The 72,089-nt window shown below is 41.9% G+C and overlaps 1 protein-coding gene across 1 annotated transcript; it reads right to left on the bottom strand.

Moving 5' to 3' along the window:
• Positions 1 to 40,723: 40,723 nt before the first annotated feature.
• Positions 40,724 to 58,963, bottom strand: BCAS2 (BCAS2 pre-mRNA processing factor). The gene is made up of 7 exons (XM_073615701.1): positions 58,809 to 58,963; positions 55,501 to 55,593; positions 51,085 to 51,155; positions 50,364 to 50,525; positions 45,835 to 45,885; positions 44,424 to 44,504; positions 40,724 to 41,110 (listed from the first exon to the last, which is right to left on the bottom strand). The coding sequence occupies exons 1-7, from the start codon at positions 58,932 to 58,934 to the stop codon at positions 40,990 to 40,992; spliced, it is 705 nt and encodes a 234-aa protein (XP_073471802.1). The 5' UTR covers positions 58,935 to 58,963; the 3' UTR covers positions 40,724 to 40,989.
• Positions 58,964 to 72,089: the final 13,126 nt, after the last annotated feature.

Genomic DNA, 72,089 nt, shown 5'->3' with positions numbered 1-72,089 from the left:
GGAACACAGATCGCTCTCCTCAGAGCTGACAGGCTGTGGATCTGTGTGTTTACACACACAGATCCACATGCCGGCCCGGTTAACGGGCAATCGCGGGTGCCCGGCGGACATCGCGGCCGCCAGGCACACGCACCGGGTCCCGAGGAACGCGGCGGCCGCGCGCGCCCCCTAGGTGGCCGGGAATCCCAGGACGTCATATGACGTCCACCCAGGATGGGAGATCCCATCTGTGGACGTCATATGACTATGGGCGGGTAGGGAAGTGGTTAATGAATATAATATACATACTGATTTATGTAGTATTTGGTTTAGATGTTAAAGAAGTTATATCCTATACTTAAAAACTTTACACATAGCTCTTCTTGCCCATCCCCATGGAATGAATGCAATAAAAGTTTTTTAAGAAGCTAAACTCATATTTCATTTGAATTACTGTTTGTGTTTCTTATCTGTCTCCTAGGTTCTCAAATGGCCTTTTAATTTTAACCATTTTCTTCAATAGTGCAAACGTAACTTATTTAAAACATGGGGTGACAATCTCTTCTTCAGTTAACTATTATGCTGTGCTTTGGGTCTGCTACACACACACACACAATGTTATTGTTGTTAATGTATGTAATGCATTAATGATAAAAATATTCATCCTTCTCAACTCCTTGAATTAATTGCTTGGAGTCCCTAAAATGGCAAGATTTGGCACATTTTACAGCACATTGTCACTGTAACTACACCAAATTAACAAATACACTGGTACTGAGCATTGAAATAAGAAGTCACACATTGTGGAGTATAAAACATTTCACTCCAAGCACATTCACATGTGCGTTATAAACGTTTTTTGAACAAACCAACATCTTGGTGTATAACATGTATGTTTGACATTAATTTGCCATTTTGGGGGCTAAACAGGCATGTTTAAAAACATAACATACACATCCCCAACTCAGGAACTTACAAAGTTCGGCTAAATTTTGATGATGCACACAACTTGGGACTCCAAATTTGGATTTCCCTCATGATCTCATGCCTAAAATGTGTGTCTTTACCCTACATCTATTTTAAAGCCCCAAAACACACAGTGTGTCAACATGTGCTATCTCCCATCATGAGATATCAATGTATACGTTTTGTGGGTGCAACCCCTTCCTCCAAACTAAAGTAGGTGAGAGGAAGGGGTTGCACCCCTGAAACACGTTCATTGATCCCCCATGATGGCAGCTAGCACATGTTGACACACTGGGGCTTATTTCAGAAAGGCCAATCCACTTTGTCCTACAAGTTCACTTTCAAGTGCACTTGCATTGCACTTGTAGTGCAAAGTGGTTTTGCCTTTTTGAAATAAGCCCCAGTGTGTCAACATGTGCTAGCTCCCATCATGTAGGATCAATGGATGTGTTTCAGGGGTGCAACCCCTTCCTCTCACCTACTTTAGTTCGGAGGAGGAGGTTGCACCCACAAAACGCATACATTGATATCCCATGATGGGAGATAGCACATGTTGACACACTGTGTGCATCTTGAAAATTTGGCTTTGCGATTCATTTAAAACTGTAAAAACACGTACAACATACCGACAACTATAAAATGTTATTTTTGTTTAGATTTTGCCTAAAATATCTATGATATTGCTCAGTCTTTTTTGAACATCATTGATGTTTTGTTTCATTTGTTCCAAATCATGATTACAAACCATGATCTCACTGATCAAGTTTTGTGCACTTGCACTGCTGAAGTGAGTTTCTTCTTCCACAACATCCACATCACCTAAAAATAAAAACAAAACACCATGTATTAAAAATATGCAGGCATCCATCTATTACCTGAAGCTGTGATCTCAGACACTGACCTGTGGTCGACACCATTTCTACAACTTCACCCAGTACTTCCTGCACATAAGCATCCACATCTTCAGGGTGTGTGGTGAGTTGCCTTTCTTCAGGATGTTCAGTAGGTGTTGGGTTACTGGTGTCCTCAGATGTCCCTCTTCTTTTCTCCCCTATGTGAATACAAAAAAGTATACTTAGCAGACAGATATGTTAGGCTAGAAATAGTAATATGAAATATTGCTTGGAAGTGTCTTCCAATTTTCAGTTTTGGCAGAGTTCCAAGGTGAATACATGATTTTTTCCCTTTCAAAAGCTGGAATACTTACCTGTTTTGTGCAAGTTTCATACATGGAGAGACCCCTAGTATCCACTGGAGCACCTGTGTGGGACACCATAACAAGGGTGTTATGGTGTCCCACACTAGGGCTCCTGCTTCCAGATGTGTAAACAGCTGCTGAGCGTCCTCTCCTGACACTGACTAAATTTGACATTTCATTATAGTTTCAAACACATCTAGATAACAATCTAATGAACAAATACTTTTTTGCAGCACTTTCCTGATCTTTCTATACTGATCTTACTCTCTCAATTTAAGGTCTGACCAGCGTTTTCTCAACTGATCCTTGGATCGTCATTCCCCAAAATTCATGTGCAGACTTCTCACAACTTTAGCCATGCTCTTGGCCTTTCTGGCATTTGGGTTTCTGTAAGGTCCATGCTTCCCATCATAGTCTGTCCTTTTTAAGATGTCCACCATCTCCACCATTTCTTCAAAAGACATATTTGAGGCCTTATATCTCCTCCTGCATCTGGAACTGCCTTGCTCCAGGCTTTCCTCGTTGCTGCTAACAGCACACACCTGTTGTATCTCCGCCATGTGCTCTCCCACTGCCCCGAAAGAGAATAGGCACGGAATACACTAGAAAGAAGGACAGGGGTGGAGTTTCACGCATGCACAGTGTTTATAAAGCCATAACACGCAGGCGATGTAATGGCCGGCCAGACATACGTACGATCTGTGAGTAGAGGACGGAGGATCGTTATCGCAGAAAGGATCGAAGGTACAATTGTAAATTGGGGCATCAGTGGTTAGTGGCCTATACTGCTTATAGATTGAGGCCTATATTGGGACAAGATTATGAGAGTTTAGCCTGACATTAGGGTTTGTCTTGTGTTGTGTCTTGCAGATAAAATGGTGGATAAATTTACGGCCCCAGATTTCCTCCCTGAGTTTATTGAAAAATACCGGGAGCTGCCATGTCTTTGGCAAGTAAAAAGCAGGGACTATTGAAAAAAGGTAAAGAGGAAGGCAGCGATGGAGAAACTGTTGGAATTAGTGAAGCCTGTGTATCCCACAGCAGACATCAACTATTTGAAAGCCAAAATTGTCAGCCTGAGGAGCACATATACTAGGAAGTGCAAGAAAGTCCAGGATTCCCAGAGATCTGGAGCAACAGCAGATGACGTATATGTCCCCAGGATGTGGTACTACAACAGCCTGCGTTTTTTGTCCGTCCAGACGGAACCCAGGCCATCGCTCTCAACACTTCCTTCAACATCAGCTGAGGCTCCTGAGGTCCACCCTGGGTCTTCCACCCAGGAAGAAGATGTGGAGGAGCCCAGCTTGACCCAGGTATAGCATTGTTGAACATATTTCTTCTCAAAAATTGAATGATGTTAACTAGATGTTATTGATCCCAAATTTCTGTTTTAGCAATGTGGTTTACATATCAATAAACAGTAGTGGCCAAAAATGACTGGAACAAGAATGAAAAATGCTGGGGTCAGAATGATAGTCTTTTCTATTTGTTAACATTCAATTTGCAGCAGTCATGACCTCAACATAGTGTGTGATTGATGACCAAAAACCTAAAACTATGTACCATTTTCATACACAGGAAAGTCTCAGCCTCAGCCAAAGCCAAAAGGAGACCGTGGCAAGCAGCCTGACTGAATGCCAGGTTCCTCCCCTCCGCCCTCCAACAAAAAGGACCAGGAAGTCCGGGAACCTGGACGATGCCACGGCTGCATTTCTCCTGTAATTAGCACGGCCCCTGATGCCCAGGAGGCTTTTGGATGCCTGACAGGCAATAAATTAAAACATATGGAGGAGGACCAGCGCACTATGTGCGAAGAAATCATTCTTCAGGTCCTGAACAAGGGGAAGAGGGGCAAAATCACCTGTAAAATACACCTCTGTGAGTTGGACCATTCTCCTCCACCAACAATACAGCCACCCCACCCACCACAGCAGCATGGCAGACTGTGGTCAATGCAGCAACAAGGCCACTGGGCTGGGGATTATCCCCAATATCATTTATAATTTTATTTTTGTTTAATTTGAGTTTATTTTTTTATGGGTGCAGAGAATGCATTATTGATTTAATTTCCTTCATTTGTGTGGAAGGAAGTGTTGAAAGTGATGGCCTGGGTTCTGTGTGGTCTGGCAAAAAAACGCAGGCTGTTGGAAGACCACAGCCTCGGAACATATATGTCATCTGCTGCTGCTCCCAATCTCTTATAGTCCTGGACCGTATTGTGCTCCCTATTAGGGATGAGCTTCGTGAACATCGTGAACATCACGAACGTCTGTTCGCCCGTTCGCCGAATTACGAACGATATGAGCCGTTCGCGCCAAATTCGAGTGGCGCGTCACGGCCCATAATTCACTGCGGCATCGCAGTGCATTGCTGGCTGATGATTGACCAAGCATGCACTATAACCCGCATGCTTGGCCAATCACAGCGCCGTCTGTAGAGTGAGCTGTAATTGGCCAAGGCCAGGGTGGCTTTGGGCAATTATGGTTCAGGGGGTTTAGTACATGCCCCACACTATATAAGGCCGCCTGCACGGCGGCCCTGTGTAGTGTGTGTTCTGGCGTTGAGAGACAGAGACAGAGAGGCAGTGTCATTTGATTTAAGTTAGATAGATTAGGCAGGACAGTCAGTTAGCTGCACTTACAGTGTATTGTGTGTATATATATATATATATATATATATATATATATATATGCATCCCAGGTATATACACTGTATTCAGTTTAGCTAGATCCGTTGCTGTTATTATCTTCCTACTGACAGGCAGGCAGGTGTAGTTACAGTACAGCTACCTGAAGAAAATTGCTGGTGTTCTTCTGATCCTATTAGTACCACAGTCAGGCAACTACACTATTTACAGTTAGAGTAGTGCGCCCTCCTCACAGTGTTCAGCTAAAGCTACAAGTTAGTGTAGTGCACAGTGTTCAGCTAAGGCTACAAGTTAGTGTAGTGCGACCTCTGCACAGTGTTCAGCTAAAGCTACAAGTTAGTGTAGTGTGCCTCTGAACACTGTTCAGCTAAAGCTACAAGTTAGTGTAGTGCACAGTGTTCAGCTAAAGCTACAAGTTAGTATAGTGCGATTTCCTCACAGTGTTCAGCTAAAGCTACAAGTTAGTGTAGTGCGACCTCTGCACAGTGTTCAGCTAAAGCTACAAGTTAGTGAGGTGCGTCCTCTGAACAGTGTTCAGCTAAAGCTACAAGTTAGTGTAGTGCGTCCTCCTCACAGTGTTCAGCTAAAGCTACAAGTTAGTGTAGTGCGACCTCTGCACAGTGTTCAGCTAAAGCTACAAGTTAGTGTAGTGCGTCCTCTGAACAGTGTTCAGCTAAAGCTACAAGTTAGTGTAGTGCGATCTCTGCACAGTGTTCAGCTAAAGCTACCAGTTAGTGTAGTGCATCCTCTGAACAGTGTTCAGCTAAAGCTACAAGTTAGTGTAGTGCACAGTGTTCAGCTAAAGCTACAAGTTAGTGTAGTGCGACCTCTGCACAGTGTTCAGCTAAAGCTACCTGTAGAAGGTTGGTGGTGTTTTCCTGATCCTATCACTACTACAGGCAGCTACATTATTTACACGTTAGCGTAGTGCGTCCTCAAAACAGTGTTCAGCTAAAGCTACCTGTAGAAGGTTGGTAGTGTTTTCCTGATCCTATCACTACCGCAGGCAGCTACATTATTTTAATGTTGGTGTAGTGCGTCCTCTGCACAGTGTTCAGCTAAAGCTACCTGTAGAAGGTTGGTGGTGTTTTCCTGATCCTATCACTACCACAGGCAGCTAAATTATTTACATGTTAGTGTAGTGCGACCTCTGCACAGTGTTCAGCTAAAGCTACCTGTAGAAGGTTGGTGGTGTTTTCCTGATCCTATCACTACCGCAGGCAGCTAAATTATTTACACGTTAGTGTAGTGCGACCTCTGCACAGTGTTCAGCTAAAGCTACCTGTAGAAGGTTGGTGGTGTTTTCCTGATCCTATCACTACCGCAGGCAGCTACATTATTTACACGTTAGTGTAGTGCGTCCTCAAAACAGTGTTTAGCTAAAGCTACCTGTAGAAGGTTGGTGGTGTTTTCCTGATCCTATCACTACCATCTTTACAGTTAGCTTGGATTTAAAAAAGGGCTACAATTCACTATTTTTATGGGAATCCTTTTGTTCAAATTGCATACAAGTTTGCAAAACTAAAAAGAGGAGATTACATTGTTAGACAGATATGATTTATTCTACAACGAATAATAGCAATTACACGGAAGGAGAGATTAGTAAGTACCAAGCAGCAACTGCTGGTTCTACACTTTGCAGATACGTTTGGAAAGCGTTATTTACACGTTAGTGTAGTGCGTCCTCAAAACAGTGTTCAGCTAAAGCTACCTGTAGAAGGTTGGTGGTGTTTTCCTGATCCTATCACTACCGCAGGCAGCTACATTATTTTAATGTTGGTGTAGTGCGTCCTCTGCACAGTGTTCAGCTAAAGCTACAAGTTAGTGTAGTGCGACCTCTGCACAGTGTTCAGCTAAAGCTACCTGTAGAAGATTGGTAGTGTTCTCATACTACAGGCAGGCAGTTGATTTTGGTAGCTGCAGTATCAGTATATATATATATATATATATATATATATATATCCCAGCTTAGTGCAGCTACATCTCACTGCAGGCCATTAGTATGTCTGGAAGGCCAACAAGGTAAGGCAGACAGTCACAAGCCAATAAAAGAGGGCAAGCAGGCTCTGTGTCTAGAGGCAACAGTGCTGATCGTGGACACGGTGCATCCTCATCAGCACGTGGCCGTGGGACACGCTTGGCCTTTTTTTCGACAGCTGGTCGTGTTGAGCTGCAACATGCGGAAGACTTGGTCGAGTGGATGACCAAGCCGTCCTCATCCTCCTCATCCTCTCTAACCCATGCTCAGGGTACTTTGTCTGGCAAAGCAGCTGCCAACGCGGCCTTTTCCCTCAGCTCAATGGAATCAGTGACTCCTTCCCTAGCCCCACCATGTCCTCCCGAGGTGTCCCTCGAACTGTTTGACCACAGTGTTGGGTACATGCTCCAGGAGGATGCCCAGCGTTTAGAAGGCTCTGATGATGATACTATGATACTGAGCTAGATGAAGGCAGTAACGTGATCACGGACAGAGGGAGTGCCCAAGAAGGACAGCAATCTGGCAGTCATGCTCCCCCTGCTGCAGCATACTGCCAGGTTTGCTCCAGTGATGAGGAGGGAGGGGATGATGAGGTCACTGACTCAATGTGGGTGCCTGATAGGAGAGAGGAGGAGGAGGAGGCACATCACAAATGTGGCAGGATGCCCTCCAGGGGCCAGCCTAAGGGCAGCACACTGACTGCATCACACCGCAAAGCTCCGCATGTGCAGAGCGCTGCTGTCTCTGCGCGTTATTCCAAAAGTTCTTTGGTGTGGGCTTTTTTGAGACGAGTGCATCAGATTGCACAGCTGCTATTTGCAACATATGTCTCAAGCGTATCTCGCATGGCCAAAACATCTCCCGCTTGGGCACCACATGCTTGACCAGACATATGTTGACCTGCCATGCAGTTCGTTGGCAAGCGTACCTAAAAGACCCACACCAAAGAACAAAGAGGACCTCTCCTTGCTCCTCATCAGCTGAGATCTCCAACCCCACTATACCTTCAGTCCTCTCTGAGATCTTCACTGAGAGGAATGAAGGTGTAGAATTAGATGTGTCACAGCCAAGTACCTGTGGGCAATCTGCTTTCGGTACACTGACGTCAGGATGTACCAGGCAAATTTCCCTGCTCCAGCTGCTGCACCACCGAAAGAAGTTCGCTCCCAGCCATCCACATGCCCAGCGGTTGAATGCTAGCTTGGCAAAATTGCTAGCACTTCAACTGCTACCTTTTCAGTTGGTAGACTCTGCCCCCTTCCGTGAGTTTGTGGAATGTGCGGTTCCTCAGTGGCAGGTACCCAAACACCACTTTTTCTCACGTAAGGCGATTACGGCTCTCTACTGGCATGTGGAAGGCAATGTCTTGGCCTCGCTGGACAGGGCAGTCAGCGGTAAGGTGCAAATTACCGCTGACTCATGGTCCAGCAGGCATGGACAGGGACGTTACCTAAGTTTCACGGCGCATTGGGTGACTCTGCTGGCAGCTGGGAAGGATGCAGGACAAGGTGCAGTAGTGTTGGAGGTTGTTACGCCACCACGCCTCCAACTACTAATGATTCTGACACACCTCTCTCCTCCACCCCCTCCTCTTCTTCTTCCTCCATGGCCTCTTCCTGTGCTTTGTCCTCGGAACCAGTGGTGCTCCGTAGGCGTTCAAAGGGCTACGCAAGTATGCAAAAAGATGCCATGCGGTGCTTGAGCTGGTGTGCTTGGGGGACAGGAGCCACACTGGGGCAGAGGTTCTGTCAGCTCTGCAGGGGCAGGTTCAGAGGTGGTTGATGCCACGCCAACTTAAGGCAGGAATGGTAGTTTGCGACAATGGCACCAACCTCCTCTCTGCCCTCCGACAGGGACAAATGACCCATGTGCCCTGTTTGCTCACGTCCTTAACTTGGTGGTGCAGCGGTTCTTGGGCAGGTACCCGGGCTTACAGGATGTCGCAGGCCAGGAAAGTCTGTGTGCATTTCCGCCGGTCATATAATGCCAGTGCTCGGCTGACAGACCCCCAAAAGGAATTTCACCTGCCCAAGAACCACCTAATCTGTGACATGCCCACCAGGTGGAACTCAGCGTAACGTTGGCCATGCTGCAGTGGCTGCACACGCAGCAGAGGGCCATCAATGAGTTCCTGTGTGACTATGGCACCAGGACAGGGTCAGGGGAGCTTGTTTTTTTTTCCCCACGCCAGTGAGCCATGATCAGGGATGCATGCACTGTCCTGTCACCATTTGAGGAGGCCACGAGAATGGTGAGCAGTGACAGTGCATGCATCAGTGACACTGTCCCCCTTGTCCACCTGTTGGAGCACACGCTGCGTGGAATAATGGACAGGGCACTTGAGGCAGAACAAAGGCAGGACAGTGTTCCTGCGTGCCCGCCGATCACACAGGAAGAGGACGAGGAGGAGGATTGTGTCAGTATGGAGGCGGAGCCTGGCACTCAGCATCAGCAGCAGTCTTTAAGGGATCATTTACAGTCCCAAGAAACCCATGGAACTTGTACGTGGTTGGGAGGAGGTGGCTGCGGATCATGTCATCCTTAGTGACCCAGAGGACTCAGGACCGAATAACTCAGCAAACCTACGCTGCATGGCCTCCCTGATCCTGCAAAGCCTGCGGAAGGATCCTCGTATTCGTGGTATCAAGGAGAAGGAACAATACTGGCTGGCAACCCTCCTTGATCCACGTTACAAGGGTAAGGTTGCGGACCTTATCTTGCCGTCGCAGAGGGAGCAGAGGATGAAACATCTTTGGGAGGCCTTGCAGAAAGGTCTGGCAACACGTTCCCAGAGACTGGGAGATTACAAACTCCTGTTTCTGGACGTGTTGCTGAGGCTTCGGTCAAAGAAGGAGCGGTGGAGAAGGTGGCCGTCTGACCGATGCGTTCAGACAATTTTTTTAGTCCGCAGCCCCAAGATATGATCGGTTCCAGCAACCATTGCCAGCGTCTGTTTTACATGGTGCAGGAATACCTAGGGGCAAGATCTGACTTGGACACCTTTCCCACCGAAAATACTCTGGGTTACTGGGTCTTGAGGATGGATCACTGGCCAGAGCTTGCACAGTATGCAATTGAGCTACTGGCCTGTCCTGCATCCAGCGTTCTTTCGGAACGCACATTCAGTGCTGCTGGAGGCTTTGTAACGATCACAGGGTGCGTCTGTCCACCGACTCGGTTGATCGACTGACCTTCATAAAAATGAATCAGTCTTGGATCACCACCAGCTACCAAGCACCTGATGCTGATGTAACCGAATACATTTTTTTGAAATGTCAGATCCCTTCAAAGACTGCCTATGCTGATGCTGAGTAATTATCCTCTTCCTCCTCAATGATCATGCTGATAGCTTGTAAGAACATTTTTGGTTCTGGGCACCGCCAGTCCCGCCACCAGTGCCTAAGGCCCAATTTTTCAGCACCTGTTTAACAGGGGCGTGCAATTACAATTTTTGATGCAATTCTTTTCAGCAGGGCTAGTTCCTGCACTCCAACTAGAGTATTTGTGAGGGGCTGCAGTGTTGTGGCACCATCACCAGTGCCTAAGGCCCAATTTTTCAGCCCCTGTTTAACAGGGGCATGTAATTACAATTTTTGATGCAATTCTTTGCAGCAGGGCTAGTTCCTGCGCTCCAAATAGAGTATCTGTGAGGGGTTCCAGTGTTGTGGCACCAGCACCAGTGCCTAAGGCCCTATTTTTCAGCTCCTGTTTAACAGGGGCGTGTAATTACAATTTTTGATGCAATTCTTTGCAGCAGGACTAGTTGTGAGGGGTTCCAGTGTTGTGGCACCAGCACCAGTGCCTAAGGCCCAATTTTTCAGCACCTGTTTAACAGGGGCGTGTAATTACAATTTTTGATGCAATTCTTTTCAGCAGGGCTAGTTCCTGCACTCCAACTAGAGTATTTGTGAGGGGCTGCAGTGTTGTGGCACCATCACCAGTGCCTAAGGCCCAATTTTTCAGCCCCTGTTTAACAGGGGCGTGTAATTACAATTTTTGATGCAATTCTTTGCAGCAGGGCTAGTTCCTGCGCTCCAAATAGAGTATCTGTGAGGGGTTCCAGTGTTGTGGCACCAGCATCAGTGCCTAAGGCCCTATTTTTCAGCTCCTGTTTAACAGGGGCGTGTAATTACAATTTTTGATGCAATTCTTTGCAGCAGGGCTAGTTGTAAGGGGTTCCAGTGTTGTGGCACCAGCACCAGTGCCTAAGGCCCAATTTTTCAGCCCCTGTTTAACAGGGGCATGCAATTACAATTTTTGATGCAATTCTTTGCAGCAGGGCTAGTTCCTGCGCTCCAACTAATGTATCTGTGAGGGGTTGCAGTGTTGTGGCACCATCACCAGTGCCTAAGGCCCAATTTTTCTGCCCCTGTTCAAAAGGGACATGTAGTTACAATTCTTGATCTAATATTTCACAGCACGGCCAGTTTCTGCACCCAACAAGAGTAACTGTGAAGACTTACAGTGTTGTGGCACCAGCACCACCACCAAAGGCCCAATTTTTCTGCCCCTGTTCAGCAGGTGCATGTAATTACAATTCTTGATCTAATATTTCACAGCAGGGCCCGTTCCAGCGCCCACCAAGAGTAACTGTGAGGACTTACAGTGTTGTGGCACCAGCACCACCACCAAAGGCCCAATTTTTCTGCCCCTGTTCAACAGGGGCATGTAATTACAATTCTTGATCTAATATTTCACAGCAGGGCCCTGTGAGGGCTTACAGTGTTGTGGCCACAACAACACCTAAGGCCCAAATTTCTGCTGAGTATATAGGGCAGGCCCCTTCTTTCAAACATCCAACTTACAAACGACTCCTACTTGCAAACGGAAGGAGACAACAGGAAGTGAGATGAAATCTACCCCTAGGAAGTGAAATTCTCTCCTATAAGTGTTAATATCGGAAAAACTTTTCTCCTTTACACTGATGCTTTATCACCAGTCCTTGTTTCACTAAAACCCCAAAATTTTCAAAAAACATTTGTCATTGGGACAAAAAGTGAGGTGAAATCTTCTGAAGAGGAACACAGACAGCAAAACAAATGTCACAGGGGTGATAACCCTTCCCTAGGTTTTCCAAAAAGCTTAAAATAGATTTTTTGGCTGGTGCTAAACACGTTAAAAATATACCAGTTCAAAATTACAAACAGATTCTACTTAACAACAATCCTACAGTCCCTGTCTTGTTTTCACAGCCTGTATACTGCTGTTCTGAGTATATAGGGCCTGGGGGCCCCACACCTTTCCTTTTTTAATTTGGGTGCGGGGTTCCCCTTAATATCCATACAAGACCCAAAGGGCCTGGAAATGGACTGGGGGGGGGGGTACCCATGCCATTTGTCTCACTGATTTTCATCCATATTGCCAGGACCCGACATTACATTAAAGCCGCAAGCAGTTTTAAATGACTTTTTTTCCTTTAAAAATGACATTTTGTGCAGGGACTGTTCTAAGCATGGGAAACACGCGCCACTTTACAGGCATACTATAGACACCCCCCAGGTATGATATTTAAAGGAATATTTCACTTTTTTTTTACTTTAAGCATCATTAAAATCACTGCTCCCGAAAAAACGTCCGTTTTTAAAAGTTTTTTTGCATTGATACATGTCCCCTGGGGCAGGACCCGGGTCCCCAAACCCTTTTTAGGATAATACCATGCAAATTAGCCTTTAAAATGAGCACTTTTGATTTTGAACGTTCAAGTCCCATAGACGTCAATGGGGTTCTAACGTTCGTGCGAATTTTCATTCGCAGGATCTGGTGCGAACCGAACCGGGGTTCAGCTCATCCCTACTCCCTATTAAATGGACTCTTCAGGTTACCAATTTTGACAGTCAAATAATTGATGTCTGCCCTGGGGTACAAACGCTTCACCAATTCCAACTGTTTCACCATTGTTGCCTTCCTCTTGATTTTGATATGACCTTGTGCTCCCTACTGAATTAAAAATTTTGTTTTTGACAAATACTTGGCTATGTGTTTTACTTCAAAAAGGACAGTTTGTTTGTGAGTAGGCAGGTACATTTCAAAAATACGTCAAATTAACAAGGGACACCAACATAGTTATATTTTTGAGGTAAAAAAAAATATGAGATAATAATGGTGTTGTGGTAACTTGACACAAAAAAATATTACATCACTAGAAAAAAAAAAAAAGTTTGTCAGAACTCTGTGAATATCACCAGCAAAGCAGCTTCATAATTATATCATTATAAAGAAGAAGAGAATGCGCTGCATTGAGACATTTCATAATTTGTCACGTCACAAATGTGATAGCTCCATTATGAACGCTACTTTTACAAGACAGAGCACTTCCGGGTCGTCCTTGCTTCTGAGCATGCGTGTTTGTACTTTGTACTTTTGTCCAACGGATATGTGTACACATGATCGGAAAGTCCGATAACACACATTTCTTGGCCAACATTCATTGGCGAAAAGTCCGACAACAATTGTCCGATAGAGAATACACACGGTCGGGGGGCAGGAGGCGGAGCCTAGCGGAGCAGACATGCATTGTTAGAGCTCCACACCGCTGAGGAGAGAAGAGAAGGACAAAGAGGAGCCTACAGGCTCAAAAGGTATCCATTTGAACCTTTTTGCCCCAGGGAACAAACTGTGAAAGTTTGGGCAGGAAATATGGTACTGGGAGGAAACCGTGGCATAAATAAAAATCACCTCACAAAGAGCTCACAGGCACTCACTGCAACTAAAGCAGCTCCAGTCACCTCACAAGATACAGCATCAGGGCGCTCTCACAGACAGAAAATGTCACAGCAAGACTCTCCATTTGAGTCAGATACAGAACAAATCCTCTCACAAACTTCTCCACAAGCCTCCTCAGCATCCCCAGTAATATTATTACAATTTGAAAAGATGCTTCATAAGGCTTTAAAACAAACCTCAGACCAAATAACAAAAAGCCTAACCAAAGAAATAAGAGAGCTGGGAAACCGCACCGCAGCCTTAGAAATAAAAATGGATGAAATTGAAATTACAACCCAAGAAAATATAACAGAATTGGAACAATTAAAAAAAGAGAATTTAATACTTCAAACTAAACAAAATAATATAAAGTGCAGCGCAAAATTTAAAAGAACTGAAAAAGTCCCATAGAAGACATGTATTTATCTCTGTCTTATTTCTTCTTGCTATAAGGCACCCAAATTCTTCAACGAAACTGAGCAAATAAACTGCTTACCAGATAAAAGAACAAAGTAGGCATAATTACCACCGGTGCTGGAGAAACCCGGAACAGCTGATCTGATGATTTGAAAAGGTATCCGGCAGTTAATCCTCCAATGCAACAGGTGATAAAGTCAATCCACAGTGCGGTGAACAAGAAAGAAAATAAGGGACATCTAAGAGCGTTCCATTTAACTCGATGTGAATTTATTAATAAACTGTATCAAGGTTCAATCCATAATAAAGCGCTTATATGTAGCGCTGTTAAAAACAAAGGAACGGCAACAAGCGGAGATGCAACAGACTGTTCGCGTCCGAACAGCTGTGAGATGACAGCGGGTGACGTGAGACTCCGCCCCCGTACGCGGCGTTACGTCCAATGGACTTCGTCAGCAGGGGTGGAGTCAGACTGTCACCCGGGATCTTAAATACCTGCCGACTGTCAGCAAAGAGTGTGTCTTCAGAACGGAAGCGGAAGCGCAATTCCAGATTGTCCAGAATGGAGACACTTGCTGAGAGAATGGCTAAAATTATATGTTGGTTAAAACAGAGTTGATATTCTACACTCAGGGCATAGATATCCTATTTAACCAAATAGATAATAGAACTTAATGGTCGGAATAGTCACCCGCTGTCATCTCTAATAAATTACAACAACACTCAAAATGCTATAAAAACGATTACATTAAAAACAGCACGAGGTGTAATAGTGAAGTAATTTAAAAACATACATATAAAAAGGACGTATATTAACACTTATAAATAAAATATAAAAAATGAAAATAAAAAATGTACAAAATGAAAAAGTAGAAAAATACAAAAAAGGGGAAAAATACAAAAAAGGGGGGGGAGGGGGGGAAGGGGTTATTTAAAAACAGAAACTCATTTATCAGAAATAAAGCAATTAAGGTCGAACTCAATGTTTAACCCTCTAGGGACTCCAACTTTTGTTTCATGAATCCATAGAGATTCACGGCGACTCAATTGCCTGATAAAATTACCACCCCTCCAATGTCTCGAAACTTTTTCTATACCCCAGAACTGCAATTTTCTCGGGTCCCTATTGTGGCATAATCTGAAGTGTTTCGATACATAATGTGACTTTAATCCTTTTTTAATATTGTTAACGTGCTCCGCTATACGGACACCCATTGGTCGGGAAGTTCTTCCTACATATTGCAGTCCGCATTCGCACTGCAACATGTACACTACTCCTACCGTATCACATGTAATTAAATTCCTGATATGATAGGTTCTATTGGTGGCGGTAGCAATAAATTCCTTTCTTCTCTTAACATTGAGTTTACATTGTCTACAGGCTGGGCATTTGCCGCAGGCATAAAATCCTGACAAAAAGCTGAATATTCTACTTTCTTTGATAACCGGAGGATCAACCACACTTGGAGAAATAATATCTCTCAAGGTTGGTGGTCTCCGATACACAAATCTAGGACGATCGGGAAGGGTCGGGCCTAAAACATTATCCTTTTTAAGAATATTCCAATATTTAAGAATGATCTTTTCAACCTTTTTGTGTTGAATGTTATAGTCCAAGATGATTCTATATTGGGGATTCTGTTGTTCAGTGTTCCTAGGTGGTCTCCTATCCAGGTTTTTAACTAAGGAAGATCTATCCATACTGCCCACTTTTTGAACTTCCTCTGCTATAAGAGAACTGGGGTAACCCTTCTGTAGGAATTTTTCTGCCATGTGATCAGCTTGTGAAAAATAATCATCGTCCAGAAAACAATTTCGCCGAAGGCGAATAAACTGCCCCCTGGGGATGTTAAGCAGCCATGAGCTGTGGTGGCAGCTATCAAGGGGTATATACCCGTTCCTATCCGTGGGTTTACAGTAATTTTTGGTCCTAAAACTCCCCTCATGTTTAAAAATCTCCAGATCAAGGAAGGCTACACTAAAAGTATCAGCCTTCCATGTGAGACAAATATTCTTAGTATTCCCGTTGAGCCGGGACATAAAAAGCTGGAGACTAACCATGTCCCCCTCCCAAATCAGGAAAATATGGTCTATATATCTTTGGTAGCAGACCAGCTGCGCCGGTCTGCTACCAAAGACAAAATCATCTTCCCAGAGAGCCATAAAAATATTTGCGACGCTCGGGGCGAAACGAGCGCCCATGGCAACCCCGAGTATTTGTAAAAAGAATTTTCCGCCGTACCAGAAATAATTCCTGGCAAGGCAAAACTCCAAAGCTTTCAGCAAAAAATCCTTTAATTTATCTGGCAAGTCCGATTTATCAAGAGCCCATTGTACTGATCTAATAGCATCAGCATGACCTATTATCGTGTAAAGTGAACTGACATCAGCCCTGACTAATATACTGTTATCTTTACACGGTAACTTCTCAACTACTTGTATGACGTGTTTGGTATCTTTAAGAAACGCTGTGGTGTTAGACACCAGAGGTTTCAAGAAGTAATCGATGTACTGACCCAAGCGTGCTGAAACAGAGTCGATACCGTTTACTATAGGTCTGCCTGGAGGAACTGAGGGATTTTTATGAATTTTAGGAAGGAAGTATATGATCGGTCGTCTGCAGGCACTAGGGTTAAGATAGGATGCCTCCTTTTTGCTCAACACTCCTCTAGTTTTACCTAACGAGATGAGGGCCTCCAACTCTTCTTTATATTGAATGATAGGGTCCTTGGTTAGAATTTTATATGTCTTCCTATCTGATAATAAACGATCCATTTCTTCCTGATAATATGCTTTACTCATAATTACTAACCCCCCTCCCTTGTCTGCGGGCCGGGTTACTACGTTCTTGTTTTTCTCCAAAGAACTAATACCTTTTTTCAAGAACGCAGGGTCTCCTATTTTTCTGATCTTCATTACCTCCAAATCGCTAATGACCATATTTTTAAAAACTTCCACATGTTTATGGTCATTTTTCGGAGGGTTGAAGACCGACTTGTTAGCGAGGTTAGAATGCACACCAGGGGGAATCATAGGGCCTGTTAAGGCAGACCTCTCTCCGGGCTTAGATAAGAAGTATCTCTTTATGTTCAAGGTCCTCACAAACTTCTGCAAACTAATGTATGTTTTAAATTTATTAAGATTACAGGCTGGAGCGAATTTTAAGCCCTTATCTAGGACTCTTAATTCTTCATCCGACAAATCTATGCCACTGATGTTAAAAATACCAGTCCCTAATGGGATTTTTGTTTTTTGTGTTTTACGTCCTGCTCTTCTCCCTCTCTTTGTCTTCTCTTTCCCCCTTGTCTGTTTCCTGTTGGGGTGTAATCCCCTCGGTCTGGCCGTGTAAAGATAACAGTATATTAGTCACGGCTGATGTCAGTTCACTTTACACGATAATAGGTCATGCTGATGCTATTAGATCAGTACAATGGGCTCTTGATAAATCGGACTTGCCAGATAAATTAAAGGATTTTTTGCTGAAAGCTTTGGAGTTTTGCCTTGCCAGGAATTATTTCTGGTACGGCGGAAAATACTTTGTACAAATACTCGGGGTTGCCATGGGCGCTCGTTTCGCCCCGAGCGTCACGAATATTTTTATGGCTCTCTGGGAAGATGATTTTGTCTTTGGTAGCAGACCGGCGCAGCTGGTCTGCTACCAAAGATATATAGACGATATTTTCCTGATTTGGGAGGGGGACATGGTTAGTCTCCAGCTTTTTATGTCCCGGCTCAACGGGAATACTAAGAATATTTGTCTCACATGGAAGGCTGATACTTTTAGTGTAGCCTTCCTTGATCTGGAGATTTTTAAACATGAGGGGAGTTTTAGGACCAAAAATTACTGTAAACCCACGGATAGGAACGGGTATATACCCCTTGATAGCTGCCACCACAGCTCATGGCTGCTTAACATCCCCAGGGGGCAGTTTATTCGCCTTCGGCGAAATTGTTTTCTGGACGATGATTATTTTTCACAAGCTGATCACATGGCAGAAAAATTCCTACAGAAGGGTTACCCCAGTTCTCTTATAGCAGAGGAAGTTCAAAAAGTGGGCAGTATGGATAGATCTTCCTTAGTTAAAAACCTGGATAAGAGACCACCTAGGAACACTGAACAACAGAATCCCCAATATAGAATCATCTTGGACTATAACATTCAACACAAAAAGGTTGAAAAGATCATTCTTAAATATTGGAATATTCTTAAAAAGGATAATGTTTTAGGCCCGACCCTTCCCGATCGTCCTAGATTTGTGTATCGGAGACCACCAACCTTGAGAGATATTATTGCTCCAAGTGTGGTTGATCCTCCGGTTATCAAAGAAAGTAGAATATTCAGCTTTATGTCAGGATTTTATGCCTGCGGCAAATGCCCAGCCTGTAGACAATGTAAACTCAATGTTAAGAGAAGAAAGGAATTTATTGCTACCGCCACCAATAGAACCGATCAGATCAGGAATTTAATTACATGTGATACGGTAGGAGTAGTATACATGTTGCAGTGCGAATGCGGACTGCAATATGTAGGAAGAACTTCCCGACCAATGGGTGTCCATATAGCGGAGCACGTTAACAATATTAAAAAAGGATTAAAGTCACATTATGTATCGAAACACTTCAGATTATGCCACAATAGGGACCCGAGAAAATTGCAGTTCTGGGGTATAGAAAAAGTTTTGAGACATTGGAGGGGCGGTAATTTTATCAGGCAATTGAGTCGCCGTGAATCTCTATGGATTCATGAAACAAAAGTTGGAGTCCCTAGAGGGTTAAACATTGAGTTCGACCTTAATTGCTTTATTTCTGATAAATGAGTTTCTGTTTTTAAATAACTCCTTCCCCCCCTCCCCCCCTTTTTTGTATTTTTCCCCTTTTTTGTATTTTTCTACTTTTTCATTTTGTACATTTTTTATTTTCATTTTTTATATTTTATTTATAAGTGTTAATATTCGTCCTTTTTATATGTATGTTTTTAAATTACTTCACTATTACACCTCGTGCTGTTTTTAATGTAATCGTTTTTATAGCATTTTGAGTGTTGTTGTAATTTATTAGAGATGACAGCGGATGACTATTCCGACCATTAAGTTCTATTATCTATTTGGTTAAATGGGATATCTATGCCCTGAGTGTAGAATATCAACTCTGTTTTAACCAACATATAATTTTAGCCATTCTCTATGGGACTTTTTCAGTTCTTTTAAATTTTGCGCTGCACTTTATATTATTTTGTTTAGTATGTTAATTGGGCTTGGTGTTTACCCTTAAGTGTTCAGCTTGCAAGCAGATTTATTTTGTTTTAGTTTTGCGCTGATTGTACATATCTTTTGTTAATACTTCAAACTAAGCTAGAAGATTACGAAAATAGAGCCAGACGTTCAAACTTGCGTATAAGGGGAATACCTGAAACTGTGACAGACCTGCAATCTACTATTACTGCTCTATTACAAGAACTAAAGCCAGATATCCCTATTGAACATTTAGAACTGGACAGAGTACACAGAGCCCTCACAGCCAAAAAGAAAGATGGACCCCCACGTGATATAATCACAAAATTTCATTATTACAGAACGAAAGAACAAATACTAATTGCTGCAAGAGAAAAAAAGGAACTTAATTTTCAAGGACACAATTATCAAATTTTTGCTGACCTATCCCAACTTACTATTACTAAAAGACGATCCATGAAACCCCAACTAATGGAACTGCAACGCCACAACATTATGTATCAATGGGGCTTCCCCTTTTCAGTCAGATTTAACTACCAAGGTACAATTTACAGAAGCAGATCAGCAGATGAACTACAACAAACCCTTTTAAAATTAAATCTGACAGAACCCACAAGCAGCAACTCTCCCACACGCAGAAGAATGGCATCATCTTCACCTTCAGGCAGCACCCAGAAAATTTCAGAACAAAATGGGAATCATCATTCTCACAAAAGAGGCCGTTATGCCACATCATCCATGGACCAAGAAGATTCAATGGACTGACATCCTAATTCCTGATATCTCTTCATTTATTATACTAAGAGATGGTTCTCTATAAAAAAACTGTATTTATAACTGAATGTAACTGCATTCTGATAGTCACACACTGTGTGGGATCATGTTACATTCCAGTTATATTTCTTATTACTTCTGATTCATATAGCCTTAGAATATATAAGTGAAATAAGGAAATTCTTGTTCAGTTATATATTATCAGGTAATAACAATAGATTTATTACTTTTTAGGACAAGTATGTTCAATAATCCAGAAGTAATGGAAGCTTTTTCTTTCTTTTCTTAAAACAAATATATTATTACCTAACTAGTTCCTAGAATTATGTTTTTGTTTATTCTAATCTGAAGCAATACAACCTCAATTTTATGAGTTAACATATCTAAACAGTTACATATGAATAAAATATGTAATTGTTTACTCTAAAAGGGTTAAAATCCCAAAATAATTCAAACTATCTTCATCAATACCAAAGTTATTAACAGTACCTTTCTAACTGAATTATTTAGCCTAGGGCAAGACTAACCATATACAACCACCCTGGAATAAATAATTTCAACAAAAACTATATTCTGCACTCCAATTAATGAAACATCATTTTGATGTCTTTTGACATAGCACTTCTCTCCTGTAAGCGGAAGATCCGTGTACCCCCATTAGTCCTCCTCATTCTCCCAACCATATTATGTGGGAGTGTGACGAAGGCACTTATTCCCCTGAGAAAGATATTTATTCTCTTTCACGGGTAAATTGTGATTACTTGCAAAAAATAATTTATACAATGTATCATCTAATCTCATATGTTTTTTGATTACTCTTTACTCCAGAATTCACTGGTTTCTTTTCTATCTATTCATCTCTTCAGTCCAAACAGGTTGATCTGCGCAGTCAGCTCTGCATAACAAAAAGTAAGTCAAAACTATTTGATCTATTGCCATGGCACCACTGAATATACTTTCCCTGAATGTTCAGGGAATAAATGTCCCTCAAAAAAGGACCAAAGCCTTCCGTACTTTCCATAACAAGAAGGCTCACATAGTATGCCTCCAAGAAACACACTTCACCAAAGATTCTACTCCAAAATATATTTCTCCTTTTTATCAACAAATTTACACGGCTTCTGCCTGTACCAAGCAAAGGGGAACTCTAATTGCATTTCACCGATCCACACCATTCATCTTATCATCAGAAATTAAAGACCCAGAAGGTAGATACCTGATACTCATGGGTTATATAATGGATACAGCAATCACGGTGATTTCCTACTACGCTCCTAACAAACAACCTACACCATTCCTCTCACATATATTACAAGTGATTAATACACACAAAATAGGAACAGTGATAATGTGTGGGGATTCGAACCAGGTCCTCCTCCCATTTCTAGATAAATCACCTTTTACACCATCCAAAATAACCTCTAGATTACCTTTTTCTCAACTTCTTTCCAAATACAATCTGGTAGATTCATGGAGAGAAAGTAACCCAATGAAAAAGAAATTCACTTATTTCTCGCACCCTCATCAAACCTTCACCAGAATAGATCATATTTTTCTAACAATAGGAATGATACCAGAAATTATTGCATCAGATATAATTCCGATTCCGTGGTCTGACCATAATGCAGTATACACTACTATAGCCTCAGCCATACCAAAAGCGCATGACCCAACGTGGTACTTACCGGACATAATGCTCAAACACCCACTACATCAGATGGCCATTGAACAAGCTTTAAAGGAATACATATCAATTAATAATACAACAGACATCTCCCCAATAACACTGTGGGAAGCTCATAAGCCTGTCTTGCGTGGTACAATACAAAGACAAATGGCACTATTTAAACGGGAACGCAAAAATCTAGCAAAAAAACTAGAACTCAATTTTAATGCAGCCTACATATCATTTCAAGATAATCCATCTCAGAGTACAAAATCTCATCTGGAAAAATCTAGATTGGAATACGATCTATTTCTCACTGAGTCAGTTGATAAATCCCTCAAACGCTCCAAACACAATTTCTACATGAATACAAACAAACCAGGTACATATTTGGCTCGGGCATTAAATTCAACTAACAAATCTTTCAAACCAATACGTTTGAAATTATCAAAAAATGTTTACACTTGTAATCCAGTTAAAATAGTCCATAAATTTAACTCACATCTCGCAACTTTATACAAGACAAACAATGAATTTAATCCTACAGAAGCTGAATCCTTCTTCTCAAAAATAACCTTACCTGAGTTATCTCAGAATCAAAAAAGCAGTTTGGATGAGCCTATAACTATAGATGAAGTTGCTAACGCCATAAAAGACCTAAAAATTAACAAAAGACCAGGCCCAGACGGCTACTCGGCTTTATACTATAAAACATTCTCAGAAATACTCTCTCCCATTCTCACTGAAACTTTTAACAAACTTCTAGATGGACATTCTTTTCGGCAAGAAACACTAATGGCAATTGTTTGTATGATCCCAAAACCCCTTTCTGATGATACTTCCTGTGTGAATTATCGGCCTATCTCTCTGTTAAACCTCGATATTAAATTATTAGCAAAAATAATAGCAAAACGCCTCAATAGCATTATAGGAAAATTAATACATAGAGATCAAGTAAGCTTCATGCCAAATAGACAGGCAAGCGATAATATACGCAGGGCAGTGTTATTGGCACATATTGCTAAAAAACGGAAAATCCCTTTATGTTTTCTATCTCTCGATATTAAGTGGGCATTTGACACAGTATCCTGGCAATATATGCAATATTCATTACAAAAATGGGGTTTTGGACCCCACTTTTTAACATGGATCAAAGCATTATATAATAAACCCAAAGCCTATATAAAATATGCTGGATACAAATCTGAAGCCTTTAATATCGAAAGAGGTACCCGACAGGGTTGCCCATTATCTCCCTTATTATTTGCCCTTATACTCGAACCCATGGCCCAATACATCAGAACAAACCAAACTATAACTGGCATTGAAGTAGGAGGTATTACACACAAATTATGTATATTTGCAGACGATATATTACTTTTTCTATCATCACCACAGGTCTCTGGTCCTAACTTAATACCAGCTCTTGATGGATTTGCAGCCCTATCCGGCCTTATGATTAATCCTAAGAAATGCCTAGTGCTTAATATTTCACTCACAAACATGGAATTGATCCCGGCTAGGGCTGCACTCCCATTCACATGGGCAGAAAAATCAATCCCATATCTTGGAATTCATTTAACAGCATCTCATTCTGACTTATTCTCAACCAATTATCCTCCTGTATTAAGACAGATCACAAATCTAATAAAACAATGGTCGCAACTTCCTTTATCCTGGATAGGGAAGATTAATGCAATCAAAATGACTATTCTACCCAAATTACTTTATCTATTCAGAGTCCTCCCTATTCCAATTCCTTCCTATTTTTTGAGAATAGTACAAAAAAGAGCAACTTCGTTTATATGGGGCTCTTCTAAACCACGTATACCTATACACACACTACATCTTCCCAAAAATAAAGGAGGCCTGGGATACCCTAATTTTACTAACTACTACAGAGCGGCACATTTGGCCAGTCTGTCCAAATACCATGCAAAACAGGAAATCCCATTATGGGTATTTATAGAGGCTTCAGAAAATGACCCTCTATTAATATCAAATTTATTATGGCTTGATCCTAAAGACCGCTTTAAAATTCATAATCCCATAACTAAACACTTCTTATCTCTCTGGGATAAACTAAAAACCAAATATCAGTTACAATCTCCACACAATCCTCTCCTTTCTTTTATCAGAAATCCGGCCTTTTATCCGGCATGGATCTACCCAAATTCTTTTAAAGCTTGGACAACATCAGGCATTCAGACACTAAATGACTTCATAGCATCTAAATCATTCCTTTCATTCCCATCGCTTAGAGAAAAATATGATCTACCAAACTCTGAGATATTTAGATATCTCCAAATCAAAAATTTTTATACACCATTCCTAAAGGGGGATACACCATTATCCCAATTATCCATTTTTGAATCAATCCGTACAAAAGATCCATTTGCTAAAGGTACAATTTCATCACTTTATAATCAATTATATGGAGTAGCAAATCTTAATAGACCCTCTTACGTTCAGAGGTGGGAGGAGGACCTGGGACAAACTTTAGAAGACACGGACTGGTCTAACATATGGCTCACATCTAAGTCATCTTCACCGAACATCTTAGCACTGGAGACAAATTATAAAGTCCTAACTCGCTGGTACCTTGTACCCGCTAGAGTGGCAAAATATTCACCTAATACCTCAACTCTTTGTTTTCGAGGATGCCCAGAAATAGGCACATATTTACACATATGGTGGACGTGCCCAGTAATCCAAACCTTCTGGAAGGAAGTCTTCGTGATTGCATCTAAAATATTTTAAAAAATAATACAACCAGATCCATATTTAACTTTACTTAATCTAAAATCGGAATGGTTAACACTCTCTCAATTCAAACTTATGATCCAACTAATAACGGCTGCAAAACAAACAGTGGCCAAGGCATGGAAATCTCCTACATTGGTACTAGCAGAAACAATTCACAGAATGAATAATACAATGTCCCATGCTAAGATGGTAGCCATCGATCAAAATCAAATTCCAAAATTTGAAAAACTTTGGCATCCTTGGATAAAACAACAGTTCCTGTCAAACTTCAATGACTCTGTCCCGTTGCCATGGTAACAGATTAAATGACTTACAGAGACACCCATTCTAAGGCTTCAAAGAGAACTAACAAGAATAATAAACTGACGAGCGGGACAACCTTGTGGACCATACCTCTACCTTTCAACCCTTTTTCTTCTTTCTCTTTCCTTTTCTCCACCTTACGATTAAAGCTCATTATCAGAATTTATTTGCCCTATATACACTCTACTTGTAAACAATATGTCTAGTAGGTATAAATCATTTAAATACCTACAAAAGTAACTAAGGAAATGATATATATCTTTAATTTAGGTTTACGTGAACCCAATGTTTACTATTTGAAATTTCATGATATTTACCTATATAAACCCTACTGTAAAACAATGAGCTTACTTTATAGATCCTTGTAAACTTACTTTATGTATCTTTATAACATTGTATACTCAATAAACTTCTTTTGACAAGGAGAATACACACGGTCGGACATACCGCCAACAACCTCACATCCAACATTTCCCATCAGAAAGTCCGATCGTGTGTACGGGCTTTAGGTCTGTGGAACTATAAGTCAAACCAAAACTTTTTTTTAGGAAGGTGGGGGCTATTTTCATGGGTTTGATTTGTGGAGTAAAAGCTTTTGAACAAGAGATTTGCTTCAGAGACACCACAAGACATTGAAGAAGCTGGTGCAGCTACACACACACACACACACACACACACACACACACACACACATCTGATTCAATCTTCATCTTAAGAATATAATACATTATTGATATTTTTATATTCTACATTTTGATATTGTTCTTTTAATACTGTGCCATTTTATTATTAAATCAATTTTTGAGTTTTTACACAAGAACTGAACAGACTTTCTTGGAACTTTCCTCATCAATATAAATTTACAGAATATCAATATAAATACCATAATAACGGTATTTTAACATCGGCCGAATCATCATAGCGGAGGAGAGCCGGCTTGATCACAGAGTGGGGTTTGCCCACTGTAACAGCTTACATTAGAATTGCAGTCCGCGCACTCTCACACACAACCCCACCCTCCTGACCCCGCACCTGTGACAGACAGAACGCCGGTCCAATGCCAGGGCACATTCTGTCTGTCTGTTGCGGACTGCAATTCTAATGTAAGCTGTTACAGCCGGCTCTCCTCTTCCTCCACGCTTTCTTCCGCTATGATGATCCGGCCGCCCCCTGCACACAGGTGAGGCTGCCATGATATACACAGATGAGACTGCACAGGTGAGGCTGAAATGATGGACACAGGTGAGGCTGAAATGATGGACACAGTTGAGGCTGCAATGATGAGGCTGAAATGATGGACACGGGTGAGGCTGAAATGATGGACACGGGTGAGGCTGAAATGATGGACACGGGTGAGGCTGAAATGATGGACACTGGTGAGGCTGCAATGATGGACACAGGTGAGGCTGCAATGATGGACATGGGTGAGGCTGCGTTAGTGGGCACTGGTCATGCTGCGTTGATGGACACGGTGAGGCTGCAGTGATGAACACGGGTGATAAAGTTGTTGTTAATATTTATTTGTGTAACCTAATTCTGCATAAAACATTTAAGTGTCATTTCATGAGAATTTATGAGGGTGTGTATAGGGGCAGGGCATGGTAGGGGTTGGGTGAGGCAACTGGTGGCGAGTAACCCTTAAAGGCCTGACTAGTAGCTCAGGACTTGAAATTTTGAGCCCTGATCTACAGGACATAATATAAAAAGGTTCCAAGAATCCTGAGAAATCTCTGTAAGCAAGTGACAAGATCAAAACGCAATACTGGATGCCCGTGATTTTCGGACCCTCAGACAGCACTGTATTAAAAACAAGCATGATTCTAAGATGGACATCACTGCATGTGCTCAGAATACTTTCAGAAATCATTGTCTATGAACACCGTTTGCCTCGCCATCAAAACATGCAAGGTAAAGCTCTATCATGCAAAGAAGAAGCCATACATGATCCAGAAATGCTGCTGTCTTCTCTCAGTCAAAGGCTCATTTAAAATGGTCTGTTGTAAAACTGTTCTGTGGTCAGACGAATCGAAATTTGACATTCTTTCTGGCAACCACCTCCTCCGAACTAAAGATGGTATGGGGTGCATTAGCCTGTATGGAATGGGCAGATTGCACATCTGGAAATGCACCATCAATGCTGAAACAAATATCCAGGTTTTAGAACAACATCCAGACATCTTTTTTAGGGAAGGACTTGCATATTTCAGCAGGACAATACTAAACCACATCTATGACAACAGCATGGCTTTGTAGTAGAAGAGAGTTTGGGTGCTTAACTGGCCTGCCTGCAGTGCAGACCTTTCATCAACTGAAACTATTTGGCACACCTTGAAACAAGGAATACAAAGGCAACCCAGGACTGTTGAGCAGTTAGAATCCTATATCATGCAAGACCGGGACAAAATTATTTTCCCAAAATGCCAACAACTGGCCTCCTCAGTTCCCAGACGTTTACAGAGTGTTTGCTAAAAGAAGAGCTACAACATAGTAAACATGGCCCTGTCCAAACTTTTTTGATATGTGTTGCTGCCATCAATATCAAAATGTCCTTAATTTTTTTACTAAAATGGTACATTTTCTCAGTTTAAAGATGTATTTATATTTGGACATAAGCTATTTTTTTTGGGGTATTTACCAAAACATACAGTATTCAAGCTAGTTATCTAATGGAGTAGATATGGGCTGAAAGTGTACACTCTCAGGTTTAATTTGAGGGAATGTACATCCAAATCGGAGGAAGGGTTTAAGTATCTGTTCATGCAAATGAAACATATTTTTGATTCATGTTTTTGCTTTTCACTGACATCAGCACTGTCACAGGTGCATTACCCTGCCTTTTTTGAACACTCTCAATTTTACATATATATTTTCACCGTAAATTTATTTATTTTTAATTTTTTTTTTTTTCACATATTACCTCACTCACCTTCACATTTTTTCCAGCAACCCCTCATGACGTCCTCACCTACACACACCACCATTCTCAGGGACCGTCACCCTTTAGAGTGTTGTCCACCCCTGGTGTTGTCGTGTGGTGTCATTTTTTCCAATTCTCTTTTAAAACGTTGACCTTGAAATCCAATATGTTTTATTTCAGATATACACATTGTTGCTCCTGAAGAGTGGATATAAATACTCCACGAAACGCATAGAGCCTCTGTATATGCAATGTGTAATACCAATGTAATACATATACAAAATTATATATTTTTATATAATAAATATATCTTTTTATATAATTTATATAATAAATATACAATTTCTTGACCCCTCACTATTGACTGCGCGCTTCATTTAAAGTCCCACCTTTTCCCCTTTATTCATATGAACAGGGATGGAGGCATTAGACCCTACCAGGTCTCTGCCTCATTCAAAGTCCCAACTTCTCCCCATATTCTTGCCAAATGCAAATAGAGAGGGATCTGATCTAAGCAATCGGTACAAGTTTACTGCAGTTGGTTGTAAATATGATATCCAATTTCTTAGTCTGTTTAATTTGTTTCACCCATTTTTAATCTTGCCAAGGAATTGATTATTTCATAGGCTGGTGTATGCTTGTCTTATTTAATCAATCACTTTACCTCCACACCTGCAATGGTTGGTGTCCCTTGACCTGGATCCTTGAGCCAGCGGCTCACTTCATGTCCAGGAGCTGCGATGCACACCGCGGGGTCTCCTCCCCTCCCCTTGTTCCTCTGGGAGGGTTGGGATGCCGCCGCGCTGTGCATCAAGGTCACGCCTTTCACACTAAGCGGACGACGTCCATCTGAGCGCCGTTGCGCTGTTAGTGTCTTCCATCAGCGGCATACGAGGGTGATTTTGGCGCCAAATGCCGAGAGACTTGGTCTCTCGGCTAACGGCGCCTATCCCTCACCTCGCACGCTAGCGTGACATTTGGCTGTGATTGGCGTGCGCGACCAAATATATGTCTCACTCAGGGCTGGTCTTCCCCATAGGTCGGTCTTTGCTCTTCACATTGCCAGCACTTAGCACTATACTCTATTGTTTCACATCTTCAGCACCTGGTAAGGCATTTAGGACAATGCATTCACTCACATTCATTGCATTTTATTTCACCTTTTTCTTTTGGATTTGGTTAGCACACATAATTTTCCCAGTTTTGATTCATGTTTTTGCTTTTCACTGACATCAGCACTGTCACAGGTGCATTACCCTGCCTTTTTTGAACACTCTCAATTTTACATATATAATTTTCATCGTAAATTTATTTATTTTTCATATTTTTCACATATCACCTCACTCACCTTCACTTTTTTTCCAGCAACCCCTCATGACGTCCTCACCTACATACACCACCATTCTCAGGGACCGTCACCCTTTGGAGTGTTGTCCACCCCTGGGGTTGTCGTGTGGGGTCCGGCGCGCGCCAGATGCCGCCACAGCTCCCGGAAACGATGCCCTTCGGGGAGCCTCCAGCTCTCATTGTTGCACTTCCATTGCAGGGTAGTTGTGAGTATTTTTATAACCAGGGTTGATCCCAATACATTTTTTCCAATTCTCTTTTAAAGCATTGACCTTGAAACCCAATATGTTTTATTTCAGATATACACATTGTTGCTCCTGAAGAGTGGATATAAATACTCCACGAAAAGCGTAGAGCCTCTGTATATGCAATGTGTAATACCAATGTAACACATATATATGTAATACAAATGAATTACTGTGACCTACATACCAACTTGTATGGAATCTTTTTATATAATAAATATACAATTTCTTGACCCCTCGCTATTGACTGCGCGCTTCATTTAAAGTCCCACCTTTTCCCCTTTATTAATTTATGCAAATGATACATGTTTTTATGTCAATTTTACAGCGTCCCAATGTTTTTGGAATTGGGGTTACAGAATGCACATTGCCAAAGATGAGAGGTGAGCAGGAGGCTTTAAGTCTTATTTGTAGGTGGAATTTAACCACTTGAGCCCCGGACCATTATGCTGCCTAAGGACCAGAGGTCTTTTTCCAATTTGGCACTGCGTCGCTTTAACTGCTAATTGCGCGGTCATGCAATGCTGTACCCAAACGAAATTTGCGTCCTTTTCTTCCCACAAATAGAGCTTTCTTTTGATGGTATTTGATCACCTCTGCAGTTTTTATTTTTTGCGCTATAAACGGAAAAAGACCGAAAATTTTGAAAAAAAATGATATTTTCTACTTTTTGTTATAAAAAAAATCCAATAAACTCAATTTTAGTCATACATTTAGGCCAAAATGTATTCGGCCACATGTCTTTGGTAAAAAAAATGTCAATAAGCGTATATTTATTGGTTTGCGCAAAAGTTATAGCGTCTACAAACTAGGGTACATTTTCTGGAATTTACACAGCTTTTAGTTTATGACTGCCTATGTCATTTCTTGAGGTGCTAAAATGGCAGGGCAGTACAAAACCCCCCCAAATGACCCCATTTTGGAAAGTAGACACCCCAAGGAAATTGCTAATAGGCATGTTGAACCCATTGAATATTTATTTTTTTTGTCCCAAGTGATTGAATAATGACAAAAAAAAAAAAAAATATTTACAAAAAGTTGTCACTAAATGATATATTGCTCACACAGGCCATGGGCCTATGTGGAATTGCACCCCAAAATATATTCAGCTACTTCTCCTGAGTACGGGGATACCACATGTGTGGGACTTTTTGGGAGCCTAGCCGCGTATGGGACCCCGAAAACCAATCACCGCCTTCAGGATTTCTAAGGGTGTAACTTTTTGATTTCACTCTTCACTGCCTATCACAGTTTCGGAGGCCATGGAATGCCCAGGTGGCACAACCCCCCCCCAAATGACCCCATTTTGGAAAGTAGACACCCCAAGCTATTTGCTGAGAGGCATATTGAGTCCATGGAATATTTTATATTTTGACACAAGTTGCGGGAAAGTGACACTTTTTTTTTTTTTTTTTTTTGCACAAAGTTGTCACTAAATGATATATTGCTCACACAGGCCATGGGCCTATGTGGAATTGCACCCCAAAATACATTTAGCTGCTTCTCCTGAGTATAGGGATACCACATGTGTGGGACTTTTTGGGAGCCTAGCCGCGTACGGGGCCCCGAAAACCAATCACCGCCTTCAGCGTTTTTAAGGGCGTGAATTTTTGATTTTACTCTTCACTGCCTAACACCGTTTCGGAGGCCATGGAATGCCCAGGTGGCACAAAACCCCCCCAAATGACCCCATTTTGGAAAGTAGACACCCCAAGCTATTTGCTGAGAGGCATGGTGAGTATTTTGCAGCTCTCATTTGTTTTTGAAAATGAAGAAAGACAAGAAAAAACTTTTTTTTTTTTTCTTTTTTCAAATTTCAAAACTTTGTGACAAAAAGTGAGGTCTGCAAAATACTCACTATACCTCTCAGCAAATAGCTTGGGGTGTCTACTTTCCAAAATGGGGTCATTTGGGGGGGTTTTGTGCCACCTGGGCATTCCATGGCCTCCGAAACTGTGATAGGCAGTGAAGAGTGAAATCAAAAATTCACGCCCTTAGAAAGCCTGAAGGCGGTGCTTGGTTTTCGGGGTCCCGTACACGGCTAGGCTCCCAAAAAGTCTCACACATGTGGTATCCCCGTACTCAGGAGAAGCAGCAGAATGTATTTTGGGGTGTAATTTCACATATTCCCATGGCATGTTTGAGCAATATATCATTTAGTGACAACTTTGTGCAAAAAAAAAAAAAAAAAAAAAAAAAAATTTGTCTCTTTCCCGCAACTTGTGTCGCAATATAAAATATTCCATGGACTCGACATGCCTCTCAGCAAATAGCTTGGGGTGTCTACTTTCCAAAATGGGGTCATTTGGGGGGGGTTTTGAACTGTCCTGGCATTTTATGCACAACATTTAGAAGCTTATGTCACACATCACCCACTCTTCTAACCACTTGAAGACAAAGCCCTTTCTGACACTTATTTTTTACATGAAAAAGTTTTTTTTTTTTGCAAGAAAATTACTTTGAACCCCCAAACATTATATATTTTTTTAAAGCAAATGCCCTACAGATTAAAATGGTGGGTGTTTCATTTTTTTTTTCACACAGTATTTGCGCAGCGATTTTTCAAACGCATTTTTTGGGGAAAAAACACACTTTTTTAAATTTTAATGCACTAAAACACACTATATTGCCCAAATGTTTGATGAAATAAAAAAGATGATCTTAGACCGAGTACATGGATACCAAACATGACATGCTTTACAATTGCGCACAAACGTGCAGTGGCAACAAAATAAATACATTTTTAAAAGCCTTTAAAAGCCTTTACAGGTTACCACTTTAGATTTGCAGAGGAGGTCTACTGCAAAAATTACTGCCCTCGATCTGACCTTCGCGGCGATACCTCACATGCATGGTGCAATTGCTGTTTACGTTTGACGACAGACCGCCGCTTGCGTTCGCCTTAGCGCAAGAGCAGGGGGCGACAGGGGTGCTTTTTTTTTTTTTTTTTTTTTTTCTTTATTATTTTTTTGCTTTTTTATCTTATTTTTAAACTGTTCCTTTCATTTTTTTTTTTTTTAAATCATTTTTATTGTTATCTCGGGGAATGTAAATATCCCCTATGATAGCAATAGGTAGTGACAGGTACTCTTTTTTGAAAAAATTGGGGTCTATTAGACCCTAGATCTCTCCTCTGCCTTCAAAGCATCTGACCACACCAAGATCGGTGTGATAAAATGCTTCCCCAATTTCCCAATGGCGCTATTTACATCCGGCGAAATCTAAGTCATAAAATGCTCGTAGCTTCCGGTTTCTTAGGCCATAGAGATGTTTGGAGCCACTCTTGTCTCTGATCAGCTCTATGGTCAGCTGGCTGAATCACCGGCTGCATTCTCAGGTTCCCTGTTGAGACAGGAGAGCCAGAGAAAAACACGGAAGACGGTGGGGGGGGGGGGGCATTCCCTCCCACGGCTTGTAAAGGCAGTCTAGAGGCTAATTAGCCGCTAGGATTGCTTTTACATGAAAGCCGACCGCTGGCTGAAAAGAATGATACCAAGATGATACCTAAACCTGCAGGCATCATTCTGGTATAACCACTCAAAGTTGTGAATGGCGTACCTGAAGACAAAAAAATGGTTAACAATAAAGCACAGTAAACAGTAAAGTATAAATAATTACATACCTGAAAAACAAACATGATAAAACATAATAACAATAACAATAACAATAACAATAAAACACTGCAGAATAGAATACAGTAAAAAAAGAGCAGAACAATAGAGAGAGAGAATAGAGAGAGAGAACAATAAAACGACAACTATTTTTTTTTATTTTATATATATATATTTTTTTTTTTACACTTTTTTTGTAACTAACTTTTATAACGGTAACCGGTTCCAGGTTCGGGTCTCTCAAAATGCGATGGCATCTTGGGAGACCCTGTGAAAGTGTGCCTAGTCTGTGCAATGCTGTACCCTACGCTAATACTCAACTAGTGTATGGTAGCGTTCAAAACATTCACCAATGCAAAGACCAGGATTGTCAGGACAGGAGGGACAATAATAGCGGGTGTCACGCCTATATCCGCGTTTGCTGCAGACACAACATCTTTTTTGGGGGGGTTCGTTGGGTAGGGGTACTCGGGAGCACATAAAAATGCCTCTCATGCAGCCGACTGCATTTGGTTGGGGATGTGAATGGGGGAAGTACGGGTGCTGCAGAAGCGGTGGGTTCCCAATTAGGATTGGCGAATGCAGCAGGAAGGGCACTATGGGCACGACGGGCCTGTGTTTGTCTTTTTGGTGGCAGCGGGACACTACTTGTGCTTGCCACCTCACCAGCTTGAACTGCACTTATGGGACTCGCCACGTCACCAAGTGTTACTGCAGCGCTGGTTTGACTACGACCGGGGTATACTAGGCCGCTGGTGCTTGCCAGTTCAATAAAAAGCTTCCAAAAAAACTGTTAGCGATCGCAGGGATCAGGTCTGACTCTGCGAACGCTGCAGTTATGCGTTTAGTGTTTTGTAAGTGACAGTGATCGATCGATACTGCACTTGGGTGGGCTGGACTGGGCCGGGCGGAGGGGCAAAACGCAGGTGCTAGCAGGTATCTGGGCTGATCCCGCTAACACTGCGTTTTTGGGAACCCTAAACTGCTGGGGACGCTAGTATAGATCTGATCGGATCAGATATTGATCCGATCAGATACTATACCACTAAAGGAGGCGTATGCTGCGTGCGTGGGTGTTAGTGGTACTGGCGCTAACCTGACGCTGCCTGGGGCCGGTGCTTGCTAGTTCACCAAAATGCTACCAAAAAAACTGTTAGCGATCGCAGGGATCAGGCCTGACTCTGCAAACGCTGCAGTTATGCGTTTAGTGCCTTGTAAGTGACAGTGATCGATCGATACTGCACTTGGGTGGGCTGGGCTGGGCCGGGCGGAGGGGCACAACGCAGGTGCTAGCAGGTATCTGGGCTGATCCCGCTAACACTGCGTTTTTGGGAACCCTAAACTGCTGGGGACGCTAGTATAGATCTGATCGGATCAGATATTGATCCGATCAGATACTATACCACTAAGGGAGGTGTACGGTGCATGCGTGGGTGTTAGCGCTACTGGCGCTAACCTGACGCTGCCTGGTGCTTGCTTGCCAGTTCACCAAAATGCTACCAAAAAAACTGTTAGCGATCGTAGGGATCAGGCCTGACTCTGCGAACGCTGCAGTTATGCGTTTAGTGTTTTGTAAGTGACAGTGATCGATCGATACTGCACTTGGGTGGGCTGGGCGGAGGGGCAAAACGCAGGTGCTAGCGGGTATCTGGGTTGATCCCGCTAACACTGTGTTTTTGGGAACCCTAAACTGCTGGGGACGCCAGTATAGATCTGATCGGATCAGATATTGATCCGATCAGATACTATACCACTAAGGGAGGCGCATGCTGCGTGCGTGGGTGTTAGCGGTACTGGCGCTAATCTGACGCTGCCTGGGGCGACGCATATCACCGCCGGGCGATCAGGGGGCTAAACCTTTATTCGGTAATAAACGGCGGGTGCCCTGACACTATAAAAAATAAACGAACTAACCTGCGTCACCCGTAACGGTTATACGGTGATCAGTGGTGAAAGGGTTAACTAGGGGGCAATCAAGGGGTTAAAACATTTATTAGATAGTATATGGGGGTCCCTGTCACTATAAAACGCTGACGGCGAACCTAAATATTTACCTCACTAACTAGCGTCACCAGCGACACTAATACAGCGATCAGAAAAATGATCGCTTAGCGACACTGGCGATGGGGGGTGATCAAGGGGTTAAAACTTTATTAGGGGGGGTTAGGGGGGTATCCTAGACCTAAAGGGGGGTAATACTCACTGTCCCAACACTGTAACTGTCACAAACTGACACTATGCAGTAATCAGAAAAAAAAAAAAAAAAAACCTGCTGGTGTCAGTTTGTGACAGGGGGGGGGGGGGGTGATTGGGGGGGGATCGGGGGGCGATCGGGGGGGGGATCGGGGTGTTTTGTATGCCTGGCATGTTCTACTGTGTGTGTGTGTGTTGTGCACTCACATTGATGTCTTCTCCCCTCGGCGCTGGAACGGAAACTACCGAGCCGAGGGGAGATGACATCATTTCCTTTGCTGCTGTTTAGCATACAGCAGCAAAGGAGTGTTCCCATTGGCCGGCGGCGATCGCGAGGGGGGGGGCCACGAACGGATGGCCTCCCCCTCATCTCGGATCGCCGGGGAACAGAACGGGACCGCTTCGGGCACCGGGGGGGGGTCCGATTGGACCCCCCACCCGCAAGAGGCAAATCACGTACATGTACGTGATTTTGCCTGCCCGTGCCGCCTTGCCGACGTAAATCGGCGTTAGGCGGTCCTTAAGTGGTTAAAATACTCACTCCACGTCTATCACTATTATATTATCTTTATCCACTTGCCAACTGGGCCATAGCCTAAAGACGGCTACAGCACGGTCGGTTAGTTCTGGGAGGGCATCCATGGACGTCCTCCTGAACTCACACTTCCTGTGTGGCCCCTGGGGCGTGCACATGGAAGTGTCCGTGATGGCTGGGTGTCCAGACCCGGTGCATCACAGATCAGTGTAAAGGGCCGATGAAAACGGCCCTTTACTACGTGATCGTTCCATCCAGACAGAGCAGTCACCTGTAAACAAGTCGGCGCATGTCTGGTTCAGCTCTTCCCTCTCTCTTTACACCGATCAGTACGGTGTGAGAGGAGGGAGCCGGGTGCAGTAGCACATTTTCTTTCCACGTTTTCCAAAAACTTGTGGGAAAAAATGGCATGTTCGAAAGACTCATAATGCCTCAAAAATTATGTGTTGGGGTGTTTGCTTTCCAAACTGGGGTCACTTTGTGGGCATTTTCACTGTCCTAGTGCTCCAGGGCCTTCAAAAGGGCAAGCGGTAACCAAGAAATTAAATGTGTAATTTATGTCCCACCTGACGGTGCTCTCTACATGTTGGGCCAGGCTATGAAAAAGTCTCACACAAGGGGTATCGCCATACTCATGGGAGAAGTAACCTGTCAATATGACAATTTTGTGAGAGAAAAAAAAAATTTTTTTGCAAAGAATTGTGGGAAAAAAATAACTCACCATGCCTACCACTAAATACATTGCGATGTCTTCTTTCCAAAAAGGGGTCATTTGGGGGGTATTTGCACTTTCCTGGCTTGTTAGGGTCTCAAGAAATGAGGTGAGGCTGTCAGTACATCAGGCGTGATCAATTTTCAATGACTGGCACCATAGCTTGTAGACTCTATAACTTTCACAAAGACCAAATAATATGCATTTATTTGGGCTATTTTTACCAAAGATATGTAGCAGTATAAATTTACAAAATGTATGAAAAAAAAATTACTAATTTGCAAAATTTTATAAGAGAGAGGAAGAAAATGCAATTTTTTACAAACTGACAAGCCGGGCAAGGAGAGCATTATTCAGAGCAGCTGCTCAGAGACCCATGGCAACTCTGGAGGAGCTGCAGAGATCCACAGCTTAGGTGGGAGAATCTGTCCACAGGACAATTAGTTGTGCACTCCACAAATCTGGCCTTTATGGAAGATTGGCAAAAAGAAAGGCACTGTTAAAAAAAAAAAAAAAAAAGAAAGTCATGAAAAGTCCCATTTGCAGTTTGCGAGAAGCCATGTGGGGGACACAGCAAACATGGGGAAGAAGGTGCTCTGCTGGTCAGATGAAACCAAAATTTTACTTTTTGGCCTTCAATCAAAACACTATGTGTGGCAAAAAATAACACTGCAAATCACCCTGAACACACCATCCCCACCATGAAACATGGTGGTGGCAGCCTCATGTGGGGATGCTTTCTTCAGCAGCGACAGAGAAGCTGGGCAGAGTTGATGGGAAGACGGAAAGAGCAAAGTACTGGGCAAACTTAGAAGAAAACCTGTTAAGAGTCTGCAAAAGACTTGAGACTGGGGCGGAGGTTCACCTTTCAACAGGACAACGACTCAAAACTAAACACACAGCCAGAGCTACAGTGGAATTGTTTCAATCAAAGCATATTCATGTGTTAGAATGACCCAAAGTCCAGACCTAAATCTAACTGAAATTGTGTGGCAAGACTTGAAAATTGCTGTTCACAGACGTTCTCGATCCAATCTGACAGAGCTTAAGCTATTTTGTAAATAATATGCAAACATTTCACTCTCTAGATGTAATTGCAGCGAAAGGTGGTTCTACAAAGTACAGACTCGGGGGGCGTAATAGAAATGCATGCCACACTTTTCACATATTTGAAAAAAAAATATATATATATATATATATATATATATATATATTTATTTATATTTTTTTTGAAAATCATTTATAATTTTTCCTCCACTTCACAATTATGTGCCACTTTGTGTTGGTCTATCACATAAAATCCATTTCCGTGTTTGGTTGTAATGTGGAAAATTTGGTATGAATACTTTTTCAAGTCACTGTAATTCAAATTACCCCATTGTGGCAGGAGACCAAACGGAAAAACCTAATGCATAGCACAAAATGTCAGTTTTTGACTGTTCTCCCCAACCACAAGAGCGACACAAACTTTCTACACTATTGTCATTAGAGACTTTGCTAAGAAAGCACCCATGCACCCAACCTGACACACTTGGGCTTTGCAAATGAGCACTGCATTATTGGTAACGGTTAACGTGCTACATTCTCAGAAGTAGCAGATGTCTGTTGCGTATCTAGTGCCAGAGGAGTAGAGGTCAAGGCAACAGCAGGGACCTTTTGCAGCAGGATTTTTTTTTTCTCTTAGTTTTTTTTTTTTTTAATAAAAATGAATAGTTTATAGATGGAGAACACAAAAATTGTATTCTTTTAGAAGTCAGTCAACACCAAATCTGACTATATAAATCCTATAGAACTTTAGAAATATTGCTGAGCAATTATAAGTACATAGGGAATTTATACTTCTCAAAAGTAGTGCAAACTGCTGCTATTACTGATCTTTTTTGTTTGAATGCCAGCACACGTGTGGAAGTTAATGGGCGGTGCTGGTTTTCAGCCTTATGTAAAGGTTAAAAAAAAAAAATCACTCAAGAGTTAATAGTTCTGCCTAGGAGCAGGCAAACAGATGATGTTGTAAGATTTATCGTTAATCATGAAATCTTTTCCTCTTCACTGTTTGACCACTTGAGCTCCGGAAGATTTTATCCCCCATGTGACAAGGCCATTTTTTGCTATTCGGCACTGAGCAGCATTGCGCGGTCATGCAATGCTGTACCCAAAATAAATCTATAATTTTTGTTTTTTTTTGTTTTTTTACACAAAGTTATCTTTTGGTGGTATTTGATCACCACTGGGTTTTTTTTTGTAATATAAACGAAGAAAAAAAAAAAAAAAAAAAGATACAAAAAGATGAAAAAACCCGATTTTTTTTCTACTCTGTTCTAAAACATAGCCAATAAAAAAATAAAATTAAAAACAAAGCTAAAATTTCTTAATACATTTTGGCCAAAATTTATTCTGCTACATGTCTTTGATAAAATAAAATCCTAATACGGTGTTTATTGATTGTAAACTATAGTATATATACACACACTGGAATTTTTATACTAATAATGGCGGTGATCAGCGACTTATAAATGGGACTGCAACAGGGTGGCGGACAATCTGACACTAACTGACGTGGGGGGAACTGCCACTGACATCACCAGTGACATTAATACAGTGATCACTGTACTAATGACACTGGCTGGGAAGGGGTTAACATCTAGGGCAATTAAAGAGTTACCTGTGTACCTAACAAAGTGTAATGTGTGGAAAGCGTGCTGCTTGCAGGGATGAGAAACTGACAGATCACTCCCTCTGTGTCAAGACAGAGCTCTGGGCTGTGAATGTACACAGCCGATAAGTTAGTTCTGGCCATGACTCATTGGCTGGGACTTGCCGACAGGCTCCCACTATGTACAATCACAGCAGGTTGCCAGGTGGGGGCACGCATTAAACCCAGAAGTAGGCAACGTACAGGTACGATGCTTTGCCTACACCGCTCCCAGTATACATTGCAGGCAGTCAGCAAGTGGTTAAAGCTAGTTTCATTGTTACAAGAGCCTGATTACCCAACTTCAGAACTAGGCTCCACCAATTGTACTTCCCCTCGCCAATTTGAGTGACTCGAGTAAGGGCTCTCTGGTTAGGATAATGGCAGTGGCAAGGCTTTTTTCCTAAATTTAATGCCAGGTTTACTTTCACTTTGTCAGCGCTGTATAAACTATGTGGTATCAGCAGGAGTATAGGGACTTAGTTTGAGACCAGAACGAAATTGAATCAGGCTGAGCCAATGCTCAGGCATTCACAGGAAGCCTTGTATTTTTATCAGTGAATACAAGGCTTCCTCTGATTGGCTGATGTGGAGAGGCAAGCAGATGACACCACAATCTCTACCTCTGGCAGTCAGAGGTAGCCTTGTATTAATAAAATACAAGGCTTTTTGTAAATCTCTACCTCTGGCAGTCAGAGGTAGCCTTGTATTAATAAAATACAAGGCTTTTTGTAAATAGCTGAACAGCGTTCAGCCCAACTTGGTTGACTCTTGCCAGCAGACTGGAAGTCCTTGCACTGCTGCTGGAACAAAGCGTTGTATACTGTTCCTATGTAGCTAATGCTACATACAGTTTATATAGCACTGACAGCGGGCTTTTTAATGTAAGAACATTTTTCATGTGGGCCAGCTTGGCTCAGGCAAACTATCTAAAGTAAAAGTAAACCTGGATCTAGGCTTTAAAATGGAACTTTGGTCAGAAAATTAGGTACTGCTAGATCACTTCAGGCTCGCCCCTTTTGCGGATATAGCCATGTAAAACAATACAAATAAGTGCCTATACAGTTTAAAAAACAGTAATAAACTGTCTCACTCTGCTCTGAACATGCTCAGTAATGTAGAGATGCCGATCTGCTGACACCCTAAAGATTAGTGCTGCTCAGGGGCTTCAGAAAAAATGGCAGCCTCCACCAAGAAGAAACAGCAACAATGCTGAGGCAATGTACAGCACATGCCAATTTTGGTAGCATAATTAATTTAAAATGTATGTTCCTTGCTAGAGAACATTTTTTTTTTTTTTGGTTATCAAGTAAATAGGAGTAAAGTTTTGCTTTAAGTTAGGGCCCACTAGGAAAGTAAAACTATAAACCGCAAAAGAGGAGAGATTTTCTTAATAGCAAAGTTAATAGCTGGCATCATGTGCTGTATGGTCTTGGGCACAAATTTTAGGCCCCGTTCACACATGTGCGGTGCGAATTGAAGCTCAGGTTTCGCTGCGAAGAGAAAAATCAGTTGTTCAGCGTTTCATGTCAGGATTGCATCAGGATTTTATCCTGTTCACAACAGAATGCATCTGTGAATCAGATGCATTCCCACAGAAGATAATGTGCTTGCAATGCGCACCGCAAAACCCAGAAAACACACACGTTTTTTGGGCTATGCGGTGTGCGAATGCAACGCACATATGTGAACCAGCCTCATTCAAATTAATGTATTTTAAAATGTCATGCGAATTGGATGTGGTGTAAGCCGCATCCAATTTACATAGGTGTGAACCGGGCCTCAAAATAAAAAAAAATAAAGTCTAAAGGTTCACCATTGGAGAAAAAGCTATAACAAAACACTAGACAAAATACAATTTATGAACTGTAACCATTACAATGATATGCAACATGTATGTGCAGGTAAATTCAGATTAGAAAAAACAGATCTGCAAAAAAACAAAACAAAAAAAAAAAATAATTCCAATAAAGAAAAAAGATGTGGGGGAAAAAAAAAAGTTGTCTTTAGGAAAAACAAAAACAAAAAAAACAAAAAAACAGAAACAAAAACAAAAAAACAAAAAAACAAAAAAAAAAAAAAAAAAAAAAAAAAACACACACTGCTATTAATAGTCTTTTATATTTTCTTTGTTCTCCCCATCACTCTGCTTGAGTTGCTGGATCTCATTTTCTAGTTGCACAATAGCACGCTCGATCTCATAGTTCTTACTTACAAGGGATACCCACCTGAAAAGGAGGAAAAAAAAAAAAAAATAAAATTTAAGGTTACATGCACTGAGAATTGGTGAACATTTTAGTGTTGAAAAAGGGTGACAAATGAATATACAGAGCAATCATTTTTCTCTAATCAAATACACCAAAAACGTACAACACAAGATAACATGCTGAGAAAGACGTCATCCCTTAAGCCCACAATAAAAAGACAAGAATAATAGTGGCACTTTATAGCAAAATCATATAGGGGTGTCTGAAATGTCCAGTCTTTTTAACCACTGCAGTACTAGCCTGTAATAACTTCACTACTAGGTAAATCTTCAGTCAATGCAACATTGAAAATATATGTTGCATTGACCAAGTAATTGTCACAGATAGAGCTTGTTTTGGATGATATTAGTCACTTTATGTTTTACTATTTAAAAAAAAAAAAACAAAAAAAAACAAACACACACACACACACGTTTCCCTTAATTTCAATTATAAGACAAAACAAAACAAAAAAAAGTTTGGAACAAAAGCAGACACCCCAAGGTAATATAATTTTTTGCCACAATCTTTTGTAAGAAACATGCTGGTATTGAAGTGGTTAAACTTGGACCTTGGTAATGGTGCACTAGATAAAGCGCATCATTAAAATACTAAGATATAAAATATGAATGGAAAAAAAAAAAGAAAAGAAACAGCCCCACAGTCAGTTAAACCTCCCACCATGAATCTACATCAGCTGTTAGAGCTGCACGACTAATCGTTAAAGAATCGCAATCTCAATTCAACCGCCCCTCACAATCTTAATCCGGTATTTCCACAATTCTTTGTAGCCTCCGGCAAATGTTTATCAACATTGCTTAGCGATAACTATAAACAAACAATGTATCATTTGGTTCTTTTAGAGCAAAAGGATGAATTTCGGTCTGTAAATGAGGGCAGTTTACCCACTTAAAAGACTAAGCCTTTTTCTGACGCTTGTTGCTTACAAGCTAAAAATCTGTATTTTTTGCTAGAAAATTACATAGAGCCCCCAAACATTATATATTTTTTTAGTAGAGACCCTAGAGAATAAAATGCAATATTTTATGTCACATTGTGTTTGCGGAGCAGTCTTTCAAGCGCAATTTATGGGGAAAAAATGCGAGGTGAGATACACGATAATAGGTACATTTCACCTCGCATTCGTTCCATTGTAAAAGACTGAACTGGAATCCGGCGCGTTTTTTTCAGCCTCTGTAGCAGGCTGGGTTCCGGTCCGGATGTTTGGGTCCACATCCAGGAAGAGAGCACAGCAGGTCGTTCTGGTTTTGAGACTCAGGAAGGAACCTGAGTGAGAGGAGCTCTGGGTGTTGGACTAAAAGGTTTGCTTTTCCACATTTTTTTGTGGGTGACGGGGACCAGCCCCGCACTGTATAGAGAGGAGACTATTGGTTTAATTAGCGCCAGACGGCAAGGATTTCATTTACTGGTTGTTTTTATTTTGCAAACCTCCTGCAAATAGACCTGGCATCCACCAGATTTTGAAGAAAGTGCCCGTTTGCTGACTGTCATTCAGAAAAGGTGATCCCCACGAGCTAATTCCCCCACAGATGTTAAAGAGGATGTTGCGCCGACAATTGTGAGAGTCGCAATCCTAATTTTTTTCCAGAATTGTGCAGCTCTATCAGCTGTTTATCCCTTCATTGATAAATCCTCACTTCCTCTCCTTCACAGTTGTAAGAGGAAGGAGCAGACTCTCAGATGAACAGTAGGGTTGATTTACTAAACCTGGAGTGCAAAATCTGGTGTGGCTGTGCATGCTAGATAACCAGCTTCTAACTTCAGCTTGTTCAATAAGGCTTTGATAATAAAACCTGGAAGCAGATTGGTTTCTATGCAGAGCTGCACCAGATTTTACACTCCCTAGTTTTAGTAAATCAACCCCATTGTGTTTTTTTTCTGCTAGCTCTGCTAACGCAGCTCAGCTTCACATGTAGATCGCACAGGTGGCAGGAGCTGGCGGGCAAGTCGGATCGTGGTCTACCTGTCAGATAGCTGCGATCGACGGGTTGCCGACCCCCGACTTAGGGGATACTAAGGAGCTCAAGTGCACAAATCTCATCAACAGAATACAAAACATTGTCAGGTGGTTTAACTCTGAAACATACAAAAATGGATATATACTAAATTTTAAGGGGACAGATCCTTAGTTTATAGTATAGGCATCGTTATTTGGTCAGCCAAGCCAATTCACCTCTGTTGTAAGGTCAGGAGGTTGTTTACAATGAGACACAAAATTGGCTACAGTTCCCAAAGAATTTTGTTTTGCTGTATACAGCGCTCCCAAAATGCCTTGCCCATTGAAATGAATGGGTAGTGCTTCCAAAGCGCATGAAAAGCGATTCGGAAATGCCGCAACACGGGTGTTTTTAACCCCTTCTTAGGGGTTAAAAGCGCCCTGCTTGCGACCAAAAAGCGCCGCTTAACCACTTCCCGCCCGGCCATCATTTTGCTATAGGCCGGGCGGGAAGTGGTTAAGCGGCGCTTTTTGGTTTTGGTTGGTGGTTCAGTTATCCTAACTGGGCGTCATGACATCCAGCAGGATAACTGCCGGCGCGCGATCGGTCGTGTGGCATGTCAGTCTGACACACCGCTACACCGATCTCGGTAAAGAGCCTCTGACGGAGGCTCTTTACCATATGATCAGCCGTATCCAATCACGACTGACCACAGTGTAAACAGGAAGCAGTTTATCGGCTTTTCCTCACTCACGTCTGACAGACGCGAGTAGAGGAGAGCCGATCAGTGGCTCTGACAGGGGGATCTGTGCTGATAGTTTATCAGCGCAGCAGCCCCCCCCCCCCCCCCCCCTGCGGATGCCCACACTGGACCACCAGGCACCCACCACACATTGATGAGCAGTTATGCCCCCCATGGCCACCAGGGATGCCACAGTGCCCTAAAAGATGCCAATCAGTGCCCACTTTGAATGCCTGCCAGATGTCTCCCCATCAGTGGCCGTTGGTGGGAAAAAAAAACAAAAAAAACAAAAAAAACAAAAAAAACAAAAAAAAAAAAAAACTTAAATTTACAAAATTTTATAACAGAAACAAAGGAAAAAAAAAAAAAAAAAAAAACTTGTCTAACTTTGATATTTTTTTACAAAAATGATAAAAAAAAATATTTGTTTGGGTACAGTCAGCATGACCGCACAATGGCCATTCAAAGCGCGACAGCGTTGAAAACCAAAAAAGGGCTTGGGCAGGAAGGGGCCAAAGTGTCTGGTATTGAAGTGGTTAAACGTGGCCCCAGTGGGGTCTTACTGAGTAGGTATGCAAAAATATCTTTCACTTACGTTGACTCCATTTCTCTCAATTTGGCACCTGATGTAAGTTGAGAGTTTTTTCTCTGCCAGTTCAAATCCTGAATACGCTTTCTAGAAGGAAAAAAAAAAAAAAAAAAAAAAAAAAAAAAAAAAAAAAAAAGGGATTAAATATCACTAAACAAATTGACAAGTGTAAACAGAAAATCTTGCAAGTTACCAATAATGAATGTACTTTAAAAGACTAGATATTCAGCTGCTGTCACTGATCATGTCCCATACATTCGTGCTGCATAAATGAAATGTATATGAATGCTGCGTTAAACAACTGCTCATAAAAAAAAAAAAAAAAAAAAATCCACAAAAAAAACCCCCACACACTACAATACATGCTATTTGAAAACAATTTTTTTAGAAAAATAAAATGCCAAAGTGCATTGTGACAAAAAACGCAAAGTAATATTCAAAATTGCATAATATATCAATTTCATTTAACATGCTCCAAATCTTACAGCGATGAATAGAATTCTATGTGCTAGTGACACGATACAGTATTAAAAAGTAAATCAAAACTATTTTTGCACAATGAATCAAAGTGCATTTAAAACACGATCCAAAAAACTTGTAGTGTTTCAAACGTGTTCAGGTGACAACACTTGTGCTCCCCCCCCGTGTGAGTATGCTCACTTCAGGGTGTGTGACCTCACAATTAAGCTTGGTCTGTACACGCCTGCGAACCACCTCTGGGTTCTGTGAAGATGGACCTATGGGATCCTAAGCTGCCCAGTAGCGTTGTCTCCACATGCATATAAGAACTGGATAGTGTAATACCGTTTTAAAAAGTATTTAAAACAAAAACCCTTTTCCAGGGTACTCACATGGTACAGGTGCTTCAGTGCACCACTCTTTGACAAGCCAAAAGCACTGAGATTGCGTGTCCCTCTGCATCCAAAACAGGCCTGCTGCTGTCTCCTACACCGTCCTGTCCCCTCCCTCATACGTATCGACAGAGGGATATAACGCGTCTATCCCCCCGAGGAAGACACTTCATATCCCTGTGTCGATACGCGGGAGGGGACTGGACAGTGTGGGAGACAGCAGCAGGTCTGTTTGGACCTGTTTATACATTTAAACTCACAAGAGTAATTCAAATTCTACTACTAACTGCAAAGGAAACACCTCAAATCACCCCTACATTGTTCTATGCAGCCTTTAAATGCCTATACCTTCCTTTACCACATCACCAAATCCACTACATATATTATCCTGCTACTTCAGGGTATGGGGGAAGAGCATCTTTCAAAACTAAAAAGTTTAAAGATAGGAGAGGATAGAAAAGGATAGTGGCAGTATTGCCGAACAAGGTTTATAAAAGTTCAAGTGAAAGGCTCATCCTGTCTTTCAGTAGCAAAAATACAAAAACAAAAAAAAAGGAAGCCCTTACCTTAATTTTTGAAGATCTTTTTGTGCAGTTTCAATCATACGCACAAGGTTTCTAAAAAGACAACAAATCGGAATATCAGACATTGGACAGAACTGACCCATTTATATTAACCTTCAAATATGATCATGGACAGGCAGATGTCTACCCTGAAAGTGAAGGGTGAGCATTCGCTACTGATTTAAAGCGAAGAACACAAGTTAATATCTTAGCATTCTCTTGAGCAGAACTCTCCAGCCTGGCCTGCTGCCCTCCGATTCCTCCCCCCATCACAAGTCACCTTCCCTAACCCCATTTTTTCTCCTCCCCACCTCAACGCTACATAGCTATCGCTGCATACATTTTGCCAGCCCCATCATTCCAGTCATGTAATAATCACCCTAGATCTCCAGAGATCTTTGCGTAAGGGTGCCGTAGGTACATTTTGTTTCCATATTTGTACACTGCAGCTTCAAAAAGCTCAGCACAGTTTTGTATTTTCTTTTAATCAATCTAAAATGGATCCCATTGTTTAAACTGTGCCTGTACACACAGGCACGTAAATAAGCTCTGCATTTGCTGGATTAAAAAAAACAAAACAAAAAAAAAAAAAACAAAAACTGAAATTGCGTCCAAAAAAAAAAAAAAAAAAAAAAAGCAGCATTGTGGATGGTACTTTTTCTTGTTTCAAAGCTGCATCTTATGAAAAAGAGGGGGGGGGAGGTTGGGACTTTAAATGAGGTGCGCATGATGCAGCCCAATCACACTCAGAGGTGCAAACATATGTATGTTTATTAAGGACCAATGATCAACGTGGCATAAAAACGCACTGCAAACATTAGACATAAAATAATCGCATATAAACAATAAATCTATGTATATACAACCATGGGACATGGGTAGGTACAATTATGCATCTTAATCTCCCAAGCAAGATAAAAGTCATGTGAAGTAAAAAACATCTGAAAATTGGTCAATGTGTGTTTGATGCATCAAAGATAGGCCCGACGCTGCGTTTCATGGACTTCAATCCACTGTTCAGGAGCCAGATGCATCTAAATTCTATAAAAAAAAAAAAATGTATGAAAAGCAATATAGTTTCATGGGTCTAACAAAATCAGCAGAAAAAGGGGGAAATTGGGCATAATGGGCCACGCCAAAAAGGTTACTCACATGATAGCCAAAACTGGGACCGTGCAACAAAACAAAGCCAGGGGTAAGCCATGGAGCCTGGCCCGGGAGCTGAGAGCGGGACCTCAACGAGGAACACCGGACCACACACCAACACCCCGCAATGGAGGGGACTTCTATAATGTAGGAAATATATAAAACGTATCTATGATGATACAAGTAACAAAAAACGAGATGGTATAAGCTGCAGATATCACCAAGGTGATTGAAAAAAAGCACCGGAAGATTACCTTGAAAAATGCATGTGATGTTTGAAGCCACATAGATGGGAGAAGATCAGGGTGTACATAGGTTGTATCAGCACCATCTCTGAATACCATGAAGCAGGGAGTGAGATGCAGCCCCAGCATGGAACGCCAGCTCCCCCTCAGCGTCACACAGGTACGACACAGAGCAAAACCTCGGCAAATGCCAGAGAAGCTCACCACATGTCAGCCCAGCTGACATACCGGACGTCTGTGTGTGCGACGCCCAAACAAGGAAGTCATATGCACAGTGCCGGGGCGTGGCACCGATGCACAGTGGAAAGATCCGCCCAGCCACCCACCCCCAACCCTGTGGAGGGAAGGTAGGAGGGCAAACACCAGCATGCATCGCAGCTCCCGGGAAACAGGACATCTGCCCACCCACCGACAATGAGTCACACAAACCCAGTCTGGCCACAGGGAGTAAAAAATATATATAAAGTAGTGAAAGATCAAAATATGTAAACTGTCAGTGCAGTGAACGTTCCATATAAAAGCATGCTGAATTACGGCCGGTAGGAATCCGCCATAAGAGAGCGATGGGCTACAATCATGAGCATCTCCATCCCTAATCAATGCAAGCAATGGGGGGGGGGGGGGGGGGAGCGAACTTAGGACTTTAATTGGGACGCAAGGGAAAGTTACAAATCTGCTGCCGATGTAAACAGTTTGGAATTTTTCTATATTTCAGATAAAGGTTTATGATAAATTCCACGTTAATTTTCCTTTTAATTGAAAAAAATATTGAAAGAAATACACTTTTACCTGTCCTTAGGCTACACTCACACTGGCGATTAAGGCCAAATCGAATTGCTGCTGCAGTTCTTGCTGCGGCTCTCAGCAGCTAGCTGCGGCCACTGGCCCTGTTCACTATAATGGCAGGTCACAGGTGGCACCAGCTATTCTGGCTGGATGTCCAGCAGTGATCACCGCAGGTAATAGCTGGCTGTGCAGAGAGCCGTGAATAGCTACCGCCGCCATTGACCTGTCAATGTGAACAGGGAAGGCAGCACCTAGCCACTGAGAGCCACAGCAGGAATCTCCAAATCCTGCCACTACTATTCACACTGGCCCTAATAGCTGGTGTGAATGTAGCCTTAATTATGCAGTGACCTGCTGCTTTATCTCTTGCACCACTTCATGTGCAAGTTACAGGTATGCTCAACCGCTATTTTTGGCCAGCTGCACAGATATTGTTCAATAAATACAATAATTTGATAACCAGCACTTTGCTGGAAGCCCTACAGCAATATTTATTGCATGAAGCCACTTCTGTTTTCATGCAATAATGAGCATGTGTGTAAAATTAAAAAAAAAAAAAAAGTCGTAGAAAATGTTTTAGATCTATGACAGTATTTAAACAATATAACCTTAAATGGGGTTGCAAACCTTTGTGTTTTTTCACCTTAATGCATCCTATGCATTAAGGAGAAAAAACACCTGGCAGTGACCGCCCCCTTGTTTTACTTACCTGAGTCCTAGAACTTGACCCACGGGGACGCGCTCTCTGCCCGGGGTTCTCGGCTCTTGATTGGATAGACTGATACCAGCACAGCCATTGGCTCCCGCTGCTGTCAATCAAATCCAATGAAGCGGGCACTGGGCCGAATCATGCATTCGGCCTCTATGGACGCCGAATGCTGGACTCGGAAGCGCGCCCACAAGGTAACCCCCTGGGAGAGCGCTTCTCCCAGGGGGTTATCTGATGTGGGGAGGAGCCGCGAGAGCCGCCTAGGGACCCCAGAAGAGCAGGTTCGGGACCGCTCTGTGCAAAACGAGCTGCACAGTGGAGGCAAGTATGACATTTTTTTTTTTTTTAAACAAACCCTTTACAGTCACTTTAATGAAAGATTTGAGACTTTATGCAAAAAGTCTTAAAGTGATTATAAAGTATGTTTTTTTTTTTTTTCCTTTAAAAATAACAAAAAAAAAAAAAAAAAAAAAAAAAAAAAAAACACACAACATCACACACACATTAAACTTACCTGCTCCGTGAAATGGTTTTGCCCGGAGCAGCCTGGATCCTCCTCTTCTCGGGTTACTTGCCTGTATTCCTGGCCCCTCCCCTCCTGTTGAGTGCCCCCACTGCAAGAAGCTTGCTATGGGGGCACCCAAGCCGAGCCACAGCTCTGTGCGTCCATTCTCTCTCCTGATTGGCTAACTGACTTTGACAGCAGTGGGAGGCAATAGCGCCGCTGCTGTGTCTCAGCCAATCAGAAGGGAGAGTCCCAGATGGCCGAAGCACTTGTGTACATCACTGGATAGAGAAGGAGCAAATATTGTTTTCCAAATGCTATAAGGATTACAAAAAACACATACTTGCATGGCAGAGGTGCCCTTAAGACATTTAAAAACACTTTATGGAATTAAATGATGAGGACCAGAATGAAAGTACGAGTAGCTTTTCCCTCCAAGAGTTCTCACTCCAGAAACACTCTCTTTCTGCTGCTTCTGGATCTAGTGTTTCTACACCAGCAGCATCTGCAAGTAAGGAAGTGTTACAAACCACAACCTCCCAAAAATACAAAATACCTTAATTTTGAGATAAAATGACACCTGAAAATCAAGAGAACATTGATCAAGCTCTTGCAAGAGCAATATATTCTGCTGGATCAGCATTGGTCGATAACTGAAAATGTATATTGGTAGGAAGCTTTTATATTATTATGAGGAAAAGGGGCGGTTACCCAATCTCATGTGTAGTTTAAAATGTTAACATCTACAGTCCTGGTTATTCCATTTGTGTAAAAAAAAAAAAAAAAAAAAAAAAAAAAATCCAAGTTTAATTTACTGAATAAGCGTTTTATATACTGCATTTCATCTTCCCAGTATAACAGAAAGAGACTTTCAATTCATAAAACTAATTCACATTACATTTTTTTTTTCCCAGAAATTGTATTTTTCCGATGGCTTCCTAATTTTCCAAAAAAAAGTACATCTCTAGTTGGGACCATACACAGCTGCAGCAAAAGTAGAGTGACAGCTTATGCTACCAAATTCAATATTTTGTTTATTCAGTTACTGTTTGCCACAAGTTTGCAAAGCCATTCAAAAAAAAAATAAAAAAATATAATAATAATAATAATAATAATAATAATAATAATAATAATAACTCACTCATTATAGACTTTCCATGCATTGCAGCCATGCTGGGACATAATATCTAGGTTCTCAATTCGAATAGCCTGGTGCTCCAGCTGTGCCATTGAGTTATTGACGCACTCCTGCCATGCTGTGATGTCATTCCTCTGACCCGAAGAAGGGGCAGGTAATTCATATCTGAATAGTAGAAAACAAAAACAGCGTTATGATGAATCTCATTTTCAGGACATGTCTAAACATATTTTATGAATTTTGTTTTTATTACAAGCTTCACACATTTTTACAAAGAGGAATATTGCATTTCAGGAAGGAAGAAAAAAATAAAATAGAATATATTATATTATATTATATTATAATATAATATAATATATACACACACACACACAATTTTTCTGTATCATTCACAATGAAGGACACAAAAATATGACAAAAGGCATAAAAGCATAGCATTTACTGCAGCTTTACACTGCACCCTGTATGAATAACTAAAGATATAAATACATATTTGCAAAGCACAGAATTTGTAGCCAGTATTAACAATTCACAGAATCTGTGCATAGACATAGACAACTGGGTAATCAAAGCAATGTCTGCAACATTTAAAAACAGATTACGTATCTGAATATATTTACTTTATAGCCTTAAAACAAAGAACAGATAAGCGTAGATATGCATGATTACATGCTGGGAATGTGAGGGGCCATACAAATATAAAAACATAAAAAATAAAAGCCACCTTTTCATGCTGAGAAGTTCAAGCGGTTGTCGAGCAGCTAGTCTTTCAAACTCGTTCCTCATTATTTCAGTCTGCAAATAAAAAAAAAAAAAAAGGCCACATAATACAAAGAGCGATGAGTTACCCGACTTGAATAAAGAAGTTCTCCACAGCAGTGTTGATGCGTTTCTCATAGTGGGGGCAATTTATAATACGGAGCACCCCCTTCCCTATGTGACAGCACGGCTATATTGTTGAGGTGGAGAGGTGAGTATTAAGTTCCAACACTGGACTTTTCAGGCCTCTGGTGGTGGACTGATGTGGTGGAGGAGCACTGGCAGGGAAGTGCAAGATACCTACTCAGCTTGTTAAAAAGTGGACCTTGTTACCCTGCCTAGGAGCAGAAGAATTTGCTTTAAAAAAAGCTCCGCTGCCTGGGATTACATAAATAAATGTATAAATATTTCTATCTTTTTTTTAAAGAAATTCTAACTTGCCTTGCTAGCACTGCTGGTTTAGATTACCAATTTGCTAAAAATGGCCTTGGAAAGGATCTTCCTATCCGACACTTCCAGGAGTGTCGGATGCCCATGTACCCCATCATGTGCACCCCATCATGTGCATTGGTTTGATCCACCAGCCCCCATGCCACTACAAGACGCATCAATGACATATCAGCCAGCAAGAAAAACCAAAGCGAACAACAGAACATAAAGCACACCTGGAAATATATGTCAGCTGCATCTGCAGTGGCTTTAAATCTTGAGCAAACCAATGTAAGGGGTCGGCGTGCACGGACTAGGTGTGTTTGACTTGGAACAGTCAGTCCTTCTTCTGGAGGGAGTGCCTGTTTGGAATCGCCCCCTGGGCAGACTGGGGAAGCCGATTCATAGACTCTTGTGCAATTAATGGACAGTCATTATTGGACCAAATTACTCCTCCTTCAGTTAACATTTCATTACCTTGCCCTTTCCTTTGGGTGTAACGCCCCCCCCCCCCCCCCCCCCGCTGAACCTATGGACTTTGATGTCATACAGCAGTGATGGCGAACATTGGCACCCCAGAAGTTTTGGAACTACATTTTCCATGATGCTCATACACTATGCAGTGTAGTTGAGCATCATAGGAATTGTAGTTCCAAAACATCTGGGGTGCCAAGGTTCGCCAACACTGTCATACAGCTTTTAGATTGATGTTCATACAGCTATATAAAATTGGTAGAGAGAGAAGCACACCGCTTCAGGCAAACTCAGGTGCAGTATGGATCACAGGTGCAGACCCCGGCTCACCACCGTGGAAGACGAACAAGACAAGGAATTGGTTGCACACTGGAACTACAAATTTTCTCGATGTCATCTTTATTGTCAAAAAAGGCTCAGACAGATACAGGCAATGGTAGACATTTTCACAAGCAATAGCTTTCTTGTTCACAACCCACAAGCTATTGCTTGTGAAAATGTCTACCATTGCCTGTATCTGTCTGACCCTTTTTTGACAATAAAGATGACATCGAGAAAATTTGGAGTTCCAGTGTGCAACCAATTCCTTGTCTTGTATATCAAATTGGTGCGGTAACATATCTCCTAAAGAAGCCTATCAGCAAAACATATCAGGATTAGTATACCACGATCACCATCTTTTATAGATCATGTCTGTAAATATCCAAAATGAAATGATCCTGTTTTTAGTGAACCTTCAGATGTCCTTTTTCACTTTACCACTATATATTTTTTAATATGAATCGATGAAATAAAAACACGTGAAATTTTAGCGGATGTAAAATCCCCGCTCTGTGTCAGAGCATCCTTTTCGTGTCTTGTTCAATGTGTTTAAAAAGTTTTTTTTTTTCTCTCTATGAAAAAGAAAGAAGGAAGAAGGAAAATACAACCACCTTATCCAAGGACTAGTAAGCTGTATAAATCTTCTTTTTGGGGGGTGTTAGATATTCTTTAAAGAATAACTAAAGGCAAAACTTTTTCCTTCATTTTGGATAGAGTAAGTGAGGGTTGCCCATCACTTTTTTTTTGTCATCTGTGTCCAATAGGGAAGATTCTCCTTCACTTCCTGTCCCATAGCCACAACAGGACATAAGAAAAAATCCATCCAAAGTGAGGGTATCCCAGGGTGGTGCCAGGGTCACCAGAACTAGCATCCCCACTGGAAGATTTCCCCTCTACTACTGTTCCGGTGTCAAACCAAAATGTGGGATTTTCTTTTACTTTTAATATGCCTCTCCTCTTTCCGACTTGAGAGATATTGTATCTCACACCCCTCACATTTTTGTAAATATTTTATTCTATCTTTTCATGTGACAACACTGAAGAAATTACACTTTGCTATGTAAATTAGTAAGTGTACAGCTAAAATTAGTAATGTATACACGTGAAAAATTACACATATTAGGTGTAATAAAAAATGTATAATATATACCCCCCCTACATATCGACTAATATACATATAAAAAATGATAAAATATGTGTATGGAAAAACACACATAGCACCATGTCAAAGAGAGACGTATAAAGAAAGTATTAAGTTCTCAGAAATAATGAATTGCATATATACACAAAAGTGTAAAAAACAGAACCAAGCGGGAGGAAACTGAAATGAATTTGATGACTGTATGGACTTCAAGTTCCTCATTCAACCCATTGGGTGAAAAAGTATTGAGCTTATATATCAGGGATATGCAATTAGTGGACCTCCAGCTGTTGCAGAACTACAAGTCCCATTAGGCGTAGCAAGACTGACAGCCACAAGCATGACAGGCAGAGGCATGATGGGACTTGTAGTTTTGCAACAGCTGGATGTCCGCTAATTGCATATCCCTGTTATATATCCACATGGTTTCACATTGACAAACGCAGAAATCTATCGTTCTCCGTCTTGTCACCCAAGGGTATAGATTCAATGGCTAGGACTGACCAGTCCTTGAAATTCTTACCATGATGAGTGGCAAAATCTCAAAATCCCAAAACCTCAAAATTAACTCACACAGCCATTAATGTCTAAACCGTTGGCAACAAAAGTGAGTACACCCCTAAGTGAAAATGTCCAAATTGGGCCTAATTAGCCATTTTCCCTCCCCAGTGTCATTCGACTTGTTAGTGTTACAAGGTCTCAGGTGTGAATGGGGAGCAGGTATGTTAAATTTGGTGTCATCGCTCTCTCATACTGGTCACTGAAAGTTCAACATGGCGGTTTAACAGGACAGGTTCCACTCAGAACAGGCCTCGCCATGGTCGACCAAAGAAGTTGAGTGCATGTGCTCAGCGTCATATCCAGAGGTTGTCTTTGGGAAATAGACTTATGAGTGTTGCAGAGGTTGAAGAGGTGGGGGGGGGTCAGCCTGTCAGTGCTCAGACCATACGCCACACACCGCATCAAATTGGTCTGCATGGCTGTCATCCCAGAAGGAAGCCTCTTCTAAGGATAATGCACAAGAAAACCTGCAGTTTGCTGAAGACAAGCAGACTAAGGACATGGATTACTAGGACCATGTCCTGTGGTCTGATGAGACCGAGATAAACTTATTTGGTTCAGATGGTGTCACGCGTGTGCAGCAGCAACCAGGTGAGGAGTACAAAGACAAGTGTGTCTTGCCTACAGTCAAGCATGGTGGTGGGAGTGTCATGGTCTGGGGCTGCATGAGTGCTGTCGGCACTGGGGAGCTACAGTTCATTGCGGTAACCATGAATGCCAACATGTACTGAGACATACTGAAGCCGAGCGTGATCCCCTCCCTACGGAGACTGGGCCGCAGGGCAGTATTCCAACATGATTACGACCCCAAACACACCTCCAAGATGACCACTGCCTTGCTAAAGAAGCTTGGGGTAAAGGTGATGGACTGGCCAAGCATGTCCCCAGAACTAAACCCTATTGAGCATCTGTGGGGCATCCTCAAACGGAAGGTGGAGGAGCGCAAGCTCTCTAACATCCACCAGCTCCGTGATGTCGTCATGGAGGAGTGGAAGAGGACTCCAGTGACAACCTGTGAAGCTCAGGTGAACTTCATGACCAAGAGGTTAAGGCAGTGATGGAAAATAATGGTGGCCACAAAAAAATATTGACACTTTGGCCCCAATTTGGACATTTTCACTTAGGGGTGTACTCACTTTTGTTGCCAGCGGTTTAGACATTAATGGCTGTGTGTTGAGTTATTTTGAGGGGACAGCAAATTTACACTGTTATACAAGCTGTACACTCACTACTTTATATTGTAGCAAAGTGTCATTTCTTCAGTGTTGTCACATGAAAAGATAGAATAAAATATTTACAAAAATGTGAGGGGTGTACTCCATGGTGAGATGCTGTACATATACACACAAAAAAAAAAAAAAAAAAAAAAAAAAGTGCCTTTCATTTCTATTTAAAACTAAACAGGTCATTTACAAGGCGAGGGGTTACATATAAATCCCAAATAAGTCAGAATACCTCAAACACTGAGTAGTCAGGAGTGGGCAAATAACTCAGATAGTTTTTTGTTGGGCGATATCTTCTGGTCTCCTCTTCCACCAGAGCTGCTGCCTAGATACATAAAACACACAGAATGCATTAAAATTTAAAAAAAAAAAAAAAAAAAAAAAAAAAAAGTTAAAAAAACACACACACAAGGTGAACTGGATGAAATGCTTTAACTACTCCCATATCAAAGCGACTGAATGGCCTGGCCAAAAAAAAATGCGCATTGCTTTCCACTTTAGGGAAGAGAAACTGCTGCCCAAAGAATCTTCAGACTGACACTTCCAGGAGTGTTGGGTTCAGGATCCCTCACTGCACAAGGTAAGGGCCAAGCACAGCAGGGGTTCTGGAATGTGACCCCCCCGAAAGTGTTGAATACTAAAGTTTCACTTTGCTTTAGAGCTGCACGATTAATCGTTATTTTTTCCCCCTTGCGATCTTGGCAAAATATTTCCCGATTCTGTCCATGCAGAGAATTCTCTCTGCTCTGCTGAAGCCGACAAAAAAAAAAAAAAAAAAAAAAAAACCAGGTAGTCTGCCAAGTATCACAACATTCTTTAGCAGTGGAACTAAGTATAAACATTGTAACGATTTGTCCTTTAGATCAAAGGAATACACTTCGGTGTGTAAATGAGGAATATATATATATATATATATATATATATATATATATATATATATATATATATATATATATATATATATATATATATATATATAGTTCCACCTTAACCACCGGAAGATTTAAACACCCCCCCCCCCCCCCAGGCCATTTTTTGTGATACAGCACTGCATTACTTTAACTGACAAATGCGTGGTCATGCGACGCTGTACCCAAATAAAACGTATGTCATTTTTTTTTCCCCCACAAATAGAGGGCTTACTTTTGGTGGTATTTGATCACCACTGCGTTTATTTTTTGCGCTACAAACAAAAAAAAAAAAAAAAGACCAAACCATTTTGAATTTTTTTTTTACTTTCTGCTATAAAACTTATCCAATAATAAGAAATAAAAAAAAAAAAAAAATCTAATTTCTTCATAAATTTAGGCCAATATGTATTCTGCTACATGTCTTTGGTAAAAAAAAAAAAAAAAAATTCCAATAAGTGTATATTGATCGGTTTACACTAATGTTATAGCATCTACAAAATATGGAATATATTTATGGAATTTTTATTTATACTAGTAATGGTGGCGATCAGCGACTTCTAGCAGGACTGCGATATTGTGGCGGACTATTGGACACTGACGGGAACCAGTGACACTAATACAGTGATCAGTGCTAAAAATATGCACTGTCACTGTTCTAATGACAATGGCTGGGAAGGGGTTAAACAACTAGGGTGATCAAAGGGTTAACTGTGTGTCTAGCCAATGTTTGTGTGCTGCTTTCCCTAGGGGGAAGATATCAATTCTAGTCTCTGCTTTGCAAAGAGACAGAATACATTCCTTCCCCCATGTCAAACCTGAGATATGCCTTGTTTACATAGGCATATTTCAGTTCTCTGTGTTTAAAAGAGAAGTATGGGTTTGGTCCCCCCCCCCCCATCATACCTACCTAGGTGGATGCAACATCGGTCCGATGCTGCATCTGTCCCCCGGCGCCTCTACACTGAGAACTGAGCGATCGAACATCTCCGATGGCTTGGTTCTCACAGCTCCAAGCAGAGAGCTGCTCACTGTCAATCAGCAGCTCTCCACTCTGCTCCTCCACACTCATTGAAGCACTGAGCTGTTGAGGGGTGGATAGTGGCCATCACAGGTTCTCAGAGGCTTGCTGAGAGGTTAAGACAGGTCTCAGTCCAGGCACCCGGCGGGCCCAGACTTTGTCGCGATGACACGGTACCTGGACTGATTTCTGCGACATCAGCAGACCACTCTCTGCTGAAAACGGGTCACAGGAGTGCAAAATGGATTGCACTCCTGTGACCCATAGGAGAAGCCCGGCCAAACAAGCCCAGGCTGGACTTCTCCTTTAACTAATGATAGGTTGGTGCCGGGAGGCCATTGAGTACCTGGGACCCACTTCTGCTGTGAATTATCACAGCAGAATTGGCCTTTCCCAGGGGGGTGCAGGAGCAAGACAGTGGCGCTTAGGCCAGAATGGTAGCAGGGCATAAGAAGAAAAAATAAACACGCAGAGGCGTAGAAACAAAACCATAAAGTTCTATTTTACAGCCCAACTCCAGCAAACTTTAAGACCCCTTTCCCACTGAGGCAGTTTTCAGGCGGTTTAGCGCTAAATAGAACACCTGTAAAGCACCTGAAAACTGCCTGCCATGCTGCCCCAATATGAAATCCCGAGTGCTTTCACACTGGGGCGGTGCGCTTGCGGGACGCTAGAAAAAGTCCTGCAAGCAGCATCTTTGGGGTGGTGCGGGAACGCTGTATACCAGGGATATGCAATTAGCGGACCTCCAGCTGTTGCAAAACTACAAGTCCCATCATGCCTCTGCCTCTGGGTGTCATGCTTGTGGCTGTCAGAGTCTTGCTATGCCTAATGGGACTTGTAGTTCTGCAACAGCTGGAGGTCCTCTAATTGCATATCCCTGCTGTATACTGTGCTCCCAAAACGCCCCTGCCCATTGCAATGAACTGGCAGTGCTTACGAAGCACAAAAGGGGCGTTTTTAACCCCGTCTTTGGCCACTAGCAGGGAGGTTAAAAGCACCGCTTGAACAGCAGTAAAGCAAAGCTAAAACGAGCACCGCTAACGCACGGCAGCCCCAGTGTGAAAGGACTCCCTGGTTGCGCTCGCTCTGCAAGGGTTATAAATCTCATTTATGTCTGGGAGAGACACAGAAAAGACTTCAATTACTTATCCTGCACCGCTAGACCGGTCTCCACGTTGTCTTCTATTCTGATGTCATCAAAATCAATGCTCTGCATTGGAGGTGATGACGCAGAGGGACAGTGCACCGCTGGGGCGGAGGATCGGGTAAGTAAAAGCGTTCCTACTTTCGCCCAGGACAAAACAAGCTATTAACCCTCGCAGTGCAGGCACAGCCCCTCTGTAGAGAATCATTGTAAAGTTTCCTCCATGGAGAAGTGAATTGTCCTCCTACCTGTGTGTACAACACAAAGTTCCTAACAAGTGAAAGGTAAAGTGGCAGAGCGGCCAGTAGCCGCCCCTATCCCATACATTGCGCACACACACACTGACATATAAAGAGAAGGGACCAGAGCAGCTCTACACTCCCATGTGACCCATCCAACAAGGCACGAAGCCCGCTGCTCTACTTCCAAAACCATGAGCCGACCAGGGGCAACACCGCACTCACCGCCTCCCGGACCCCCTGTGCATCATAACCCTGGTCAAAGTACGGTAAAGCGTCCACCACCACATCACCAGCAACCAAGCTCGTGCCCGCCATCTTGGAACATGGCAAAAAACGAAAGCCGCACATGCGCAGTTACAAGCGAGGTTCACGTTTCTGCATGGAGAGCTGCTGTTTGATAGGGAGGCATAGAGACGGAATCCTATTGGCCGCTAAGAAAGGCGGGCTTAACACCGTTTGTCAAGGCTGATTGGTGGTGAGTTTGTTTATAAAGCGCGGCCGCTGACAGTAGCGAGGAAAGTGAGATGTGAGAGAGAATAGCGGAGTGGAAGGTGTGGGGGAAATGAAAAGAGCGTTCAAAAATTGCAACAGTTTTAAATATGTGCGTTTGTTAATTAGCCTTGGAGCCTGCCAACGATTGCAACCCAGATCACAGTTGCAATGCTCATGATCCTGCCGACTATTATTGTGGCCATAGACGCTTCCGTTTTATAACGGAGTCGATCAAAGCAATTGAATAAGCAATCAATCGAATAGTCATAACTCTTCTTCTACATGATTTAGACTCAATTTAGATTGAAATGAATTAACCACTTGCCTGCTGGGCACTTCCCCCCTTCCTGCCCAGGCCAGCTTTTAGCGCTGTTGCACTTTGAATGACAATTGCGCGGTCATGCAACACTGTACCCAAATTACATTTTTATCATTAGAGCTTTCTTTTGGTGGTATTTGATCACCTCTGGATTTTTTATTTTTTGCTAAACAAACGAAAAAAGACCAACAATTTTGGAAAAAACAAAGTTTTTATTCGTTTCTGTTATAAAATTTTGCAAATGGTAATTTTTCTTCTTTACTGATGAGGCTGCACTGATTGGCTACACTGATTGGGCACTGATTGGCTACACTGATGGGAACTGATGAGGCAGCACTAATGAGCACTGATGAGCAGGCACTGAATGGCACTGTTTGGCAGCACGGGTTGGCACTGATAGGCAGCACTGATAATTAAGACACTGATGATCAGCTTCCTGATTATCAGTGCAGATGACCCCTTTCACACTAGCTGGTTACCAGCTGTCTCTTCTCCTCATGCTGTGACAGCGTGAGGAAAGGAATGCTGGTAATCGGCAAGTTTGTTTACATCGTGATTGGACACAGCCAATTACGTGGTAAAGAGCCACCGTCATTGGACATGGACACAGCTAACCACCAATTGCTGTGCACAAAGAATGGGAGGACCTCATATGACGTCCTACCAGAACTAGAGCAGTCCCGTCCGGCCGCCATTTAACTATCAGGCGGCGAAAAATGGTTAAACAAAGTCAATCCGCCAGGATGGAAAATTATCACTGATACAGACTTAGCATTGACCAGCAGCATCAAGATCCTGTGTTCATGTACACAATCATGTTTCAAGCAATCATATTAAATGGTGGAAGAGAAATGCAATAGATACAATTATCAATTGAAATCCACTTCCCCATGTGAGACATATTGATCATTTGTGTTCTCAGCTTTAGATCGATTTTGACTATTTTTTTTTTTTTTCTGAACACAGCTCTTTATTAAATAATGCGGCAAAATGCTCCAAACTTACGTTCAGCGAGAAACATACTGGCATAATTTCAGTTCAATTTTCATAAGTTCAGTTTAGTTCCTTGAACAAATGAATATTCTAGCCACTAGAATGAAGCGCATGTATGTGCTAAAATATAAGCTTTTTTTTAAAATTCCTGGTTTCTCTGCTAGCTCCTGGCAGAAAGATTCAGTGTAAATGGGATTATCCTAATATTTCTTTGCTGCTAACAACTCTGCCACTGACAATTTGTAAAAACTGATAGCGGCTGCCTGTTTTGTCCTCATGGAATCGCTCCCTCTGTAGCGGAGGCAGCTAGATGTCACCCCCATTGATAGTCATCTAGATTTAGCAGTGTTCAGGAAATGGGAAGAGGATGGAAGAGCGAGGAATATGTTAGGGAGGTAGGAGATTACAAGCATATGCATTCCCATATATGAAAAAAACTGCCTATGCTGATAAGGGGCACCACCACAAAACTGCCTATTCAAATATGCAAATAAGGGAATCAAATTTTCCCTGCAAGGTGAAAGTGTGCCTCCTGATTTTCCCTTGGAGAAATCTTAGTTAGGTTAGCTCTTACATTCATTAGAGCAGGGGTGCTCAACTAGTGGCGCGGGGGCCACATGTGGCCCATGGAGCCCTCTGATGTGGCCCGGAACCTTCTGCTCTGGGATGGTGGGTTGGCAAGCTGAGCCGCATAAGCCAATGCTTCCTGTATAGCGCTGGCTCCTGTCACAGGGGGAGTGATACCAATCGCACACCACCTAGGACAGCAACAGCTGGAAATACCTGAATGGTAGCCTGTTATTAAAATCAGTTTATATTCTAAAATCACAGTGTATATATGGGCTTATCTCTTCTGCAGGGGTTACTGGGCTGCTTTGAAACTGATCTTCAGGTGCAGCGCAGTGCACCTGCGGGTTACCTGCACTGAGTCATACAGTAGACTTCTGTTTTTACCTGCATGTTTAGTGAGCTTTCAGAAAGTGCACCACACCTGCAGGATATAATAGAAGTTTATGGCAAAATGCAGCTAACCCGCAGGAAAGCCACAGGTGCACTGCGCTTCACCCGCTGTGCGGATAAACTGTGGCGTACTAGTGTGAAACAGCCTTAGACCCCTTTCACATGATTAGTCCGACCCAATCAGACTCTCCATTCACACCCGCCTACTTCCCATCCAATCCGCTAAAAAAACAGAAGGGGGTTCCGTCCCCTTCCAGCTAGGTGGATCAGAGGGCTCAGAGTTGAGTGGGCTGTGTCCGCTCTACATATGCAGAGTGGACACAGACCTGTCATCCACCTGCTCCGCTCATTGTGGTCTACAAGCGGTTACCAAGCCGCTTAAGTGGCCCTCGATTTTCAAAAGATTGGGCACCCCTGCACTAGAGGATCATGTGTTGATATTTCAAAGTGCAAGTACTAAGACCTGAAATTACTTCCCTATCAGGGACGTTCGGTGAGATCAGAGGCTGGTGAGGCACTGGCTAGTATCAGAGCCAGATACACACAGGTTACATATGCCACGATCGCTAGAGCGAGAGCAGTAATTCTAGCACTAGACCTCCTCTGTAACTCTAAACATGTAACCTGTAAGAAAATTTAAAGCGTTGCCTATGGAGATTTATAAGTACTGAAGTTTGGCGCCATTCCACGAGTGTGCACAATTTTAAAGCATGACATGTTAGGCATCTATTTACTCGGCGTAACATCATCTTTTATAGTATACAAAAAAAAAATCAGGCTAACTTTTGTGGGTTTTTTTTAGTTTTTATTCATGAAACAGTTAAAAAAAAAAAAGTGTTTGAAAAATTGCTGCGCAAATACTGTGAAAAAAAAAAAGTTGCAACAACCACCCTTTTATTCCCTAGGGTGTCTGCTAAAACAATATATATATATATATATATATATATATATATATATATATATATATATATATATATATATATATATATATATATATATATATATATATATATTTAAATGTATTTATATATAATGTTTGGGGGTTCTGAGTAATTTTCTAGCAAAAAAATGATGATCTTTACATGTAGGAGAGAAGTGTCAGAATTGGCCTGGGTGGCAAGGGGTTAATTACCATAAGTAAGTGATATACAAATAATTATTATATATTGTTTTAAAGGTAATTTACTATATTTTCATAAACTGTACCCAAGCAGGTGGCTTAACGGACAAATTACCGAAGTTTAAAGTTATAACTTCAAACAAGTAATTTCACAGTAAATTGATAAATAATACATTATTATGTTATAACATATAGCATAATAATATATGTTTTAGCTTGATTAAAACAGTACCCTTTCAGCAGGCAGCAGATTCTCATTCTCCATCTTAACTGTGTGAGAAAAACATGGGATTGTGGGTAAATCTTATACCCATAAACACATGCTTTTTCCTTCTAGTTAAGAGGGCTGGGCTGGAAGGGAGCATTTGTCTTTTAAACACTTGCCCCCTTCTATGACACTGCAGTGAGAGACATGCCTCCACTGCAGCATTTTTATTGGACTGCTTGGTGCAATGGTGCATTATCATTGTTCCAGGGCTCCAAGCTGTCCATTAAACTCAGTACCTCTGACAAGAAGTGAGAGGCACTGTGAGCTCATCCTCTCAGTCAGCTGCAAACAGCGTGTGCCAGTTTGTATTTAAACTGTCTGCTCTGTATGTAGCTTCTGACAGGCTGCACAAGAAGCCCCGTATCTCCGGAACTATAGGTGGCAGGAGCCCCTCAAAGCTCGATTGTTTTTTTTGTTTTTTTTTTTAATTTATGTTCCTGGCAGGTGAGGTTCTGCCTCACCTGTCTCCCCTGACTGCATGTCTCTGTTTCCTACAGCATTTTAATCAGACTTAGACTTGTTCACAAAGTTACAGTCTGATTGGTGGCTACATGGAATAAACTTCACTCACTAATAAAGACACTACGATACATTGTTTTTGTCTAAGAAACATGGAACAGAGCTGCAAGTAAAAGATGATGAAATGTGACAATGTAAAAGCTCATCTATACTTAAAATCTAAAGTTTGGTTGTGTAACAAGGCTTAATTAGCACAGTTTAATGTGACAAAACAATTAGTAGAAATGTACTATTAGCATATAACATGTACCAGTGCCTAGGGATTTTTAGCCCAGAGTTACACGTCAGGACTTTTACATCATGAGAGGTATATCCTGCTTGCTCCTACCTCTGATTACTGGATTACATTGAAGCTGAAGAGTATGGCATTTTTTACAAAGTTACAATGGTTCAACTTGGGCCAACGTAAACATGTATATGCAATACTTGTGGGATCCCCATGTAAACTGGAAACCACTGATGTAGGCACAGCTGCTACAATGATCTCCACTGGCTCCTGGGTCCCGTGCCGAGTGGCTGCTCTGATGCATTGTGAACACGGGAGATAGAGAGTTGGAACAGCGATGGCACAATCTCCAACTCGTCCAATCAGTAAACACTTTGCAGTCATGGAAAAAGAGTTCACTGAATGGCTCTCATGCCAAGTGGGCAACCTTTCATATTCAGTAAGCAGCAGAGCAACTGCTAGGCATGGGATCCAGAAGCTAGTGGAGGTCACTGTAGTAGCAGTGCCTAGTACAGTGAATTCTAGCTTTCAAAGGGGATCCCACAGGCAGTGGCGTATTTTGGTTTTGTGCTGCCCTAGGCCAAACCAAAATCGCCCCCCCCCCCCCCATCTCAAGTTGTCCCACCCCAGCCACGGTATACCGTTCATGTCTCAGGATCTGATGAGGTAGCTGCAGCCATTCACAGTAAATAGCTGCAGCTTCCTTTTCAGACCCTGAGACATGATTTGTCCAAATGCCACATATGTGGTCAATGGGGCAGAGGATAGGGTCAGCGAGACATAAGATGGGGTCAGCAGGGCAAAGGATGAGGCGGCACTGGTGGGCACTGATGAGGAGGCACTAATTAAGCTGCACTGATATGCGGCACTAATGGGCACTGATGGGCACTGATAGGCAGCACTAATGGGCACTGACAAGCAGCACTGATGGGCACTAATAGGCGGCACTAATAGGTGGCACTGATGGGCACTGATTTGCACACTGGTGGGCACTGATGAAGCTGTACTGATATGTGACACTGATGGGCACTGATAGGCGGCACTGATGGGCACTGTTGGGGCTGCACTGATTATCAGGACACTGATGACCAATGCCCTGATTATCAGTGTAGATGTCCTCTTTTTCACTGGCCAGTTATCGTCTCTCTCCTCATGCTGCGACAGCGCAGGGAAAGGAATGCCGATAACCGGCATGTGTGTTTACATCGTGATCAGCTGTGATTGGATACAGCTGATCACGTAGTAAAGAGCTGTTTACCCTGATCTGTGTTCAACTGTGTCCTAAAGACACAGCAATCACAGAGCACGCTGGGTGCACGCCGCAGTGGGCACGGTTTTGGGAGGACCTCAATAGATGCCCTCCCAGAACTGGACGACTGCGCTATAGCCGACATTTGGCTATAGGGCTGTTGCTGGGGGCAGCGCCGCCCCCCTGAAAAATGCCTCCCAAGGCAAACGCCTTGTTTGCCTCGTGATAGATATGCCCCTGACCACAGGTATGGTACTGTACAATACATACTTATATACTGTATATACTTATATAGATTGGTTCGATTTGTACCAATATAGCTATGTAAAAATTGCAATACCTAAATTTCAGTTTCAAGGGTGTCATTAGGAGGGGTCAAGTCTAGGAGCAGGGAGAACTTGCTAGTAATAGCTTGCACCTCCACAGATAAAGAGGCTACCTAGCAAAAGAGCAGCTGCGGAATGCCCTTCAGTAAGTATTCAATCTTTTACAATATTTTCTGTTACCACAAGATGGCGATACTGGTTAGGTTAAATGCTTGTTTAAAGTTCCCTTTTTTGTTTCCCCTTTTCATTTCCGTGCCCTCTTTTGTTATTTAGTTATACCGCACTACGTCGCTTTAACTGACAATTGCGCAGTCGTGCGACGCTGTACCCGAACAAAATTGTTGTCCATTTTTTTCCCACAAATAGAGCTTTCTTTTGGTGGCATTCGAGCACCTCTGTGGTTTTTATTTTTTGCGCTATAAACAAAAGAAGAGCGACAATTTTGAAAAAAAACACAATATCTTTTACGTTTTGCTATAATAAATATCCCACATTTAAAAAAAAAAAAAAAAACACATTTTTTTCCTCAGTTTAAGCCAATATGTGTTCTTCAACATATTTTTGTTAAAAAAATAGCAATAAGCATATATTGATTGGCTTTTGCAAAAGTTATAGCTTCTACAAAATAGGGGATAGATTGATGGCATTTTTATTATTATTTGTTTTTTTACTAGTAATGGCGGCGATCTGCGATTTTTATCGGGACTGCGATATTGCAGTGGACAAATTGGACACCTTTGACACATTTTTGGGACCATTGACAATTATACAGCGATCAGTGCTATAAAAATGCACTGATTACTGTATAAATGTCACTGTTAGGGAAGGGGTTAACACTAGGGGCGATCAAGGGGTTAACTGTGTTCCCTCAGAGTGTTCTAACTGTAGGGGGGATTGGACTGTCTAGGAGGAGAGGGGGATCGGTGTTCATACTTGGTATGAACACTCGATCTGTCTCTACTCCCCTGAAAGAACCGGGATTTGTGTGTTTACACACACAGATCCCGTTTCTCAGTCTGTCACGAGCGATCGTGGGTGCCCGGCAGTCATCATGTGCGTGCGCCCCTAGTGGCCAAAAGGAAAAGCAACGTAAGGTAACGTCGATTTGCCCAGCCGAGTCAACCTGCCGCAGTAAAACTGTGGCGGCTGATCCGGAAGTGGTTAAAGTTTTTTATAACCTAGTGTATGCAAAAAAAAAATAAAAATACTTTAGCCCTTCAAAGATAATCTAGTGAAAATAACAAAATACATTCACTTGTACAAAAGCACTAAGGAGTTTATTTATACATGTTTTCACACAATATTCACACATTTACACATTTTTCTTATTTTAATTTCAATACTGTTACGTTAAAGTGATTTTAAACAATCACCTTGTAAAACAACCCATTCAGTTTAAAATTTAAATGAAAGACAAAAGATATTTGTATAGATCTAAAAAAAACATTATAAATACCTATTTCCCCTTTTTAAGTGATCACATAATCTCTGTTCTCAATGGGGGGGGGGGGGCGGTGTTAGGACAAGTCTGATCATTGGAGGAGAGCAGGCTGAGCTCCCAGCATAGCTAGAGAACTGACCACATTGTGCTTAGTATGGTCAGTTTTTAATAGAAAAGCAGAGATACTAGCAGGAACACCAGGGATTTCACACAAAGGAAGCAATACAAAGAGAACAGGATACTTTCTCATACAAGGTACAGCAGCCACATATCAGGAATATGAAATGTTGGGTTAACAAACACTTTAAATTCAAACTTACATTATTATTAATAAACGTTAATCTCAAACAATTCATATATTTAAACATTTCACAACTTCCGATTTTAAAATATAACAATACTAAGGAGGATCTGTAGAAAAAATGGTGCAGTGCAACCACAAATATATGAAAAACATGGGATGGGTGCAGCGCTGAATGTGTTGATCCAAAAGTGAAAAAAAAACTGAATAAAATTCTATTTCAAATATTCAGTAGTGGTGAAAAAAATGAATGGAAAACTAAGGCAGAGTCCCCATAGCTCAAAATAGGGAAGCTACAAAAGCAGTGCAATAAATCAAATCATGTGGAAAATAAAAAGTGGTATGAGTAAAAATAATACAAAAGAATCAAATAGTATAAATAACAATGGTGAACTGTATAAATCACAAATGTTATAATGAGGTGTCAAAAACTTTGAGGCATTAAACACCAAAAGTGATCCCAAAAATTGTACACAAAATGACTCATATAAATTGTTCAGTTGCAAAAACAAGGAAATCTTAAAACAAAAGAAAATATTCTATCAATAAGATTAGAGTCCCAAATTAATGTGACAGTGAATGAAGGGTATCCATACAGGTGTAAAGACACAATGTAAACATGATGCCGTGAAGAAAAAAGTAAGGGCCCTTCCTCCAAACAGGCTTTGCACCCAGAGTGAGTACGTAGACTTCTTACCCGCAGAAATGACCGCAATGGCGGTCTCACCAAGCTCAGGGAATTCGGTTTCCCAAAAACCTATGAGGATGTCCCAATCTGCTGGATCCTTGTCACTCAGAAACATAAACAAAGAATTGCACCCATAGTGCAGTATGTAAAAAAATAATTTTTTATATATTTTTTTATATTTTTATACATACTGCACTATGCACTATGCCTTAGTTTTCCATTATTTTTTTCACCACTACTGAATATTTGAAATAGAATTTTATTCAGTTTTTTGTTTTTTCACTTTTGGATCAACACATTCAGCGCTGCACCCATCCCATGTTTTTCACTGATTTGAGTTTTGTATTTAGGACTTTTGGTGCCGGCAACTTTACTCGTCTTTTTATTTTGAATTTTCCAAACAGATTGTTTTTAAGCGCAGCGTTAACCATTCGGTTCTTTTATAACCACAAATATATCTCTGAAACTATGCTGCAGGGACGTGCGGTGAGGTCAGTGGCTGGTGAGGCACTGGCTAGTGACAGAGCCAGATACACACAGGTTACATACGCCACGAACGTTAGAGCGAGAACAATAATTCTAGCACTAGACCTCCTCTGTAACGCTAAACATGTAACCTGTAAAAGATTTTAAAGCGTCGCCTATGGAGATTTTAAGTACTGAAGTTTGGCGCCATTCCACAAGTGTGCGCAATTTTAAAGTGTGAAATGTTAGATATCTATTTACTTGGCGTAACATCATCTTTCATATTATACAAAAAAAATGGGCTACCGCTAGTGGGTTTTTTTTTATATTCATGAAACAGTTGTTTTCCAAAAAAAAACACGTTTGAAAAATTGCTGCGCAAATACAGTGTAACATAAAAGTTGCAATGACCACCATTTTATTGGTGGTCAGCTCCAAGCTGTCCATTAAACTCAGTGCCTCTGACAAGGAGTGAGGAGAGGCACTGTGAGCTCATCCTCTCAGTCTGCTGCAAACAGAGTGTGCCAGCTTGTATTTAAACTGACCGCTCTGTATGTAGTTTCTGACAGGCTGCACAAGAAGCCCCGTATCTCGGGAACTATAGGTGGCAGGAGCCCAAATTTTGACCAGTGGTGGGGTAGGACTTCGGCTACCCACCCCCCCAAATTTACCCCCGCAGAGCTATGACCCTGGATGCTCAATCATTTTTTGGGGGGGGGTATTTATTTATTTTTTATTTTTTAATGTGCATGGCAGGTGAGGCTCAGCCTTACCTGCCTCCCCTGACTGCACGTCCCTGCTATGCTGTGCAAACAAACTGAATGTGATGCAAATGGTGCTTCACAGAAATATGAATGAAAAAAACATAATTGATAATACATATACATATTCAAATTATCAAAAGTGCAAAATAATCACTCCATGTGCATGTGAAAAAAGAATAAATACAGTCTCCAAATAAGTGTCCTTGTCTTTTTTTGCTTACTGGGCACTTAAACCCCCCCTCCTGCCCAGACCAATTTTCAGCTTTCAGTGCTCTCATACTTTGAATGACAATTACTCAGTCATGCAACACTGTACCCAAATTAATTTTTTGTCCTTTTTTTCATACAAATAGAGCTTTCTTTTGGTGGTATTTGATCACCTCTGGGTGTTTTATTTCTTGCGCTATCATTTTTGTGATAAAATTTAGCAAATTAGTCATTTTTCTTTATAAATGTTGGCCACAATGTATACTGCTACATATCTTTGGTAAAATAAACCCAAATTAGTGGATATTATGTGGTCTGTGTGAAAGTTATAGAGTCTACAAGCTATGGTGCAAATCATAAAAAAATTGATCACATCTGATGTACTGGCGGCCTGTCTCATTTCTTGAGACCCTAACAAGCCAGGAAAGTACAAATCCCCCCCCCCCGACCCCTTTTTGGAAAGTAGACATTCCAGGGTATTTAATAAGAGACATGGTGAGTTATTTGAAGTTGTCATTTGTTCCCACAATTCTTTGCAAAATTAAGATATTTTTTTTTATTTTTATTTATTTTTTCACAAAATTGTCATTGTAATAGCTTATTTCTCTCACATGGCATGTGCATACTACAAATGACACCACAGAATACATTCTGCTACTCCTCCTGAGTATTATGATACCACATGTATGGGACTTTTTCACTGCCTGGCCACAACATACAGAGACCCAACATGCAGGGAGCACCATCAAGTGTTCAAGGAGCATAAATTTCCCATCTAACTTGACTACCTATTACACTTTTGAAGGCCCTGGAGCACCAAGACAATAGAAACGCCCACAAAATGACCCCATTTTGGAAAGCTAACACCCCAACATATAATCTATGAGGCATAATGAGTCTTTTGAACGGTTCATTTTTTTCCCAGAAGTTTTTGGAAAATGTGGAAAAAAATGAAAACGCATTTTTTTTTTACACAAAGTTGTCCGTTTATAAGATATTTCCAACACATAGCATTTACATAGCAAAAACGACACCCCAAAATACATTCTGCTACTCCTCCTGAGTATAACGATACCACATGTGTGAGACTTTTAGACAGCCTAGCCACATACAGAGGCCCAACATTGAAGTAGCACCTTCAGGCATTCTAGGAGCATAAAATACACATCTCATTTCTCAACCACCTATTACACTTTTAAAGGCCCTGGAGCACCAGGACAATTTTTTTCCAGACGTTTTTGGAAAATGTGGGGAAAAAATGAAAACACATTTTTTTTTTACACAAAGTTGTCAGTTTTTTAAAGATATCTCCAACACATAGCATTTACATAGCAAAAATGACACCCCAAAATACATTCTGCCACTCCTTCTGAGTATGGCAATACCAAATGTGTGAGACTTCTACACAGCCTGGCCACATACAGAGATCCAACATCCAAGGAACACGTCAGGTGTTCCAGGAACACATAGCATGCACATACCAAGAATTACACCCCAAAATACATTATGCTGAGCAAAGGGTAAACAAAAGATTAACTGTGGTTTTAGTAGCGCAGTTGTTCACAGGAGGATAGCACTGGTCCAGGCAGCAGGCAGGGACTTGGTCAGCAACGACGAACACAATTGTCCAGGCAGCAGGCAGGGATACTGTCCATATACAGTCCAGGGTCAGTGCAGGCAGAGATATTGTCAGCAGTGCCAAAAATATTGGTCCTGGTAGTAGGCAGGAACATGTGGTGTGGTCAGTGCGACAGGCAGAGACATGATGGCAGTAAGTCCTACAGGCAGCAGGCAGAAGTAGGGCTTTGTTCAGGACAGAATGGGGACAAGGGTAGAGGCTTCTACCACCCAAATCTCTTTGAAGCCCCTGAGTCTCCAGATTAGGGATGAGCCAAACACCCCCTGGTTTGGTTCGCAGCAGAACTTGCGAACAGGCAAAAAAGTTGTTCAAACACGTGAAACACCGTAAATCTATGGGACACAAACATGAATAATCAAAAGTGCTCATTTTAAAGGCTTATATGCAAGTTATTGTCATAAAAAGTGTTTGGGAACCAGGGGACATGTATCAATGCAAAAAGAAGTTGTAAAAACGGCCGTTTTTTCAGCAGCAGTGATTTTAATCAAGCTTAAAGTGAAACAATAAAAGTGTACTATTCCTTTAAATTTCGTACCTGGGGGGTGTCTATAGTATGCCTGTAAAGGGGCGCATGTTTCCCGTTTTTAGAACAGTCTGACAGCAAAATGACATTTCAAAGGAAAAAAAGTCATTTAAAACTACTTGCGGCTATTAATGAATTGTCGGTCCGACAATACACATAAAAGTTCATTGATAAAAACGGGTGACCCTGCCCCCCTCTGACAACACAGGGAAACTCACAGGGAAGTCCCCGCGCGTCACAGGAGGGTGGGGTCACCGGGTGGCCCCGCCCTCCCTTATATAAGAAATGTCAGAAGAACCGAAGCGTCACACAGCATAAGACTCCCACTGAGGCAGATCGTGCGGACGGAGCGGATAAGATGCCTGGAGGAAGATGCGGAACGAGAAGAGCGGAGGAAGAAGAAGATGGAGGAGAAGAAGATGGAGGAAGAAGAAGAACACCGTAGGAAGTCCAGAAGAAAAAAGATGAAAGAAGAAGAAATTAATAAAGGATTTGTTAAAAACCGTCTCTTGTGTTTTTTAACCTTTTTGACACTTTTTTGTGAAATGGTAGGGGCCATTACCAATTCACACAGTGGGGGCGGACGGGATCTGGGGGTCCCATTGTTAAAGGGGGCTTCCAGATTCCGATAAGCCCCCCGCCCGCAGACCCCCACAACCACCAGCCAAGGGTTGTGGGGATGAGGCCTTTCCCCATCAACATGGGGACAAGGTGCTTTGGGGGGCTACCTCAAAGCACCCTCCCAATGTTGAGGGCATGTGGCCTGGTACGGTTCAGGAGCAGGGGGTGCTCTCTCATCCCCCCTCTTTTCCTGCGGCCTGCCAGGTTGCGTGCTCGGATAAGGGTCTGGTATGGATTTTTGGGGGGACCCCACGCCATTTTTTTTTAAATTTTGGCGCGGGGTTCCCCTTAATATCCATACCAGACCTGAAGGGCTTGGTATGGAATTTAGAGGGACCCCCAAGCATTTTTTTTATTTTGGTTCGGGGTTCCCCTGTGGGGA

The sequence above is a fragment of the Aquarana catesbeiana genome, linkage group LG02, assembly GCF_042186555.1.
Source record: "Aquarana catesbeiana isolate 2022-GZ linkage group LG02, ASM4218655v1, whole genome shotgun sequence".
NCBI classification, from domain to species: domain Eukaryota; kingdom Metazoa; phylum Chordata; class Amphibia; order Anura; family Ranidae; genus Aquarana; species Aquarana catesbeiana.
Note: the sequence above shows the minus strand (reverse complement) of the source record. Positions and strands in the feature narration are given on the sequence as shown.

What these genes read in the sequence shown, in the direction of transcription:
- BCAS2 (XM_073615701.1), bottom strand. Translation starts at nt 58,934, where the DNA reads ATGTGCGGCTTTCGTTTTTTGCCATGTTCCAAGATGGCGGGCACGAGC. An exon ending in CTGACTACTCAGTGTTTGAG is followed by an intron (nt 51,156 to 55,500) that starts GTATTCTGACTT and finishes TTTTATTTGCAG; the next exon opens with ACTGAAATAATGAGGAACGA. An exon ending in GCATGGAAAGTCTATAATGA is followed by an intron (nt 45,886 to 50,363) that starts GTGAGTTATTAT and finishes TTGTCTTTTTAG; the next exon opens with AAACCTTGTGCGTATGATTG.